At 37.2% G+C, this 72,089-nt stretch overlaps 1 long non-coding RNA gene across 1 annotated transcript; it reads left to right on the forward strand.

Annotated features, from left to right (window-relative positions):
• Positions 1–35,183: 35,183 nt before the first annotated feature.
• On the forward strand, positions 35,184–57,885 carry LOC106147767. Its single transcript, XR_001232713.1, has 3 exons — positions 35,184–35,279; positions 47,328–47,415; positions 57,816–57,885. It is a non-coding gene; the product is annotated as an uncharacterized LOC106147767 (long non-coding RNA).
• The last annotated feature ends 14,204 nt before the right edge of the window (positions 57,886–72,089 follow it).

Genomic DNA, 72,089 nt, shown 5'->3' on the forward strand with positions numbered 1-72,089 from the left:
GCATACAGACGCCTTCTACACGCTTCCTCATTCAAATCTGTGGCTGACCATTGTAAGCCAAACTTATGATTTCTTATACATTTATGTATCTTGCATTGTATCTGTTTCTCTAGTAAACCCTGACTGATACACTTATCATCTGCCAGGTCTTTGGGAACCACCTTTCCAGTTCCCCCTCGTTCTCTTTTAGTCTCTAAGAATAAGCTCAGCGCACAGAACCAAACCCAACACACTCCTTGTTCTTGAGGAATATGAAAGCAAACACACATTCCTCATGCCTCTACAGTGTAGCTTCAATTCACACCAGGCTCACTCTCTTAACTTTACTTTCTATCAGTTGACTTCCTGCTCCTTCTTTCCTCTGTGCTGATAAATTGCCCGAGTGAGAATCAAGCCCAGAAGGGCTGTGCTCGGAGCAGTGAACAACAGCATTGAACAAGCACATAGGTACAGTGTAGGGAGGTAGGAATCCCTCAACAGTTTTTGCCCTCGGATATTTTCCTTCTTTTTTGAGAGACAGAGCTGGCCTCACACTCACAGTTTTATCTCTCTTTTCCCATCTTTAGTCTCCTAGGTAGCTGAGTGTGGATAAAATCTATAGAAGGTGAAATATCATGTTATACTATTGGGCAAAGGGATTTTTCAAATGACTTTGTGTTTCTCAAAAAGTGAATTCCCCAGGTGGACCGAATGTAATCATTTTAGCATTTTGAAAGTGGTGTCTCCAGCAGAGGTAAGCACTCGAATAAGCTGATGCCATGCTTTAACTTTGAAGATGGAAACCTCCTGGGAAGACTGGTGGGTGGCAGATGTGATCTGATTTTACTCCTAGCCGGCAGTCTGCAAGAAAATGTAGACCTCACTTCCTCATTACGTCGATAGACTTCTGCCAATTGGAATGAAAAAATAAGCAGAGTCTCCCCTGGGTTCAATTTATACTTCCATTTCAGCCTTGTGAGATCCTTAACAAAGACCTTGGCCACAGGCCTCCACATTTCTGACCTACACAACTGTGAGACAAGGGGTGAAGTTTGTTCCAAACTGCTACACTTATGGTCATCATCCAAAACTAGCAAACAAGGTCAAGAAAAATGCTTTGAATTTGATTCCAGCCAAGACAAATGAACTAAAGGTTCTGTCAGAAGTACTGTAGGCCCTTTGATTCATGCCCAGAAACACTGCATTTTTTGTGTTCATTTAAATCAATCCACTAAAATCATCAACAATATTATTTTAATGATATCTAAGTACACTATAACTTTGATAAATTTCCCATGGTGTTTCACATTTTTAAGGACATTTTTCTTCTATTTAATTGTGAGAGTAAATATTTAATAATAAATAATAATATTAATTAATGAATCTTTTTTCACACATTTGGAAATAGTAGGGTCACTGGTGGTCATAGGCAACCCCATCCTTCACAGACTCAAGTGTGCAAAACATAGCTTTCATTGGAGAAAATTTTCTATACTTCCACTGAAGAAGGACCCTCTAGAGAATTGGTCCCAGGGATTCCTTTCATTGCACTCAGCCATCCAGACACTCAGAGGCCACTTCAGCCATGGTCCAAGGGGTCTGGTTACTGGCTGAGCAGACAACAGACCTTAGCAGTGCTGGTTTTACAGGCAGGCAGAGTGAAAGACTTGAAAGGTCATGGAGGCTTCCACACAGGTTTCAGGAGAAGGTCTGGAGGCCATGCAGTGTGCCCCGAATGGGCCCATGTGTTTAGCTGTGATGCTGAAGGGCACTGGAGACCCCAAGAAGTTGAACATGTCAGGAGCATGGTTCAGCTGCTCAAGAAAGACCCAGACCATGAGTGGATCCAGCCTAAGAGGTCAGGTGGGCAGCAACCAGCAATGTCGTAGGAGTAGGGCTGCCCGAGCACTGTAGAGCTCCCATTGCACCACAGTCTGCCCTGGGTGCTGGACACACAACTACAGGATTTCATTTCAGGATTTCTTTAGTCCAGTTTGTTTTTATCCTGATATTATTGCCATTAAGAATGGAAGTATTCACCCTGTGCCGCTGCATGCTTGAAGTACAAATTTTCACAGAGGCTCACAGGTAAGAACTATCCTGGAGGCTCAGAAAAGACTCTGGACTTGGAATTTTCATCAGTGGTAAAATTGTTAACACTTTGGCAGTTTTTAGAGTTGGGCTAAATGTATTTTGGATAATGAGATAGACATGAGTATTTTGGAGCCTACAGTCACGATGTTGTGGTTTAGATCTACAATGTGCCCCAAAGGCACATATGTCTGAAGAGTAGTTGAAGCACTGGGGTGGGGAGGAGTACCTGGTCAGTGGGTTCATTCATGATGAATTCAGTAGCTGTATGTGCTGTCAGGAGGTAAGGCCTGGTTGTAGATGTGTCAGTGGGACTAGGAGCTGGAAACGTGTACCTTGTGTCTAGTTCCTCCTTCTCTCTCTACGTCCTGCCCACCACAGCATGAACAACTACCCTCTGCTCTTCCACAACATTGTTTCGGCCAGCTGACCATGAATCGAATCCACTTAAACAGTGAGATAAACGAAGCCTTTCCTCTTCCAAGTTAGTGGGCCTCAGGCATTGTGTCTTAGCAACTAGAAGGTGATGAATACAGTAAGCATTAGCAAGTGTATTTCTGATAGCCCCATTCCATTGTGGAAATGTTGAATTCAACTCTAGTTTTCTGTTGTGCACCTATTAATCTACACATGAATTTAGTCTTTTTTTTGTTGTCTTTTTTGAGACAGGGAATTTAGTCTTTAAACTTAATTTTTTCTTCAGAACATTTTACTATAGTTGTTATTTATCCTTTTAAAAGGATTTTTGAAATCTAACCTTCATTTCAGTGTAATTCCTATCCTTTTACCTTCTTATAATCCAGAAATATGATGATCATGCCAAAGATACCTTTTAAAAATTATACATGAGTTTGACAAAGGAGACAGCACTATTTAAATGTTTTAGGACTCTTTTTGGTGCCACATAAGAGGCAGTAGAGGGGAACTAGAAAATTCTGGATGATGGGAGAATGAGGAGACTCTGGCTAGCACACTGGGCTCTGATGTCAATGTCAAGTCCAATGAACCCTTTACCTATTGCCTCCCATTCATGGCCTAAGAAGGAAGAGATTGATAAGGAAAAGTTCCTCTCACCTCTAAGATCTAATAGTAGAATTAGTATTTTGAACCTAAAATGTTAAAATATCCCACATATTTTTGTGAACACATAACTAATTCCCTTATTTTATTTTATTTATTTTTTTTCTTTTTTGAGACAGGGTGTCTCTGTGTAGTTCAGGTTGGCCTTGAACTCACTATATAGCCCAGGTTGGTCTTGAACTCATGGCAATCCTCCTGCCTCAGCCTCCCAAGTGCTGGGATTACACCTTATTTAAAAGATATACCAAGATAATACTAAATTACCATGCAGTCTCAAACATTTTTTAATTTTTATTTTTTAATTGAATGACTGATTGATTGATTGATTGCAGTGCTGAGGATTGAACCCAGGGGCTTATACAAGCTAGTCAACGTCCCTACCTCTGGTATACATCCCCAGATCTTAAAAATTCTTTATAAATATGTTCTATTACAAATGATATAACTGAATGCTACAAAAATACAATCATAAGGAAAAATGGTAGAACTTCATGATTCCTGTATAAAGTAAAAATATTTGATAATGGTTTCATTTGATTATTCCAGAATCAGCGGTTTTTCTTTACCTTAAATAAGGCTAGGATCTTGGTGCTTATCACAGGCTCATTTTGTGTTCTAATGACATTTCAGATGAGCAGGTTCACAAAGAACATCCTTATGTGAATTAGATAGATATTGATTGTAAGAGCCAGACTCTTATTTATTGCTGAAAGAATTAGATCTTTAGGACTTGGTGAAAGTGGAAAGATTGCAGATTGCGTGGAATTGAAAGATCCCCTGTGAAATGATTCCTGTTGGGAAAAATACGAAGAAACGTTTTTAGAGGACAGTTTTCCAAATATATGTTCTCTATAAGGAAAAGGGACTTGTAGTAGTTTTATATTTGTTTTATGTTTGATTCAACACTACCAAAAACTTCTAAGAAAAATTTGCTAAAAATTATGCATACTAGCATTGAAAAGCAAATTTTAAATTATTATTGAAAATTACTTTTCCAAAATTCTTTAAAAATTTTTGGACAAGGTGCATTATGTACTTTCGAAGTAGGGTGAAATACTGAATGAATGGCCCTTTTCAAATTTACCTCATTCTTGCACTGGGCATCTTTTGCTTTCCATGGACCATTGATGACATGTGAAAATTTTAAAACACACAGAATCCTTTATGCCAAAAAAGCTTATGATTTAGTAAGTGAAGCAGTGTATGCACACATACACCTTTACTGCAATGCAAAATCTAACATAATAATAACACTGAGAAAAGTCTATAGATGAGAAACACGATTCAGTTATGGAGACTAGAAAAATGTCCTAGGGGAAATGTTCTTTTAGTTGGACTTTAACATATTAGAAAACTTAGAAGTCGGCATAGTTAGAGCAGAGTCTCCAAGTATTTTGCTTTGGACCCACAAGGTACCCCATGGGCCATGTGCTGAAGCTTGGTTCCCAGCAGTTGGTGGTGTTCAGAGAGTGGGAAAGTCAGGAGTGGACCTGGCTGGACCCAGCAGGTCACTGGGGAGGGAGCCCTTGGGGCCCTGGCCACTTCCTCTCTATCTGCTTCCTGCCTGCCCCGAGCTATGTAAGCAGCTGTGTTCTTCCAAATCCATTCTGCCATGATGTTCCGCCTCAACACAGCCCTGGAAGAAGCAGAGCTGGATGACCACAGACTGAACTACAACAAACTTTCCAAGTTGATTTCTCTCTGGTGTTTCTTCACAGGGATGGAACGCTGACTAACACAACCAGTATAATATGCAGTATAGGGGATGGAGGTCTAGCTCAGTGACACACACCCTCCTGGCAAGCATGACGTCCTGAGTTTGATTTCCAGTTCAAAAAAAAAAAAGCAATATCGGCAAAATTGTAGGTCACGGGGGGGGGGGGAACATGTCCATGTCTAGTAAATAGAATTTTAAATGCAGGGTGATTGGAAGAGAGAAGCAATAGATAAATTCAAACTTTCATGGGGGCTATAATGTTCAGTGGAGTTGTTCATAACATTAGCCCAGAAATCTGGTTTTATTTAACAAGGCAATGAGGAAAGACACTGTGTAAACCGTACCTAACTGGGGAGCACACAGTACTTTGTTTTCTTAAATACCTTGTAAGGCAGTAGCTTGGAGAACTCCCATGTACTCACCACCCAGCTCAACAGCGACCTCTGGTGGCTCCTCGTTTCTCGCTGATACTGTCGCACACTTCCTCCACCTCTGCTGCAGGTAGACTTCCCCAAGGTGGGAGAGACCTGAGATAGGGCGGTGATAAGCAGAAATGGGGACAGCAGGGGAAGGGAAAATAAAAAACATTCCCCAAGACGACTGTGGTTATTATATATCACAAGCCCATCACACTAATAAAATACAGAAGCAAAAGCACACATTTTAGAAATGAATCATTCTGCCATCCATTTCATCCGTAACTATTTATGCGTTTCTAAAAGGAAAAGCCTGTTGCAACGTAACAACGCTGCTATTATTTCACTTTAAAAATGATTTTTTAATAACAATTTTCCCACTTCAGGAATTAACTCTTTATCTTAATTTTTCCACAGTTTGTGTGAGCCAAGATGCACATAAAGTCTATGTTTCATCTCTTTTATTTTCTTTGCAATGCATGTAGGAGAACCTGATTCCACCCAGGATGAAGGAACCAGGCAAGCTAGGCGAGGGAGTGGGCGGAGGCTGCCCGCTCACCATGTTCAGTCACCTTTCCTAAGCTCCCCGCCAGCCCCAGCCTGTTGTTATCTACCCCCGTGCAAGCCTCCGTGCTATGGAAGCTTCCTGGCAGCCTCCTTTGGGCTTCCTCAGCCCCAAAGCTATCTTCACAGAGTTTAAATTTAGAGAGGTAGTGATTAATCCAACGGATAATGAATTGCAAAATGGCACATTCTTAAAACAGGAAGCAATGTGCCCTGAAAACATGACAGGAGGATGTGATATTCATTAAGGGGTCAGGGATGATCATCCTGAGGAAGTGACTTTAGGAGTGAGGGGAAGTACTAGGCAGAGTTCCAGGAAGGTGGGAGGAGGCGGACTTGGGCCAAGGGAGAGGAGCGTGGGCTGGGCTGTGTGCGCTGGAGGAGCGCGGGGCTCGGCGTGCATGATGGGTTGTGTGGCGGGAACAGAGCTGCGCTGTGACAGGAACCCAGGGCACACAGGGCTAAGAAGGTCGTAAGTGAACGCTGAGCTTCTGCATCGACCTTTTAAGCATCTATAGCTTATTTTCAAAGTTTGTTTTGCTGATGCAGTTAACAGATTACTGTTAATAACATTGTTGTTTATAATGTTAGCCCAGAAATCTGGTTTTATTTAACAAGGCAATGAGGGGAGACACTGTGTAAGCCATACCTAGCTGGGGAGCATTCTTACTGTGTTAGGAATTATGTAGAATGGGTTGAAAAAATTAAAAGGAAAATTTATCTCGGTGGACAAATCTTGTCACTAGTTCTGGGTTGTGTTCAGAGTAATGCCAGGGACTAAGTCCTTCATATTTTTCACTTTCACTTTCTTCCCATGTTGTGTTTAGATCTCATGATTCTTTTTTAAAATTTTATTTTAAAGAGAAAAACTAAAAAAAAAAATACGAATACAAAGTCAAAAACAAAACACCAAAAAACAATGAAAATGACAGAATTGCAAAACAAGGTGATAGGAAATTAACAATAGTTGTTATATTACATATTGTTATCTTCAAAGTAGTTACTCAGCTCATCAGACATAGGCATGCAAGATTGATAAAACAATTAAGCATTAACTATTCCTTTCAACAAACCAAATAGAAATCAGTAGTTCAATTATCCCAGCTATCTTGTGTGTGTATGTGTGTGTGTGTGTGTGTGTGTGTGTGTGTGTTTGTGTGTGTTTGTGTTTGTTTATATATATATATATATATATATATATTTCCCCTCCTTATTTTCTCCTTTCCCCTATCCCAGATCTCATGATTCTTGACTCACAGTCACAGTGCAGTAGCTACATCAGAAGCCATGGTCTTTGCATGTTTCTGAAGAAAGGGACATGAAAGTGCTAGCTGAGCCATATTAAGGGTGGGATGGAGGCTTCACAGAACCACACCCTCCTTCCCTTTACCCAGAAGTAGGTCACCCTGTTGTCCCACCTGGAAAGTAGGCTGGAAATATTGTTTTAGGGGAATAGAGTTCATTAGCAGGAGAGATGGAGAGATTGTTACTAGGTATATAGGATAATCCACTCACATTTAAAAAATTAAAGCTGTAGTTTTTCAGCTACTTGGTATTTGACTCAAAGACATTTTTTTAGATCTTTGGTAAAATCTTCTAATTTATTTTTCCATCTCTTTCTTTGGATTTTAAAATTTATTTACTGCTTGTTCATATTCTTTTATTTAATTTGTTTCCAGATCTGCTTTGTGTAAGTTCTAATTTCAAATTGTATTCACTCCTTGTGTTTATTGCTCGGACTCATCGGGGTTTGCCTGGGCCTGAACTAGTCTGCTAGGACTCCTGTAGCAGCCCACCGTGACCTCGCAGGGTGAACAGAAACCCAGGGCTTGCAGGGCCAGAGGCGGGGAGGCCAGAGGTCCAGCGCCCATGGGGTTGGCTTCTCAGAGTCACGAGGGAGAACCTGTCCGCCGCGGTTTCCAGCGGTCTGCGCGGGTCCTCGCTCCTGGAGGAGCCCTTCACTCTGTTCCGCATTCATCTCCACACGAGGCTCTCCCTCCGCAATGGCCTCGAAGCTCCCTTTCTGTAAGCCATCAGTCACATTCGGTTAGGGCTTGCTGTGCTCGCTCCAGAGCACACACACTAAAATCGGTTAGGGCTCGCCATGCAGGGCTCACTTTAACTGGATAACCTCCGTGAATTGCTGTTGCCAAATAAGGCCCCACTCTGAGGTCGCAGGGATCAGACATTTCACATAGGAACTTCTGGAGTGCACAGTTCACGTTAATGTCATCGTAGGAATGTGTTATACATTTCTTTTCCAGTGCTATAGCACCTTTAAGAAGGGCTAATTTATTTAATTTGTCTCTGTTCTACAAAAGGAAGACTAGGGTCAGAAAGTTTATTTGAAGCCTATGTGGTAGGAAGAAGTGGAAAAGTCAACTAATCTGTTTCCCTAGACAGAGCATGCGTGGAAGCCCTCCAAAGCGATGGCACCCGCATTGCCAAGCTCCTTAGCAATGAGCGCCTCTCTAAAACCTTCGGAATCTAGCCATAGTTTGTTGTCTTACTTTGTTATTGCAACTGGTGGAGACTGAATCTTTTGTAACATTTTCCTCTGTCTCTATCATTATGCAAGTGGTTTTCCATTGTCTCCTAACTCTGCCTTATCCTGGGTCCCCCTAAAGTATTTCTCAAATAAAAGTTAATGAACAGTTAGTTCATTGCGGAGATACTCAAGAGGCTCAAGGTGAAAGAGACCTACGTGAGAGGATGAGGGAACGCTACTACACGGTTAAGACCTCAGTCTATCTGTCCTCTATAAGAAAAGCCCCTGCAGGTTGTGTGGATCAAACACCAACACTACTCCTTTGCATTTCGGGGGCTCTGGAGTCCAAGGTCAGCGCTTTGCAGACTCAGGGTCTGGTCAGAGCTTCTTAGCTGCCTTCCATGGAGAGAGGTGCTGTGGGACCTCTCTCGGACCTCTTGTGAGGGTGCCGATGAGCGAATCTCCTCCCAGAGGTTCTCCTTGTCAGTGCCTTAACGCTGGGTATTAAATCTCAACATAGGAGTCTTCTGGGGACAAACAAACACTCAATCTACTGCTGTTATCAAAGCGGCCACTACTGCGAGGGGGGCCCAACAGCATCTTCGGAAGCGTGCTGGAAGCGCGGTCTGTGCTAACTGCTTTAGGAGCGGAGGATTACCTCCCATTCCTCCCAGTCCCCGTTTGGTCAAAGGCGGCCTCTGGGATGTCGTTTCGCAGTCACTCCTGGGCTCACACGCACGAATGCCAAGTAGATGGCATGGTCCTGTGCCAAGGAGTCGCAGACAGTACTGTGCAGGAGGAAAGGTGCGTGCGCAGGCTCCGCGTGCGGTGCTCTAGGCCAACCCAGTGGAGTTAGTCGAAGCCTGCGCGGGAACTGAATCTCCCAGAGTCAGTGGTGACTCAAAGGTCGCTTCCAGGGGCCCGGAAGCGGGGCCTGACAATCTCCTTTCCCCGCCAGCTCTGACCCAGCCAGGTGCTCACTTCCTCAGCTTCTCCGCGTTTCCTCGCGCTCCCTGAGAAGACCTCTGCCCACAGACCTGTGGGGTGTACTGATTCCTCCGGCCTCATTTCCCCCTCTGGTTCCCGATGCGGGTTCTGAAGTACTGCTCTCTCTTCCTCTTGGTAAAGCAATTAATTATACAGAAGTCTTTGCAGCCTGATCTAACACTCCGCTCCTCACGCAGGACTCCGTCTTCGTCCTCCTCTTACTATGTGTGCCTCACAAGCCTGCCACCCCCAGCTCGAAGACATCGATCTCTGCTTCTGTCAGCTTTTGAATGGCATCACACCTACCCAGACGGCTCATCTCAGACTCCAGCGTCCATTTCCTTCCCCTCTTGATCATCAACAGACTCGCGTTGTCCTCCCTCTCTGCCACATACTGAGCGGCAAGGTCACCTTGTTGAATGACCAACAGTCCTTGGGTTTACAAACAACGCCATGCTTGATCACAATCTCTCTTAGTTTTTAAGTCCCCCAGAGAAACATTTTTAGTCTTATTAAGATTTCCTGTAATTTGACCTCATCATATCAGACTGAACCATTTCTCTGTGCAACCGGCTATGCAACCGGCTCCATCCTGTTTTTCTGTTATCTCCTCCCAAATTTACTGTATGGTTTATATTTATAGTCATTGACTTGCAGCTACTCCCATCCCTACCGGCCTGCTCTCCTTCATTTGCATTACTTAGCAATTCTAACAGTCTTCTTTCATGTGGTCAAGCACTGCGGGAATAAATTTTACAGTGGGGTCGTTCTATGTTCACAATTGTGAATACCAAACAAGCACTTTATAATACTGAGTAATATTTGCATATTTCTACAGTAAACCTGGTTTCTGTGACCTGAAGCCTCTATTTCAGGCCTTTTTTATTGCTTTTTTCCATGTCTGGGAAAGCCACATTTTCACTTGATAATCCTGCTTCTTTCTTTCCTGAAAAAGTGGATCCCGGATCAGACACCCCGGCTCTCCACAGCTGCTTCCTCCTCACTGGTTGTGTCCCTTCCATTCGTCTCTGCTCCTGTTGGCAGGTGTGAGGCTGTACAGATCGCCTCTGTGAAAAGGAAGCACTCATACAAAGCACAGTGCACCTGTATTTCAGCCCCCATCATAATTTACAGTTCACAGTTTACAGTTTCACTGATTCTTAATTTATTTTATGTTGTTCTCTCAAACTATAGATAAGAAACTCTGGGAAGGAAAAACTCAGTTTATAGGTTTCATTTCATACTCAAATTATACAGCAAATGGCATTTCTGCTTTTAAAAGTCTGCAAGTATTTTTGCAACTTCATAGCAGAAATATAAGCAGTAGCTGAGCACAGTGGCACCCGTGCTCCTGTGACTTCTTTACTCTGGAAGTTGAGGCAGGATGACTGTGAGTTTGAGGACACCCTGGGCACCATAGCAAGCTGGTATTTCAAAACAAAAAAAAAAAGAAATGATAGTCTTACAAATGTATTGATAAAGGAAGTAAGTCATGGCTCTCTAAGGGTATAATTTGTACCAACATAAATAATTTAGACTACTACTGTATAACCATGAATTGAATGCCTGCAGGTGGAAAAGATGGGGAAATTATACACTGTGATAATTTATATATGTGCACTCATGTATAAATATGATGGTGAATGTATTTATAAACAGATATTTTAATGATTTATGTATTTGCTACTTTTTATAATTCTAATTATCAGCAACTTTGATGAATGGATTTGTCTTTATCTAAGGAGATTATCATTAGGTAAGTAGGTGTTCATAGTTTTAAAGACAGATAAATTTACTAAATGCATTCAAGAGACTTGAATTCCAGAGGAAAAAAAATGAAAATTACTTGATTTGTAATCATTACCATACCATAAATATAATTTTTCTGCTAATACTTAGGTAGATCGAGTAAACTCTCACAAAGTATTCCACAATAGACAGAAAAACTTCAGAAGTTTTTCTTTTCAATTAATATTGAATTAATGTTTTTAGGGGAGTGGATCCAATTACATTATGTCTATTGCTCAAAAATATTTGTGTGCTGAATAAAAGCAAATGATTTCCATGACTGTGGTCAGACAGAAGATTCTGGTGCTTTTGTCCATGCCCGACTGCCCAACCTCGGGTATCTACTCTGGTGTCCGCACCTCAAAATCAGCTTCCGGTGTCACTCCTGGTGCTGTGGAGATAGATAAGTGTACTGTACCAAACTGAGTGTTTTAGCCCTGTACAAATGACATGTAAACAAGTTTTTCATTTTTGAAAAATATAGTTTTAAATTTTCTTTTAAAAATCACGGATTACATTTGAATTTGACCCAAATAATTCCAAGATGCCCAGTGCTCTGTAATTCAACTGGATTTATTGTTTCCATTGTACAAGTTATTTTTTCCACAATTCTTCAGTTACGTCCCTCACAATGAAATGTAGAACATAGATTATAGTCAATAATTTATACTATTTACTGTTAAAATAAAAGTACTTAGTATAATGTACTATAATCTGTGCTTATGTTACCTATTTAACTTTCTAATTTTAGCTGCTAAAATTTTTAAAGTACTGTATATACAGAAGATTTGTCATGACTGAAAGGGTTGCATGTTGACCAGTTCTGGTGGTGTGATTACATATTATAATTAGATGATCATTTACTTCTGAAACATGAAGTATTTTTCTAGATTTTCAAACATTGGAAAAATGAAATCCAAACCTAATGAATTCTATTGACACTTTATTCACATCCTTAGTTTTCATGTGAAACTTGAGAAGTAATTGTTTAATGACTAGAAAAAAATATGTCAGGATCCACATAGACTCTGGAGGCTAAGAGAACAAATTCTCTTCCTCTTATGTGTCAGACTGATACAGAATTACGGAACACGTGCAATCTGGATAATATAACTTTGAGTGAGAGTCCCTTCTTCTGCGTTCTGGATGTAAGTGGTTCACTTTGGGACTATTCTAAGCAGGGACAAATATACACTTGACATTAATGTACAAAGCCACCATACTAAGTGTTCATTATATTACCTACTATATAACTATGCTCAGAATCTCTTCCATAGTGTATAACTCTCGTTTGATTGTTTGCTTTGTGAGATGGGGTCTCCCTAAGAAGTTCAGGCTGGTCTTGAACTCATGGTAATCTCCGGCCTCAGCCTCCAAGTACTGGGATTATAGGTGCATGACACCACACCCAGCTAAACCTTGTTTTCTTATTCTAACACTTGATTATCCAGGTTAAAATGTCAAAACTGTGATATGTTGGTTAAGTAACGACTGGGCTGCAACTAGAGTCAGTGCTGTTATACTGTGCAGCTTGTTTTTATATGTTTTAAAAGAGTTTTAAAGCAGATATGTTCAGGTATCTACAGTTGTGCATTGTAGTTTTGTAGAATTTAAATTTTTATTCCTTATGAATATATTAACTCTTTTAGAAAAATGATTTGGTCTGCATGGGTATTTAAGACAAGTTGTTCACTGGTGTTCTGCAGTGATCAAAACACTTCTAAGGAAACTGTGTTTCTAAAGGGAGCCCGAGGTGCACAACTGTGGAGACACTGGAGATCCTGAGATCTAACTGCGGGCCTCCTGCCGCGGGACTGACTAGAGTCACGCAGGATGTCTGAGCACAGTGTGGAGCTGGAGGCGCCCACACGTCTCATTTCTTCCTGCACCAGGAGGCCCCTGCTGGCTGTAGAAATGACACCAGCCTGTCTCCTGCTGGTCTCCTCAAGCCTGAACCTGAGGACATTTCCCCCACCCTTCATGGTGCTGCATATTTTCCAAATTCCTCTCCCACTCAGTCGTTAGTGGAGAGCTGCATAATCCATTTCATGTGTCATGGTGGAGCCCACTGGTGCTGTCTTCCAATGCCTTTTGCAGTTTTGATACCAAGGGGAAGTCAGCCTCGTGAAACCATCAGGATATTTTCCTTCTTTCTATTACCTAGAAAAAACTAGATTAGATAGGGATATTTTATCACCCTTGAATCAATGGTAGAGGGGGCTTGGGAAGCCATTAGTACTTTAGAGTTGTTTCTGCTGCCCCCTTCAGGTACATCCTTTATAAGGATTTGGGGAGATCTGAAAACTGTGTCTTAGTTACGTACCTGGTTGTTGACACAAAATACCCCACACCCGAAGTTAAAGGCAGAAAATTTTATCGAGCTCACAGTTTAAAGAGGTTTCAGTCTGTAGTCAGCTGGCTCCACGGCAGGCGGCCTGGAGGAGGGGCATCACAGGGGGCAGACAGTCCATGGCAGGCAAAAGACAGCAAAGTAATGAGGAAGTAGTAAGATTCAAGAGATGAAAGCAGTTCTCCCTCTGTCCCTTAAATTCTACCCATGTTACACGCCCTCAGGGTGGGCAGCGTTCCACTGTCCACACCCAGACCTATGTCCACTCAATCAGTGGACTGACTTAGTCATCACACACCCCTCAGCCCAACACCACACACTCTGGATCCAGCCAGCTCTGAATAAGGCCCCCTATGACTGCATGAGGCGTTGGGAGGGCGTCCAGACACAAACCACAGCACTCTGCGAAAATCACAAACTTATTGATGTGTTCCGATTTCTATTTTTTCCTTGCGTGTTTTTGGATATTTTATGTTCCTGTAGCACTTTTACATTTTTCTGCTAGGGTGTGTATCTCTGTACCTAGTTTATTGGCCTAAATTAAATGATGATATTACTTCAGTTTTTGTTGCTCTTTACTATATTGTAGAATATAATTTTATGGGCAATTACATTCTGAGTATTTATCATATTATTTTCTTTCTTGGTTTTGTCAAAAAAATTTAATTTCTCCAGATGTTTGTTAACTTTATTATTTTTTTTTTAAAAAACACAGCTTTTAACAGCTTCACATGTTAGTTTCTGTTTTTATTTTCTCGTTTCTCTAGGTTAATGTGATGAGGTTTTCCTGAATCTATTGATTTGAAACATTGGCGGTTATCTCCCTCCTTCTATTTATGAAAGCAGTGATTTTATTCCTCATTATCTCTAAATATATTTTTTCTATTATGATTAATTCTTCAGCTCTTGATTTCTTTAGAAATAAGTAATTTTATTTATTTATTTTTGCCTGTTAAATTCCCTTCATTACTTCATTTTTTCCAGTATTCTGATTTTGTTTTCAAGAACATAAATTACTCATTAAAAATAGGATCTAATATAATAGCTACCAGTGGAACAATCCCAAACAATCTAATTAATTTAACCTAAATTGCAGAAGTATGCTGAATCTGCATTCTTGATGTTTTCGTGGCATTCACTTTATTTATTGAACTGTACAAAGGAGAGTGTTTAATATCTTCCTTCTCTTACTCAGGTTTTCATTATCGGCATTTGACATAAAGTAAAGCACTGCAGATGACAGCACCCGACATTAAGATTTTCACTATTGTGGTTACTTACTAATACTTAGAAAATGTTCTCTAAAGTGGCGGGGGGTGATAGCAAAAGGCAAGAAGCCAAGCTATTTTAAAGCTTCTAATAATGCCGGTCAGCAGAGGTGAGGGTTGTGTGCCCTTTGCACAAGTATTGAAGTGAAGCAGCTTTCCCTGTCACGCCCTACGACAAGGATTTTCATTTAGGGCCAAATGCCTCCTATTTCAGAATATTTTACTTTAGTAATGTTGCTGTTTATCTAAAGCAGAAGATGAATGCAAATACTTTTCTTTCAATGCTCTGAAGTAACAAGCTTCAACAAGAGGCACCAGTACAGACGGGAAAACAGTATACACCTCCACTGCTATACAAACTAAAAGCTTTACGTGTTCCTTTAGAATCAAACCTTTACCTGATTTAAAAACTATATGGTATTATGGTTTATTTATTCATAACATCCATTACAGTTATATAACAGTAGTGTTATCTTGTATAAAAGTAGTTCAAAAGCATAATCTGGTTTTCATATTATGATTTAATGGAATTTGGAAGAATTTGGTTGCCTCAAATTGTAAGTTGTTAAATAGAAAATTACAAAACTTACTGTTTCTACGTGAACTTTTACACTAGGCTCCAACAGAGCAGACTGAAAATCACAGTGCCATCCCCCTTGCTCAAGTGCCTCCTCAGACGGTGCTGGGCTTCTTCTCTGGACTCCTGCGAGATCAGGAGAGACGTAAAAGGAAAAAGAAAAACTCAAACAGGTGCTGGTAACAGTTTCCTGTGTCATAATCCAGCCTCCTCTGCTTTTGTCTTTCCACAGCAAAGGCCACTGGAAGTAATGTGAGGTTAACCACAGATTATTTCCACTTTTCTGGTGTTATGTCTCTCCGTTCTACCTTACAAGGAAAGAAGTTTGGTTTTATTTTTCTTTTAACTTGCACAGAAAAATTGAATATATTCATGGGTACCCTATGATATTTTGGTACTTGTTCACATTTGACATTATTCAGGGGGCTGGGGATTTAGCTGAGAGGTACAGTGCCTACCCGGCAAGCGCGAAGTTATGAGTTCGATATCCGGTACTGGAAAAAAACCAAAAGCAAACAAATAAACAAACAATCAAAAAACATTTGACATTATTCAAATAAAGGAAGGTGACCAGAGTGATCACTTGGATTTTTGTTCTTTCGCTGTTTAAACCCCATCTAAGTACTCTTTCCCCTTTATGAAATAAAGCGTCATCCAATAAAACCCAGCCAATGAAGTCCTTCAAATTAAACTACAACTTTGTTCTGTGAAAAAGTCAAGTTTTAAAATTAAAAAGCAAAACTTTAGTAAACAGCAAATATTTAAATTTATAACATAATGCTTCCTTCCTGACATGATGTTTTACATTATAGACTCTAAAATATAGTAAGTTATAATTATTTATATAAATATTTCAGTTGTAATACTTTAAAGATATCACGTGGTCTCTATAACATATCTCCTCCTGCACAGGTTCTGACTCAGAACTAAACATTGCAAGTCCTTCCACATGCTCCGGAGATAAGCAGGAGCACAGAAGTTTGAGGTCAGCCTGGGCAACTCTGTCCACAAAACAATAATATCAATCAATAAATAGCAATACGGTGTGTATTCTTCCTGCCATATAACTTCTTTTGGGTTTTGCTGTACTTTGCATAGAGCATTTATGACAACTGACAGCTCTTTTGGAGGTTTAGAAGTAGTGAGGACCAATATGGAATATTTCATTTTAAATAAAATGTACTTATTTTGAATTTTAAAAATATCCTTAAATCGTTAAATTTTTACTTTATTTATAAGCATAGCATTACAACTCCAAACTCTTGTTTAATTTAATTTAATTTAATTTTACTTCCACGCTTGTGCTTGAAGGCAGGGCCTCGTGTGTGGTTGGAGCTCTGCGTCCTTGGGACGAAATGCAGCCTCTCATTGAAAATACTGTAGTGAGAAAGACAGAATCACAACATTTTTTCAGTACAAGGATGTAAACTTATTTTGAGTGTATTTTAACATGATTATGAGGATCTAGCATTTAAACAACCTATTCTTTCCAAGTCTAGATTAAGGAGGACCCGCAGCTTGTTATCTTTCCTCTGCTGATCTCTGAAAGCCCATGTTATCTGCCTGAAGGGAGGCGGACAGTCCATCTGCACTGCTTCTTCACTTCAGAGCAACTGCTGCACTTGAGTGTGCGACAGTGACTCAGCCACGTTGGCACTGATGGGGAAGCCCCGTGGCGAATTTGCTCACCTTCTGACTGACGGTCAAAGCGTAGTCACAGTTCTCCAGTACTGCATACAACTACTACGCTACTACAGTACTGCACCAGATCCTCAGCTGATTTTTCAAAATTTGTATTCTGAGACAGGATCTTGTTAAATTGCATAATCAGGCTCAAAACTGTGATCCGCCTGCCTCGGCCTCCCAGCAGCCTCCCAGAGTGCTGGGATGAGAGGCATGCACCAACAGGTATAGATCAAAAATTTTATCTAATTGAACACTGTTTGGACTACAATTGGAGATGAACCTTTCCCACTTTAGATAAACTACTAAAGTCACTTTGTCAGTATTATATTACAAGCTCCAGATGGCAGGATGACGTCTGCGTGCCCAGACGTCTGCCAAAGGCCAGTGCCCTGACTGGCACATTGTAGACCTTCAATGAGCAGCTCTTTCACTTCTAAGTGTATTAAGATTATTGTAGTTAAACATTATATTACTGAAAGAAGAAAGATATGATAAAATATGCACGAATCTTGAAGACCTGATTTATTTATTAGCCTTATTCCAAAATGAGATCTTACTCTGTTGAAAAGTATTTGGCTGGTTTGAAAATACTGTAGTGAGGAAGACAGAATCACAGCGTTTTTTCAGTACAAGGTTTGAAACTTATTTTGAGAATATTTTAACATGATTATGAGGATCTAGCATTTAAACAGCCCAATCTTTCCAAGTCTAGATTAAGGAGGACCCGACAGCTTGCTATCTTTCTTCTGCTGATCAATGAAGGACCATTTTATCCACCTGAAGGGAGGTGGACAGTCCATTTGCACTGCTTCTTCACTTCAGAGCACTGCTTTATGTGGAAACAGAGACTCTACCTCCTCTCAGGGTTTGAGACTTACTGCGTGAGCATCTGCTCTCAACCATCATCTTGATGTCATACATGCCTTTTCAAGGACTCAGAAACTTGATATTTCAAAGTAAATTTGAGTTGGGATATATACTAGATCATATTAAGCAGAAGAAACATTTTGTTAAATTAAATTAAATTTTGAAAAATATAAATAGTGAAATTTTTCAGACCAAGTCTTACTATGTTGCCCAGGCTGTCCTTGAATTTCTAGGCTCAAGAGACTCTCTTGCATCAGACTTCCAAACAGCTGGCACTACAGGTGCATGCCAGCATTTCTGACCTGCATGAACACTTCAAGATGTTGGGAAACTGTGCAGCAGCTTGTGTCTTAGCCCGCTTTGTGTGGCTCTAATAGAACACCAAGACAGGGACAGGTACAGTGGAAGGAAACTGATTTCCTCGCAGCTTTGCAGTGTGGTAAGTCCAAGATCAAGGCCCTGGTGTCTGTGAGGGCTCCCTCTTCCTTACTATATGTGAAAGGTAAAAGGGGTACACTCGGCTCTGAAACGGCATCAGTCACACCCATGAGGGCCATTCACAGCCTAAGCGTCTCCTGAAGGTCCCATCCCTCAATATTGTTGCTCCAGCAAATACATTTCCATATGAACTTTGGAGACCCAAACATTTCCATTGTCACAGGCTCTATGATCACCTAAGGTAAAACAACGTTTTTAGTGTAAACATAAATTTTGAAGGCTATTTTTTAAACATTTTCTAAAAGTATGAAACATCTGAACCATACATCTTTGAGAGTATTTCACTCTGTGACCAGCAATTCTATTTAATTTCTACCTTTTTATTTAATAAAAAGTCCATGAATGTTAATAGCCAGCACATGCATCTGCTGCTTGGCATTCGTAAAGTTCATCAGGAGCGTTTATACGTTATGTGTCAATGGGGGAGGACTGTGTTCGATCTGATTTACAAGCACCATTTGGCAAAGGCAAGGCCTGCTGCAGCAGAAGTGTCACACAAGGGCACGTTTTTCTTAGCAGCTCCACTGCAAATCTACTGCTCTAAATTCTCTTACTGCTGTGTTTCCTTATATTTTAACATCAATGTTTAACCAGCTAGATCTACATCTTCATCATGCATACAGACCATTTATATAGTATATATTTAGCCTTTTCTAACTTTGGATATGCAGACTTGGTACTGGCTATCCATACATTCTGTTCTGAGGCTGGGAGAGGTGTTACCAGCAGCAATTTCGCAGGTCATGTTATAACAAAGCTTTGCGGAGTGCCATTACATGAGTAGGAACACACTGAGTTTTTCCTTTTTTTTAATTTTGAAGGGAATAAAAAAAGAACAATAGCAAAATACCAACAACATAGACAAAACAAAGCAAAAACAATAAAAATGATATAGGGTTTCAGAACAAAATGATAGGAATTAACAGTGGTTGTTATATTACATATTATTATCTCCAACAAGGTTGCTCAGATTACCAGATGTAAGAATGCAAGATTGGTCAAACCATTAAAAAGAATAAAAAAATAAAAACAAAAAATCCACTAGAGATGATACAGAGTTTCACTAGACAAGATGGTAGGAATTCACCAATGGTTGTTCTATTTCATATTGTTATCTGCAAAGTAGTTGTTCAGATTACCAGATATAAGCATGCAAAATTGGTCAAAAAGGAAAAGAATTAGTCATTAACTGTTATTTCAATAAACCATCAGACACCAGCAGTACAGTTATCCCTGCTATCCTATATACACACATATTTTTTCCCTTCCTTCTTCCTTTCCCTCATCCCAGTTGTTCCCTCCATTGAGAAATTTCTTTCCCTTTCATAATATTTATTGTACGTTTAGGTTTTATTTACACTTTCAGGTTCATACACTAGGTAGACAATGGGATGTTTACACATGTGGGTCTCATTTATTTCACTTATGAGTATGGTCTCTAGTTTCATCCATTTATTATAAAAGCCTCAAGTTTATCATTTTTATAGCTGAGTAATACTCCATTCTATAAAAATACCACATCATTTTATCCACTCCTCAGCTGATGGACATTTGGGCTGTTTCCAAGATTTAGCTATGACAAATTGTGCTGCTATAAACATGGGTGCACATATCACTGTGGTATGATGTTTCTCATTCTTCTGGGCAAATACCCAGAAGGCAAATAGCTGAGTGAAGTGGGACTGCTAATCCCAGATTTGTGGGTAAACTCCACACTGATTTCCACAGTGGTTTCACCAGTCGACACTCCCACCAGCAGTGGAGAAGGGTTCCTTTCTCCCCACAGCCTCTCCAGCATTTGTCATTGGTTGATTTCTCAATGACAGCCGTTCTTTGTGGGGTGAGATGGAGTCTCAGTGTTGTTTTAACTTGCATTTCTTGAATGACCAATGACGTTGAACATTTTTTCATATATTTATTCACCATTTGTGTTCCTTCATCTGAGAACTGTGTATTCATCTCAGATGCCCATTTTTGGATTGGGTCTTTGAATTTTGGGGGCCTGATTTTTTAAAATTCTTTATATGTTCTAGATACCATTCCTTTGTCTGAGGAGAAATTGCCTAAAATTTTTTCCCAATTTGTGGGATTTCTTTTTACTCTGTTGGTGATTTCTTTTGATGTGCAAAAACTTTTCAATAAGCTGAGATCCTAGTTGGTGATTCTTTGAAGTATTTCTCATTCAGTTTTGCTTTTGTTCATGATCTCTCTGCTTACCCCTAGGTCTTCAAGATTTCTACCTACTTTCTCCTTCAGTAGATTTGGTGTTTCTGTTTTAATATTTAGCTCTTTGATCCATTTTGACTTTAATTTAGTGCATGCTGATAGGCATGGGTCTACACTGAGTTTTTCTTCCAGTAGGAATTTTGTAGTCATGTCTGAACATTAATATTAACTTAGAGATAATAGCTATCTAACTTTGTAGGAGTCTATCCTACTTACATCTACAAAGTTGGAATATTACCCTTTCACAGATGCAGGTAAAAGCTATAAGACTACGTCTGAGGAAAATGATTTACTATGCATGACACAGCAGGAAAAAACAGCCTCACTGTCATGTTTTTGTAATCCTTCAACTCCCAGGGTGACTGGAGCAGTCTGTGTGGACACCCATGTTCCAGGAACCCTGGATGTAAAAAGCTCAGGTCCTTCACAGCAGGTGACCAGCCTGCCTGGCTTCTTGCCGCAGGGAGCCAGCATATTACTGCACCAGACTGCACCCAACCCTGCCCTGTACGCTGTACATGCTCTCACTGTAAGTCCCAAGCTGTTTGCTACACTCACATGTTTGATAACACACTCGACGCCTCTGACTGCAAGGTGGGGACACAGGACAGAGAGCCATGCGGAGCTGTTCATCAACACTGACTTCCTTAAAAACACGATTCTCAGCGCCCGTCCATGGGTTGGCATTTCTCAGATCACTGCCAGGAAATGTTTCCCTTATGCAAAGAGAAAACTGAATCTCAGATATAAACACATTGTTCCAATTGTGAAAGTCTAGTTGTTTTATTTTTCCATATTAATAAAGGAAAGATCTCTTTATTAAAGGAAGAAGAGGTATATTTATTGCATCTGAATACTGGCATATATTAAATTTTGAGAACAATGATAAAAATGGAAAAAGACATGAAATCTAGGTATTCCCTGGGACCATTGCCAGTATATCTGGCATCTCAGACTGGTCTTGGCTCTCCACACTTTTTATGGACCCAGGTCTGCCCCGGACGCTGCCATTACAGAGTTCATGAAAGGCCTAGGGGCAGCTCTGCAAAGTATGAAGTAACTTCACAGCCTAGTAATGATTTAGGGCACACTTACTGTGCTCAGGGTACCATGAGAGAATGGAAGACACGATGTGAATTTAGTTCTTAAAATTGTACATTATTATGAAAATGCCACTTTTATATGTAAGAAGCAGGATAAAAAATAACTAAATATGAAACTAATGTGATAGAATTTACCACGTGAATAATCATTAAAGCTTTACTAGTAGTTCATAAATGAACAAGCCTGATGTGAAGAATTTACATGGGAGATTGGCAGTAAATAAATATGCTTTACAATAAAGTAATGCTCGCAGGGTAGTTCCCAGTACATGATTAGACCACAGGGTAAGTTAACCGGTTACATAAGGAAGATTATAAGTATTGCGCATACAAAGGAATTAAGCTTGCCTCCTTTTGGGGGTCTGCTTTGAGGCTAATTCTGGCTCTTCTCCACGGTTCTGTCCTGACTGCTCATTCCCTCCTTGTTCCCCAAACTTCGCGGCCCCCTCCCACTCTCGCTTCCCAGTTGTGAGGATCTGATGGCATAGGATTACTTAGAAAACAACAGTATCTTTTATTTTTCTCTTTGCTTCCCTTTTCCTGGAGCAGAGGGCGGAAAACTCTCCCAAACTATTTTAATTAATAAAAGTTTGCTTAAAAACACAAACCGATCAACCTTCCTGTCATGTCGCAGTGGTCACAATGTGCTGTATCACTGCTCCTCAGGAGGCTCCATGCGGAAGAACGGGGAGACCGGAACCAACTAGAGGTCCGGCAGTGACTGTGTGACAAATAAAATCAACGATGTGCAGACATCGTTCTAATATTTGCATTCACCGATCTGACTTAGAAATAGTGTTGTTGGCATTTTGCCATTGTTCTTTTTAAAATTTTTATTATTATTCTCTTTTTAAAAAAAAAAGAATATTTGAATGGGGTTATTCACTTCATAATCCAAGTCATAGCCACTAGCAGAACTGTGGAAGACACTGTCTAAACTCTGTCCTATTGCTGGCAATCAAACTTATGTAAAGTGTCACATCTTCTCAACATTTTAGTACTGCCAAGTTCTAAATATTTCTTTTTTCTTGTTGAGAGGCGGGCTTGTTACGTCGCCCTGGCTGGTCTCGAACTTGCGGGTCCAGCCGCTTCATCCTCACACCTCAGCCTCCGGGGTTGCTAGGATTACAGTGTGCTTCCGCACATCCAACTTAACATTTACAATTTCCAACACAGACAAAGGTCTAGAATAATGTCAAAGGTGGGAAAACACACTATGAAAAGTAAATGTCTAGCCAGTAGGCTTTTATGAACATCTTTTAATTAATTTATTGTTTTAATTTATAATTTTCTGTATACCAATGAAATTGAGTATTAATTTCAAATGTTTATTGTAAATTCTTTTTCTTTTGGTTGAATTACTCATTCACATCTTTTCTTAATATACGTTTCAAATATTCTAAGTGAATATTATTCCTTTTCATTTCTTATCTTTGTTTTACATTTTAAATGTTTAAAATTTTAATATTGAACTGTATCAATTTTTTACTTAAAGAAAGTTTACAAAGTATCAGATCTTTAAAAATATCACTACTTCAGATTGTAAGAATATTTGCTTATATTATAATGTATGAAATATGCTTCAAATGTAATTATTACAAATATAAACTAGTTTTTAAGAGAAACTTTTCTTGTTTGTTTGTTTTTGGTTTTGTTTGTTTTGGGTACTGGTGATCAAACCCAGAGCCTCATGCATGCTAGACAAATGCTCTACCACTGAGCTACAACCTTAGCTCTAAGATTAATTTTAATATTCAAACGTTTGGGAAGTTGATTTCCTGTATGGTGTGAGACTAGCATTTAATTTATTTCCAAATGGATAGCAATATTCAAATATTTAGTTAACTATATACGATTTCTTTCTGCCAATTTAAAAATGACCCTATCTGCTGAATATATATATGTATATATGTACATATATACCATTTATACTCCTACTTTGCTAATCTTTGTGTACTCTCATAAAATGTTGTATTGCTTAACTGTATAATTTTATATTTTGTTATAAGATGAGGGAGGATAAATTCCACTTCATTACTTTTCTGTAATATTTGCTATTATTAAAAATTAACTTTCCACTCGAATTTTAAATAAAACAGCTTGACATCAATGCATTCGCACAAACACATATCTGTTGTGTCCTAAATTACATTGCATAGAATGAATACATTAATACAAGGACACAGCTTCTGCTTTTATATTGAACTTTTCTATCTAGAAACACCATCTTTCTCTCCAGTTATGGTTTTCAATCTTCCATGAGGCCTTTAAGAGCTCTTGCTATGATTATTTACACTTATTTTGTAGTTTTGTGATTTTCACTAGGCTTTTTTCCAGTACACCTGTAGTTTATTGTTGTTGCTATTATATGAAAGCCACAACCTATATTTTATTACTGTATTTTCCACATCATTATATTTGTATAGTTATAACAACCATTCTTTGATTTTCAAAATTTTTCTAAAATATTATCATTGTTTGCAATTTGAGAATTTTGTCTCTTTTTGTCTTCAGTCAGTTTTTCAAATACAATTTTATTATAACTGCATTAATTCGGGCTTCTCAAATTAAGCTGCATACTGGAAGAAAGCATGGCACAGGTGGATAGCCAGAGCCGTTTCCGGTGTAGTATTGTTGAAATACAGTCGTGCTATTGGCTTCCTGGTGGAGCTTGAGTCAGCATTCAAACCAGAAAGCAAGTTTCTACCTTCTATGTCCCATTTGTGGAATCAAAATCTTTCAGGTCATGTTTCTTTGTTTCTGTTACTGTTTTTATTTATCAATTGATTTTATCTTTTTTAGCATTAAAAAGACTGCAGCCAATTATTTGCAGCATCTCTTTTCTCATAATGTGAAAGACTCAATATAACGTCACTCCAAAAGCACTCTTCTTATACATTAAGCAAATTTGAAAACATAGCTTTACAATTTCAAATAAAGCCATCAATTATCACATATAAAGTATTCTTTTAATTCCACAAAAGCATATGAAGTAAAGGCTGATTTCATCCTAAATCCAGATATGATTAAAAGTGAAATAAAAGGAATCATAAATAATCTAAAAAGTATTTTGGAATTTTCATAATATTTTATACTGTCAGCAGCTAATTTAGGGAAAAAGTTTTGTCATAGAACCACAAATTTACTTTCTAGTCTGATCTCAGATCTTATAAAGTAGATCAGTACAGCATGATGTAATAAAACATGTTACACTGGAATTACTTACCATTCAGATGAACCAGTTTCAGCTATTAGTTTACCTGTAACTTATGTATGGTTACTTTATATTTTAGTAAAAACAAGTCAAGTGAAACTCTTTATAATAGTTTACAAGAAACTGGTATAATTGGTCCAGTGACTTTGCTAAGTATTATTGCCAAATCTCACTTTAAAAATCTTTTATACATTTCACTATCAGTATTTACTTGCCTCATATCTTTCATAATTCTAAGTATGGAAAAGGTGAATAGTTGTTTAAAGCTCTTTTTGGACAATATGGTTAGCACTATCTCAACAAAGCTACTTAAATTAAAAATTGAAATTAAATAAAATTGAAAACTCAGTTCTGAAATCTCATCCGTGTTACAAGAGCCCAGGGGGAACACGGGTATATTGTTTGGATATGACCGCAGGTATGGAAGAAATTTATTCATTGTATGATGCTGTATTGGACAGTGATGGCTTAGAAAATGGCAAAATGGGTATTTGTGACTTGCAAAATCTGGATGTACTTTTAAAATTATTTAATAACGTTTAGTGTTTCGTAGACATTAAATTAGTTTTGTTGATTTTATTAAGGAAACAATCATTATTTTCCATTTCAGTCCCTTCAAAAATTGCATCAGGACTCCTTGAAGAGAAACTGCAAAGAACTTCAAAATTAGGAAAGCATCAGAATCAGGAGGAAAGGAAAAAGGATATCAGACAGGTAGTAAAAATGATCCTTTTAAAAATGCTGCAGATGGTATTGTTTCATAAACTGTAGGATTTCTTTCTTCTTTCTCATTTCTTCACTCATCTTTGTTTATTGTGGCACTACGTATGCAATGTATGCATAATGGCTGAGGGAGGAACCCAGCCGAGGAGCCTGATGACTGGTGAGTACAGAGAGAGACAGAGACAGAGACGGAGACAGAGAGAACACATAGTTGAATAAGAAAGCAAAAGTAATAAGTATGCTCATATAGTATAATGTAAGAACATGAGTATATTTGTATAAATTCATTGCAAAGCAGTTGAAATTAATATTTCATCCATGCATTCATGTAAGGCCAAAAATAAGGAGATCTGAACATAGAAACTATTTGAAAATAAGACTATTCCATTGTATTTTAGGAGAAAATAAAGCATAGGCCTTTTTTTTTTTTTTTTTTTTTTTGGTACTGGGAATTGAACTCAGGACCTTGCACTTTCCAGTCAGGCTCTGTGCTGCTGAGATATATTCCCAGCCCTTTAGGAGAAAATAAGCGACTGCCTTACACTACTTTATGTAGAGATCGTAGTATTGTCCTGGATGAGATTTACACACAAAAATGGTATTTACTTGAGCTTATAATTTAATTAAACAAAACTTTTGGTGCAAATTAATTCAGTGAAGATTCCAGTCATCTGTGACATTATATCATTTTGCTGTGATTTCTATAATCCATTAGTTTAAAATTGATTCAATTAGTGCTAGAGTTTGAACAATTAAATATTTTTTGAGAAAATTTAGAAAACATTTTTAGCACACACAAATTGAAATACAAATCAATTTTTGAAACTCAACTTTTTAGAAAAGCTACCGTCTATGGTGGCAACAAGAGATATTTCAACTTTGTTAAATGTTTTTACCTATAGTTTACCTTTCTTTCCTAAGGTTTCTATTAGTGGTGGGGTGCTAGGAAGGACCTGGAATCCCATCTATTTTCATCCTATTATTTCCTTTTTTTTTTCTGGTACCGGGAATCAAACTCATGACCTTGGACTTGCCAGGCAGGCACTGTGGCGCTGAGCTAAATCCCCAGCCCCCATCTTATTATTTCAAGTTTGGATTTCCACTGGGCTTTTGCACGTAAGTTCTTTCAGCCTGTTGTACTCTTCGCCTGAATGTAACCATGTTTTTTTTTACTTGATTTGATTTTTTTGTTAAAATGTTGCCTGGTAAGACTTTAGGACTCTGACCACTGCTAGTCCCCATGCTCTATATTTATTTCATAACTCTTAGTATTAACACAGAGCTCCATGTGTAGTTTTACAGTACTTGGTCACTCTCTAACTTTGCCACCACAACCGTGTAATGTCTGCCAGGGCAGGGTTCTTCATGTAACGTGGGATGCAGAGTCTGGAACAGGGTGAGGCAGTATAGCAGATGTTTGCAAATACCTCAGAATGCGTATATAATCCAGTAACTCTCCATATTAGTCAGCTGTCTTGTTGCTGGAACACAATACCTGACACTCAAAATTTAAAGAAAAAAATGAGGTATTTTGGCTCTCAGTTCAGTGGACTCAGTCCACAGTTGTCTGGCTGACACCATGGCAGAAGCAGCAGGCAGGGGAGAGCACAGCAGCTTGGTGTGTGGCGATGGGAAAGCAAACAGCAGAGCAATGACAGAGGAGGGGCCAGAGACCACGCACAGTATCGTAAACTGCACTTCCATAACCTATCCAGGAATACTCTGATGTGCGCTTTATTAATTTACTAGGATTTTATCAATCCAATGAATTTTTATTAAGTGTATGGGTATATTTTAGGTATACATAATGATTACATTCATTACAGGAAATTTCTACCTGTACACGATACAACTTGATCATTCTTTCCTATGCTCCTACCCTACCTTCAACCCCTCTTCCCCCTCTGTATTTACAAAAGCTTTGTTTCCACTATTTTTTTTGTCTTTTCTCATCATGTTTTCTTTTCCTTTCCTTCCTTTCCACCTCCCTCTGCCCTATTTGGGCATTTTCTTCATATTTCACAATATCTTTTACACATGTTAGTCCTTATTTATGCTTTCTAATTCCAGAGAAACAATGTGGTTTTTACATATGTGTGTCCTATTTAATTTACTTGAGTGTATGGCCTCGTGGCCATACTTCTGTTGAACTTGACTATTCAGAATTAGTGGTCAGAATCGACCCCTTGTCAAATTTACATCCAAACATGTTTCTATTGTTCTAGGAACAATAGAAAGTTCCTAATTCCACTTCACATAATAAAAATATCCTGCATACAAGCAGAAATGCAATACTCCCTTCCCTAAAGTCTCAACAGTTCCAATATTTTTCAAAAGTCCTGTCTCTTCTGAGACTCAAGGCAAGTTTTTAGCTGTGAATCTCTATAAAAATAAAAAAAAACAAAGTGTGTAGGGTAAAGATTCCCATTCCAAAAAGGAGGAATAGAGGATAGAAAAGAATTGGATCAAAGCAAGACTGAAATCTAGAAGGGCAACATTTCATTCTGCAGTTCTATCCTTGGCATCTAGGAACATGATGGCAAACTGTGAATTCCAAAGGCCTGTGCATCCCCATTGCTACGACCTTCTTTGCTGCAGCCCACATGGCCTCTCTCTTGGGCTGGTTCCACTTACACTCTGCAGCTCTTCTCATCTGACTGTATGTTCCTAGCACCTGTGGCTTCCTGGGAGTTGCACTGCACCTTTGTCTTCATTCCCACACCTTCATGCACCATCTTCTCTGTGGCTCCTTCCTTGGTCCCCCAGGCTTTCTTTTAAAGTTCAGATCAGAGCTTCCTTGAACCCACAACTCTAACATTTCATATGTCATTAAAACCAGGGTCATATGAATGGCACCAGTGTTAGCTACCAGCTTGAGCAGTAGCCAGGACTCTTCAGACCATGACAGGAGCAGCCTCTAAGTCCCTGATGGTGGAATATAGTGAAATGAATTCCAAGGAATCAATTCCATTGAAGGCTGATCAATGGTAGAAGCCCCAGAGTTTCTCTTCCCAAATGAAAAGTTAGTCTTTGCACCCTTGAGCCTGCAATGGATGAGAGCTTGCTTATTCCTCATATATCCTCAAGGCATTGTTTCTTTTTGAAAGCATTAGTCACTTTAGCAGACAAAAATCCTTTATCCCCAACTTCACACATAATTCTTTCTAGGACAAAATTTTAAAATTATAATTATATATTTTATACCTCTGCCTTTTGATTCCAATTCTACGAGCCTGGCTAAAAACAACCAGCAGTACCCAGGCCACAGCCTAAATGTTGAGCTGCTTTGAAATTTCGTCTACCAGATCAGTTAGTCCACTGTCCTTAGCCCCAATCTCTGACAAAGTCTTAATGCATGGGAAAAATGTAGACAGACTTTCTACTAGAGAGTAATACACATTGCCTCTTGTACAGTTATCAGTGAGTCCTGGTTCCCAACCAAAACCTTGTGATTCTGGCTATTTCTGTCTAAATTCTTTTTTTCTTTTGGTAGTGGGGATTGAACTTAGGACCTTGCACTTGACAAGCATCTATCTGAATTCTTATTGGTATACTTTTCTTCTGAGTTCTGATGAAAACCACCAGAGCCTTCATTCAGCAAGACTTCTCTTCTTTTCCAATGGCTTCTAAACCTACTTCTCTTCTTTTCCAATGGCTTCTAAACCACATGGTCACATGCAGTCACAGCAGTCATCTTACTCCCAGTATCAGTTTTCTATATTAGTGAAGCTTTCCATTCCTGGACACTTTGCTGCATACAACGTGAAGGAGGAAACCTTTAATCTTTCTCATGTTTCGGAAGAGTCAGTCCATGGTCAGCTGGTTCCAAGGCAGATATGTCATGTAAAAAGTACGTGGTAGAACGAAGCTGCTCAGGGCAAAGGAGCAGTGCTGGAGAGGAAAGAGTAAGGATCCATAAATTGTGCTGTAGGTCATACCACCCTGATCAATCCAGGCACATGCAGAGATTTGCTCTACTAAGCAGAGAGACATGTCTTAAGTCAGTGAAAGTAGCAAATCAGGATCAAAGGGCACACTCCACATTTAAATAGCTAACGTATTCATATGCTTGTCTATGGGCACAATTGATAGAATTCTATCTGATCTTACTGAACTGAGTTTTAAAACCACAAACTGTGAATTTGTGAAATTCACAAACCAAAGCAACTGGCCAGTAAACCAATTCTTTCTGTGGTTTCTCAAAATAGAATAATGAATTTAGTTGCATTTTTGTCAGTCATTTGATTTTTAGGGTTATTCACAAATCTAGATCTTTTCATGTTACCTGGAAAGCTAGATGATCAAAGAATATTTTTTGACTTCCCTTTCAGTTTTCTTTCTATAAGGTTTTTCTAGGCCTTTCAAGATAAACTTCAATATATCAGTAGTTTCCAACTTTGGGTACATGTTAGGATTATTGTTTGCCAGAGTAATATTTCTCCCTCATAAATTATTACCAAATTTAATGTGCAGATTGAACTTGAAAAACTGCTTTCCATTGGGTTCTGTATATATTTCATCAGAACATGAGCAGACTTTATGCAAAATATTTTGCAATGCTTTACTCTAGTTATTTAATTTTTTGACAGAGAAAAATTATTTCTTTAAATTCATGATCATTTCATTTTCAAAATGTTGGTGCTGAGCCAGGCCTGGCTTCATGTGCCTTTAATTTCATCATTTGAGAGGCCGAGGCCAGAAGATCCTGAACTGAAAACCAGCCTGGCTACATAGTATGTGTAAGGCAGGCCTGAACTATGTGGTGAGACCTTGTCTCCAAAGAAAGAAAAATATCGATTCTATAATGGCAAATGAATACATGTCACATGTACTGTGCCATAAATAGGTTGTGATAAATACATAATCACATCAGTATCAGAAGAATTCCCTCTGGACAGAAAATGTAGAGAGTACTCAAGTGATCTGACTTCTATAGAATACCTCTTGATTGTCTGTTATGTTTGTTTATTTTTTAAAATTTATTTTAAAAATAAAAGAAGGAAAACATATTAACAAACACACATCCATTTACAAAATAGCATAAGAACAATACAAACAATACAGAGTTACAGACAAAGTTGTAGGAAATTAAAAATGGTTGTTGTATTATTGTATTACATATTGATATCTTCAAAGTGGTTTCTCAGAAAAACAAATAGAGACAGGTAATATTGATCAAAGAAGTAATCATTAACTGTTACTTTCAGTAAAGCAATAGAAGACAGTAGTACAACTATGTTTTGATTGTCTTTTTTCTTTTTTTGGTTTTTCTCCCGTACCGGGAACCGAACTCATGACTTTGCACTTGCCAGGCAGGAGCTTTGCCACTGAGCTAAATCCCCAGCCCCTTGATTGTTTTTTAAAAGGACATTTTAAGCTAAGTAGAACTGGCAATAAAAATAATTTATTTTTGGCAAATGCACAAAGTCCTGACCTTAGGTTAGTATTTCATTATTTGCTAATACTAAGTACCTGTACATCAACCTGTATGTTTTCTTCAGCTAAAAAAATTCTGAAGATATGGCTTTTTAAAAAAGCTCTATTATAAGACTACAAGCCACCCACTTTGAAAGAGAAAGTCAATTAAATGTGTGTGGTCAAATAAACTATATTTAAAGATTAGCCTGATTTTTTAAACCGTAACCTAAATTAAGTTGGATGTCAGAGAGAATGTGTTAGTATTTAGAATACCACACTGTAAGACTGAGGGCGTTTCTACATGTGGATAACTTAATGTCAGCTTTAAGAAAAATGGTGTTTCTTTCTACTTATTAGAACTTCTAGCAGACTGGGGATGAGTGGAGCCACAGGTGTGAGGAGCACGGATTTGCACGTCCTGTTCTGAAGTGACACTGGGGTACACGTGGAGCACTGAACAGCAGACTCCTACAGGTAGAGGCCAGGGTCGGGGCTTCCTACCTGGACTGACTTTTACAGTGTCCATTACTGGGGCCTAAGGCATCATGGTTGAGGAGGAAGTTTCACTGCCTCTGAAGGGAACGCCTCAGAAGCCTCCCTGACTGACTGGCTGAAGGAAAATTTGTACTTTTGAGGTAATGTTTCTTAACCCTGGCTGTGGAGAGGTTTACTTGAAAAGCCAGCTTTGTCTCAAAACAATATCAAGGGCCTTGGTAAGAGTGGTTATTTATTAACCAATTTTTCAATGTCCACTCTTAGATATCCCCTGGTTCTTTAACTTAGAAAGTCTTTATCTGTCTTCTCTCTGTTGCACCTCTGGCGACCTCTCTCATTTATCTTTACGAGTTAGGTGTTTGGGGAGCTTTGCCTACTCCCGCCGTACCACCTTACACACGGCTACTCTGTGTGCTGAGTTCACACGGTGTGTGGAGGGAATATGAATATTCCCTTCCATACAATTTCAGGTCAGGAATCTGAAATGATTTATTAGCTAAAACTTTTACTAATGTCATCCCATATGTATAGGTAGGTATGAAATCTATGTAATTACAAAACATAAAAATGCATAGTTCATATTTAAGTGAAGCAATATAAGTAGGGGAATTCATTTTATATTCTTTTATTCCAGAAGGAATCCAGTATTTGATCAAATATTGGATGTGCACTTATTCCTCTGACTTGTATGAGTTGCTTCAGACTTCAGCTCAGTTCTCTCTGTACAACAACAACAACAATAATAGTAACAATGTCCATCAAAGAGTTTTCTGTGAGGATTGAGCGAATAAATAAAGTACATTCCAGAGTGTCTGGTACTTTTATATAAATTGTAAATCATGGCTTAAAAAACAGAAATAAATCCCAAAACTTTCTGTAACATGCATATACAAATATTCTGTGTGTGTGTGTGTGTGTGTGTGTGTGTGTATGTGTGTGTGTTCTTAAAATGACGGAAGGTGCCGTGTGTGGTGGCGCACGCCTGCAATCCCAGCTCTCAGGAGGCTGAGGCGGAAGGATCACTGCGAGTTTGAGGCCAGCCTAGGCTGCAAGATAAGTTCAAAGCCAGCCAGAACTGCACAGTGAAACCCTGCCTCAAAAAAAGACGAAAAAAGAAAAAGACTGAAGCTTATAATGCCTCATCGAATATATCTCTCTTATCTACCAAGGTTTTTATATATCTTTTATAAGTATCTGTCACTCATTTATAGATTTGTTAACTATATTGAAAAATCAAACACATAAAAAGATTAAGTTAATTTGTAATGTTCAAAAATTAGTTTTAAGAATATTTCCTGCATAAGAGATACGAAATTATGTGCAATATATGTGAGTGAATATAACATGAATATCTCCATCCTATGACTTTGAGAAGTGATGCAGAAATTCTACAGACAATAAAACACAGCAACACTTTTATATACACTTAGAAAATGAAACCTTATTTCAAATAATTATACCTAACTTGTACAGTATAATGGTTATTTTATGTTATTTCTTAACATATTTCACATAATTTGAAAGAAAATAATACTACAGAATTTCCTACATAATATTTATTTTAATTCATATTTTATTTAGGCTCAGCATTTTAAAAATTTCCTTAAATATACTCAACTGCTTTACCTAACACTTTCAAAACAATAGGAATACTTGCCCTATTGTGAAAAAGATTCATCTAAATAATTCAGTTTAAAGGATGAATTATATCATTTACAGAAATGAAAAAGAAAATTCACTGGTTTCCCTTTTCTAGCCAGTTGTATAATGGCAACTATATATAGTTTAAATTATCTTTAAGGACACACAGGCAAAGTAATGAAAAACAGTCAGTTTTACAGATAAAATGAAATAGATATTAAGGAGAAAAATTGGTTACAGAGAAGTTTAAATGCAAGGAGAATATAGCTATAAAACGGCTTTCTCTTATCTCTATCAGGTAAGCACTGGATCTGAGGATTCTCTTACTTATCAATAACTAAACAGTACAACTATTACTCTGATGACTGATAAAATAGTCTATCCTGGCCCTGGAATTATGACCTTGGTATCAGTTTGATTTAGGTAGCACAGGAAAAATACAAGAGACTTTAGTAATCTGATGTTGCTCATACATTGCTGCCAAATTGCATCCTAAGAAGACCAACAAGGATAAAAGCAACATTTCTCATTGTAAAGCTATCACCCAAACAGGTAGCACTATTACCAAGACATGAAAGAACAGAATTTAAAAATTTGGGACCATGTAAAATTACGTTATTCAGTCAATCTAACTGAGACTCTTGAGATATGATATCAGTGAGAAAATTGAGTTTGAGGCAGGGTTAAGTCAAGAACAGGTCACAAAGCCAGCAATTGGCTGGACTATGGTTTCTATATAGGACTGGATCAGTGCAGAGAAATTACAAGGTACAGCAAATCCTACCGATATGCACATTTTAGCTCAAAACATAAGTAAAATCCAATTTCCCATGTGACTAATAGTTTTTATTGGAATTTCAATAATTATGCAGTTCAGACATATTTCCTAATCAACTTTATCTGAAAACTACAAAAATTTAAATAATCTCTGATAAAATATGGTATGTTCTGAATGGAAACATGATGGAAATAATTTTAGAAAAACAAGTGCTTTGAGTTTTCCTGGAATGATTTTTGACCCATCTCTTATTTTCTTGAAATTTCACATTCTGCCAACAAACATCTCTGAGAAGCAGGTAGCACAATGGCTGTGCCTCGTTTTTATCAGCTCTCACCAGCTCTTCAACTGATGCACCCACAGCAGTAGAGTTTAGAATAATCATCCATACAACTGCATTCAAATCTTACTTTTTCCTGTTTGTTTCATCTATTATTTTATAATTTGCCCTGTCTGGCTTCTCTTATGCTAGCTGAGTATACTTAAGATTTCATTTCTTTTTTACTATTGCCTTAATATTTGTACCTCTTTTTTAAAAATATAAATGGTTGTTGTAAAGTTTGCTTAGTCAGAATGTGCGTTCAGATAATATCCTAACACTCTCCCTAGAGTATAAGGCATCTTCGGCACTCCAAGCCCCATTTCTTCTTCTCCCCCTTGGTTGTGGTCGTACATTGATCTCACACTTACACAAGGCTCTGAGAGAATTCTATCTGAATTTAGTTTTGATGATTATTTTATCTCAGAGTTCTTATTCTTCTTCCTTCTCTTTTTGTATCCTTCACACATTTTTCTTAGCAAATTGTCATTCTTTATTAAAACAATGTAGACTGAGGTATTCAATTTTTTTTTTCCTTTTGGTAGGTTTTTAGTGTGGTTTTGAGTTAATCTTGGTATAAATTGGGTTGTTTTTAATATTTCTTGTTGCTATGGTTACCCTCTTTGCACTACAAGTTTTCAATTTTTAAAAACACCCTGTTGTTTAAGATGGGGGCAGTTTGCCAGTGTATTTTTGGGTCATGGTTAGCCCAGCATTGTCCTGTTTTCCCACTGGTTTTACCTGAGTGAGTCTTCTTTCCTGCTTGTTTTTCTACCATCAGTTTTCTGCTGTTAATTATTACCTTTTTGGAAGCCTGTTAGACTGTCAGTGAGTTAAGCTGGCTATGCAGAGGTTAACAGGCGTATGCTTGGGTTGTTCTGGTCACTGCCGTCTTAGAGGAGTCCTGACGCTCGGACAGAGTGTGCTGGCCGTCTCGGAGACCTGCCCCTGCCCTGCCTGCCACTCTGGCTGTGGAAAATTTTGCTTCCCCTTTGGAAGAGTTATGGTCTGTTGGTCTCTTTTGTTTTGTTCTGTTGTATCATTTTTCATGAATTCCTTCATGGCCTTAAGGAAAAGCTGTTTGTTGCTCTTATCCCTGCAATCCAACCTTCTGTTTCTGGATAGGAACTCATTTCTGCTTTAAATGTTGAAGTAAACCTTGTGTTCTATTTCCTGGAAGAATTTATGTAAAATCAGTATTATTTCTTCTTTAGATATTTAGAAGAATGAAACAATTAGCCAGCCCTGCCTGAAGCTGTCTTGGTGAGAAGGATTAAAAGTCACATTGTAGTTTCTTTAACCATCATGTGTACTATTTATATTATCTAGTTGTTTTGACTGATTGTTTTTGTGTCTTTCCAGAAATCTATCCGTTTCATTTAACTTGTCAAAGGTATTGTCATAAAATTTTTATAATCTTTCATTTTTAAACCGCCTGTTGAATCTGTGTTGATATCAGCTTTCACATTCCCTTTGATATGTTTTTGACTTATGAATGACAGAAATATTTTATTTAGTTTCCAGATATTTGGGAATTTTCTAGATATGTCTCCAAAATATCTTTCCTTCTACAACACTATAACAGTTCTCACACACATATATGCACATTTTTTTAATACAAGGTCTTTGTTTATTCAAGAAATGGTGCTAATAAATTTGTAGCATTTCCCACAGCTGATATTTGACTAACTTCTCCTTTTGACATTATTTAATATGATTTTCATTCCTTTATATTTCTTGAAACTAAATCTAGAATCTTCCAGATTCAGGTTTAAATTTTGGCGGGAATGATGAGTATGTGATATGAAATATTTTCAAATATTACAAGAGTGCATAGGGTCTGGTTTTCTTAGTGTATATCTATATTTTCAGCTAATCCATCTAGTATAAGTAGCACTAGCAAAATTTCATATACTTTTTATTGCATCTAATGAGAACTATTATCTAGACTCATTATTTAATTCAAACTTATAAAATGATGATTTTATAAGTTTTATCATCATTTTAGATTTGTTAGTGTGATGTCTTCTACAGTGGAAATTAACCTCTGCAAGTATTTGACGACACTGAAACACTTTATATTATAAAATAGAATTTATTTTCCCCTTTTATTTGCCAACTTGCAGGATGAACATGGCATGACTCCCTAGCAAGGATTATATGTAGGAAAAAAATAATAAATTAAATAATAAATTAAAAATGATCCTACAGTGATAGTCACAAGCCATGAATGTTTCCCACAAGCCAGGTGAATCTATCCAGAGAATTTTATAAACTATCCATTATAAAATTCCATAAGAATTTTATAACTGTATTATGAATGCATGGATTTTAAAAATATATTTCCTTTAACAGTGCAATCATTATCCTTACTGATGCCCCAATTGTCTTAAGTTTGGCTGTTGACAGTTGCTTCAAGTCAACTTCTGTGACCTCTGGATTTGATCTCATGCAGTAGTATTTGATGACATGTTGATTTTCTTGGACAAGATGTTTTATATTCATCTTCTGTATTTCCTTCCCCCCTATGAGCAGAGAACTATTTCTCAAAAGAGCGTGGTTAGTGCTAGTGAGGAATAGTGTGTGCACGTGAAGACACTGGCCCTGGAGCCTAATTGTCCCTGAGTTACCACCGCTTTTGTGTCTTCTCCATGAATAATAGAACTAGGAAAGGTACGCTGTTTTAAAGGAAAGGCTAACAGGAGACTATACTGATGTTTCTAAATCGAAGAAATGTGACTGAGATTTTATACTATTTTTTGATATATTTGTAGATCTCTTTTCTTATTCTTAAAATATTTATTATATCATTTTAATTTTACCTATATTATATATCTTAATATAGTCATTCAATACCAGCATTTTTACTAACAGTAGCATTATGTAATTCTGTTTTAAATGTCCTTGATGTTTCAGGCTTACCCTTTAAGCATACCCCAAGCAAATAATACCAGTTAAAATACTGTTTTAGAATCATGTTAAATACTTTTTGGAGTGCTTATAACACCAAACTAATGTATGACTTGGGATCATTTTTGATTTCCCATTTACTTTTAAAAATTTCTATAAAATGTTTAAAATATATCTAATTAAGACCATAAAATCAAATACTTTAAAGAGTTAATAGCGTCTTCATACCTTGAGTTTTATTTTTGCCACTTTTCCAAAAGATAGCATCAATAAAACCTAATGAATTCTGTTGAATTTAAACTAGTTTGCTACATGAACATATAAGGGTGTGTTTGAATCAAGCTTCTGTTATAGAAGTGGTCTGATTTTAATCTAGTCAAATTTTCCCCACCTCTGGTATACATTTATGTATTTTATGCAGTTCCAACAAACTCCCTACCTCTTCTCTCTGTGTTTCTCCAGGGTATAGCTTGCCTAGTGGTTTAATGCTCACTTTTGTATTATGATTTTTCTGGTTCATTTTAGGAGACAGCAGAGAAAATAAAGTATCTTTCCAGTAGTTCATATAGTGTTCATCCATATACATATCATAATACTTTGGGAAAGATGGTAAATTTTACTCCCAAAGTTTCTGTAGTAAAGAAAACTTTTAAATTGTATTTAATTCATTAATTCTCAGACTTATTTGATCACTTCATTTTTGCTTTTCTGTACTTCTCTAAGTGATTTACGTGAGAGCCACTGTACCGTGTGAGTCAAACAGTGACAAGCAAACTATTTTTCCTACATATTTCCCTCTTTGTTATCAAGTGAACATTATATAATTTCTACATCACAAAATACAAATAAATAGGAGTTTATCACTACTCTTATTGCAATTTATGTGTTATATTTTTAAGTGGTACATAAGGTACATGTGGAATCCTACTTCTGTAGTAAATGTTACCCTCGGTTTAACATTTTGAATCTTCCTGTGTAACAGGAACTGTATAGCTGCATTTCCTCAGACAACCCAGGGCCACTTTCTTTTCTTCCAATGCAGTGAGGTCAAGAGAAAGCTGTACATAAATGCTCATCAGATACCCTGAAATGCATGCTAAGGAGCAGAAATTAAAGACCCAGCCCCTTCTTCACAGCTGTAGATTTGGAAACTAATCAGCAAAAATGTAGAATTAGTAATTTCATGAAATTTATTTTGTCTGCCATCAAATATAGCAAAGAATTTGTCAGTAGAAGTGAGAATTCACTGGTGAGAGGGGGATTGTAGCTGGCAAATGCCGGGAGATCAAGGGCAGCGGAGCAGGAGGCAGGGACAGGGCTGTGCGGGGAACAGCACCCTTGAGGCTGCAGATACAGCTCCTTGGCTTCCTGAGCTACTTGGAGTTGCCTTCCTGTCTGCAGCGGTATTTAAAAATTGATTTGGGAAAAACTAATGAAATACTAATGATTGCTACATCTTAGCTCACAGTCTATAATAACTATCAGAATTGACATCTATGTTGTTTCCACCACGGTGCTTTGGTTTCAAACCACATTATCCCTAATTCTCACTCAAATGAGTGATTTAGCAAGGAGCAGCCCCATTTACTAAGGAGTAAAAACAGCAGAGAGACTAAGTACCTCGGACTAGATACCATTAACAGTTTTGTTTGAACTTATGAATACATGTGCTTATATTGACACATAGAAGTTGCACACACTGCTGGGGTAGAATGCAGCATTTCAGGGTGTGCATACAATGTGTAATGGTCTGATGAGGGTACTGACAGCTCTGTCACTTCAAACCTGCCCTTTAGGAAAGCATGTCTTAAGCCTAGGCATATTGGGCTCAAAATTGAAGCTCTTTGCATTTCAATATGAATCTCATCAATATTTCTTGTTTGTGTTCCTAGAAAAACTCTAGGGGATAGGTTTGATTAATTAATTAATTTATTTATTTCACAGAAGTGCAATCACTGATAAACATAAATACCCAGATCAGAGACACTGAGTGCATTCCTCTCTCAAGGAACTCATAATATATGTGTGTGTGAGTGTGTGTGTGTGTGTGTGTGTGTGTGTGTGAATGTTTTACTTTCAAATTCAACTTTATAGAACCTTTTTCTACTAAGTTCAAAACTTACTATATCAAAGAAAATAAAATATACTGCTAACTTTTAATACAAAATGAAAACTCCTGGATTCAAATAGCAGAAAGGCATTAACATACTTCTCATTTTTAAGGGTCAGCCTAAGAAATGATTCATAGAAAGATATGGGAGATGTGAACTGGAACCCCATGTCTTTATTCATAAGACTGAGAACAATTAATATTCTTGTGGGAAAGATAAAGGGATAGTAGTGTTCATTTTTCAGGTATTACTATGTGTTTATATTAAAGCCAAGTATAAATACTTGAAAGTCATTAAATATAAAATTATATCAGTTAGCATTCCATACCCAATGTTACATATAATCACAGAAATTTAAAACATCCTTTACTGCAATAGGACATAAAGTATACTACTTTATGGAAAATATGTCAACTTCCTTGATTGCACTAATCATTTTGCCATGTATGTGCATATCAAAATATTATTTGCAGACTTTGAATATATACAATAAAATTGATGAGTGTCAAATTATACCATATTTGATTATTTTATATGAATTTCCTCCTATATATTGAGGAATCAGTCTTACAGTTACTTGACTTCACTTAATGATCAAGTTAATAGAGCAAAAAAGGAGCAGAAAGATAAAAATGTTACTGATTTTGAGGGTCAGAGTGTACAACGTGATTAAGGGATCCATACAACCAAAACAGTCATGTTTTAATAGGGTGGCTACTACAGTAAGTACTGGCCGACATGTCTTATTGTAAAGAGGAGTCAAACATAGTTCACATCACAGTTCCATTGACAAGACTGTTGTTGATCAGATTTGTTGAGCTGCATTCACGGAGAAGAGGCTGAGTGCACCTAGTGTGTTCAGTGTGGCGAACCGTGACACATGTGCCCAAGCACGAGCCTCTGTCATCTCTCCAAGTTTTCTTAAACCCTTGTAGAGTGAGTCTCTCCTCCCTCCACACTTGGCCACACGCCAGCAGTGATACCTGCAGCAGTTACTCTAAGTTTGCATTTTCAAGATTTTATATGCGTGGAATTAATCAAATGATATGAACTGCTGCCAAAGGTTCCCTCCTCCCAGTGAGGTAGAGAGTCGAGCAGTACACGTGACTGTGGATCAGTATCCATTCATTTTTAGATCAAGCAATGTTCAATTGTAAAAATACCTACATCTTGTTTATCCATACATCTATTGATGGGTAATTGGGGTTTTTTTTTTGAAGTATTGATACATTGTTTTGAATACACTTTCTATGAATATTTGCAAAAAATCTTTTGTGTGGGTGAATATTATCATCTATCTCGGATAAATACCTAGCATGGAGTAACTGGGTTTGTTGGTAGATGTATGTTGAATATGTAAGAATATTGATGACAGTTTTCTACAGTAGTTGGGTCATCTCACATTTCGTTCATCAGTGCATGAAAGTTTCAGTTAATCTACAACCTCACAAACACTTGGAATTTTCAACCACTGTCATTAGTTCTTGTTAAAATTAATTTTAAAACATTTGTTATTATTATTTGCAATACATAATGAATATATTCATCATGGGTTAATAGTACATTTTATATATACATATGTGTGTGTGTACATATATATATACACATATAATATATATATGGCATCTTCACCCATTCACTCCATCCAACCATGGTCTCCTCACCCACAAATTCTAATGGGTACAGTCATACATTTCATTTTTTTGTCTCAATAGCACTTTTTCAACAACTAATATTTGCAGTTTTTCATTTGCTTCTTTATGAGGAATATTTCTGTAAGGCACAGGTTCAAATATTTTGTATAGCTTTTTACTGGATTTAATTTGAAAACTGTACAACTCATTTGTCTATTATTGTCATGGTGTAGGACTTCTTATGTATTCTGCACATAAATGCTGTGTTGGTTACACGTGTTGAAGATACAGTCCCTCTCAGTGCTGGCCTTTCCCTTTCTTAAATGGTGTGTTCTGAGAAAGAATAACAAAAGAGTAACTTCCCTAAAATCTAACTCATCATTTTAATTTGCTTTATACGTCTCATCTGAAAAATCTTTACCTTTTTCAAGATCATACTAATAGCTTACTCTAGTATTTTTTCTTTCAGCATTACTATTCTTTTAATTTATGCATGAGAACTAGTCTGTTAACTTATTGACTTATTCTATTTCAAGTTAATGTCGGTACACGGCAGGAGGTAAGGATGATGTCTGTTTTCTGTCCCATACAGCTACCTGGTCTTTGTAGCACCAATTTTGCAAAAGACTTCCTTTTCTGCATTCCATGGCCTTGAAAACTTTCTCAAAATTCAGGTGATTGTAAGTCAATTGGTCAGTTTTTGACTCTTATCTGTTTTAATAATTTTTAATAATTTTTATGACCATTCTTTAAAAAATACTATACTCTCTTGGCTAGAGTATCTTTGCAAAGAGACTGTAAATCAGGCAGTATAATTGGGCATGGAGACCCTAACTGTGACTCTAGCACTCAGGAGGGTGAGGTAGGAGGGTTGTGAGTTTGAGACCAGCCTAGGTTACATAACAAGTTTAAGGCCAGTCTGGAATACATAGTGAGACTCTGTCAAAAAAGCAAAAACAAAAACTGAACAAGTTTAGTACAAGTCTTCAACTTTACACTTAAAAACAATTGCTTTGGCTATTCCAGGTCATTTGTATTTCCATATAAGTCTCTTTCCAGACAACCTAACGTGTGGAGCATCTTGAAACTGACCTATTTCTCTTTAATGATAAGCTATATCTTCTTGATTTTTTTACTTGCATAATCTTAGATTGCATCTTGGACATTGTTATAGAGACATTGTTGAGTTTCTATCTCCGAGAATATTCCTGTTAGTGATTTTTTTTTTTTGAGCAAAAGTTAGGTCATTTACACTCAAATGATAATCTACTTCTTGTCTATTTGAGGCACTGAATCAAATTTCCATTTCTTCCACTTAATCTTATCTGCAAAATGCTTTAAGTAGTCCCCAAATCTGCAGGAGACAGATAGTGAGCCAGGGATCAGGAAAGCTTACATATGTAACTTGATTTTTTCTGTACTTTTTCCTTTTCAGATTTCTTCCTTCCCTTTTTCAAAAGTATAGTACTGAGGATTGAGCTGCATCTTGAGCCATTTTTTTATTTGTATATTTTGAGACAGGTTCTTGCTAAGTCACTAAATCACTCTGGCTAGATTTCAATGTTCAATCCTCCTGCCTCACCCTTCCAGAGTGCTGGGATTGCAGGCACACACCACCACTCATAACTTCTCTCCTTTTTTGTGAGGCCCTGGGTTCTGTGCTTTCTGCCAGTAGAAATGTGGATGTTGCCAGCACTTTACCTTTCTCAGGCCACACTGGAACTGTGGCCTGCCCAGAACTCATCAGACAAATTCCAGATACACTGTGTACAACTATTCTCCAAATTTTACATCCATTCCTCTCTAAAAACATGGAAGTTGTTTTTTTTTTAACATTCAGGTTACAAAAACGTATAAAGATTTTATGGTTATTTTGGGTTTTGAGATTATTTCGCTCTACTGGCAAAATAACTCTTTGGGACAGAACAATTTAATCCTTTCCTCAGAAGGCAAGAAGATGTTACCACTTTTGAATAGACTCCAAAACATGTTTCTGTGTAGAGCGATCTGACCCTTAGCACAAACAAGATTTCAATAAAGTAGGCATCCAAAAATATGAAAAATTACATTAATGAATCAAACAGAGCAGAAGTCAGTAAAACCTTTAAAAGACCTAAAGCAACATTTTCTTTTCCAAGTGGATGTGTAGTTTGGAGGTCTTTGAACTGGATTTTGTTTTGATTGCTGTCCCTTCCCTACCAAATGGCACAGTGAAAGCTGTGCCTTGTGACAGGCAGAAAGAATGGCAGATGAACATACGGCTCTCAGGAGGCTAAGTTCTCATCATTGACAACACAGGCAAATGGAAGTTCCTCCTCAGAATCGCTGCCTTTGAAACAGTGGATTATTCGCCTGCCTGGCAAGCGCAAGGTCGTGAGTTCGGTTCCTGGTACCGGAGAAAAACCAAAAAAAAAAAAAAGAAACAGTGGATTATTTTTCACATCATACCCATGTCTAGTCCTAAAAACAAGGATTGCATCAGTAAGACACATTTCTTTACATTACAAACTACATACTTTGTTAGTGAGCAAATAATTGCATTTTTGAAAAACAAAAAGAACCTCCTCAGGACCTATCTAGAATGTGGCTTCTGAAGCTGAAATTAAATTTGTAATTTATTTTGGGCATTAAACATAGATGACTCATAGTCCATTTCATTTCTGATAATACCTGTCATTTGATAAGATTTTTATGGAACACTGTAATGAAGACTTTCACATCAAAATCGTTTGTGGTAGCCATTGCTTCAAAATTTAGGAATTGTTATTGTATTTCATCTTTGTATTAGGTTTCTAGAGGTAATATCTTAGAAGTAAAAACTGAAATCATTCCCAGAAAAATAAATTTTGTGTGACATATTCAGAATAATTTAGTGCCTCTCATACCTACAAATAGTGTTCCCTTCTATTTAAGCTCTTGATTTACATCACAGCATCAACAACCAAAGAAAGAAATACAGATACTGTGAGACAACAGGACGTTTATCTCAATTAAGTGCCTACTATTTCAGACTTACTAAGTTCATGAAGTATGGATGATACTTCCACAAATACATCAGTGTCTTTATTAAGAGTAATGCTTTTCCATTAATTTCCATTTATTATTTATCTTTATAAACTGTCAATTTGAAAGCTTGCATCTGCCTACGTAGCCTCCACTCTATAACTTGGAGTGTGTGTATTTTGATATGCAGAACCTATATTTTTCTTCAAAATTTTAGTTTAAAAAATAAGGGTGTGTGATCCTTATGCTAGAGCAGCATGCTCCTGGTGACACTTTTACACTTTTGCATTTGGATTTGCAGAATTCAGGGCTCCACAGAAAAAAAATCAGAAATGCAGGGAAAGAAGCAACTGGCTCCAGACCAGGTCTCTGCCTTTGGCAGCCACTTTGAGGAGGAAAATGAGTCTGCCTCTCAAAGACCCCAAATGTGCTCAGGATCTGCAGACATGCTGCACTGGGAAATACCGTGCCGAGAGAAAACAAACTAACAAAACAGCAAGACATCATTAGGGTGCTTGATGTGCAGCTCTGGAATAAGCAAACTGTGAGTTGTGATTACCGTATGTTTACCCTCACCCACCAGTAGAGATGGATGCTGTGATTTACCAGGCAGAAGAACATTGCTTTATTCTCAGGCTGCTACCTGGAGGTAAAATAACAGTACTGCAAAGGAGGAATATTTTGTTAAATATATTCCTCTACCAGCAACGAAGCAAAACATTTTTCAACACATTTAAACTCACGTTGATGTTTTAGTCTAGTGTCTTGAGGCAGGTGTTTGTAAAAGGTATTAATGAAAGCAGGTTTTACTTATACCCTCCTGAGTAATCGAATTTCCATGGAACATGTGTCCCTGTCACTCTCTGTGCTGTAACAAGCCAGTGTTTGGAGGTCCATTAAAACTGAACTGGTAATTTAGAGCACTAATAGATGCTTTTGGGGGTTCCAGGTGAATTAGGACCTACTGTGTCCATATTAGAAATAGTGAATACATATTTTTAAAATATTAGAAATATAACAATTATTCTCATATTACACACAAGGAAATAGCAGCAAAAATTTATATGCATTGTTCTCTGCCAAAGATAGACCATATCATTGTCCCAAAGACCACTGTGGAGAGTGAACATTGAAAGTCCACATGAGAGGGGCTGGGGATTTAGCTCAGCAGCAAAGCGCCTGCCTGGCAAGTGCAAGGTCGTGAGTTGGGTTCCCAGTACTGGAGAAAAACCAAAAAAGAAAAAGAAGAAGAAAGTCCACATGAGGGAACAGAACAGAGCTAGTCTTTCACCCATTACAGCATGTAAAATAGCATTTGAAAGATAAACAGAGAAAAAAGAGAGGCTTTAAAGAAGCTCTTTACAAGCTATGGAAGTGTGAAGTTAAAAATGCACGGCTGTCAGACTTGGTGGAGGTGTACACCATCTTCCCACGATCTTACACACACTTCAGACTTCAGCGAATGAGGACACACATACATACACAGTTTGAAGAAAAATAATTACAATCTCAACTTTCCATGTAGTTAATAATAGAAAGTTTCTTTTCCCTTTCGCTTTTGGATAATAACACGTCCATTCTGTACAGTAATGTCCAATGAATGGGGGAAGTTGTAGGAAAGTCACTGGGCTGGAAATAGGCTTGCAAATTGGGCAGAGTTTTATTCTTAAAACTCTGTTCTTAAAAACAAATAGTTAAGGGCTGGAGATTTAGCTCAGCGGCAAAGCGCCTGCCTGGCAAGCGCAAGGTCATGAGTTCGGTTCCTTGTACCGGAGAAAAACCAAAAAAAAAAAAAAAAAACCAAATAGTTAAGTGCACTTAAAGCCCAATACACAATAACAACATTGGAACGCATCTGGAAGATTTGACTCTTGAGTATTTAACTTTATTGGGTGGCATTTCCCCTGAAAACTAATACAAACTTATAAAAATAATATAAATATCTCACAGTTCTCAGCTTCAGGTATCTGAATTTTTGTATAACATGACAAAGAAAGGTTATCTTAAAAATAATTTAACCTTTCTAATTTTTAGATAAATTTGAATGATTTAATTAAACTAATGAAATCTTCCAGATTTGGGTAGCCCAGAGGAAATTCTAAAGAAAAGTGATGATCCTTTTCCCCATGAGTCTCCATGTCACCGGTCCAATAGAGATATGCACCATCTGTTAATCGTTACCTTTTAAAGATAATCTGCTTATAGACTGCCTACTTTCCTGCCTCATGGAATTTTAAGGTTACCCATTAACTTTCCACCATGGATCAGAGAACTATGATTACTTAGATCACCTTCCATATCCTTCCTTTCCTCATACATTTAATAACTATGTAAATTATTACTTATGTGTATAGTTTTACATGAGCTACTTTATTATTTTATGAATTATCATCACCATTCAAGTTTTCTTCTTCATCAGTCCTTGCTTCTAATCCTTTTTGTTTCTTCTACCTATCATACCTACTGCCTTTTGATCTCAAAAAACAGGTAATTGCCTTAGGGAACCTGAAAGATACAAATGCTATTTTTTTCTAAAAACAAAAATAAAGGAAAGAAAAGGTGCAGTTTAGCCTGATGTCATGATACTTCCACAAAGATTTGCACTGTAGGGCACTGTGAATCAAAGATGAACAGGTAGTAAAGAAAATAAGATATATCAGAAAAAAAGAAAAAAATCCCAGAAGGATCAAGATACCATTAGACTCAGGCAGCCTTAGACAGTGGAGAAGTCTTAACAAAGCACTTCCACCTCTGAAGGAAACAACACAATTTTGAGTTTTTGTATGAAATAGCAATACATAAAATAATCTTAAAGTAACTATTAAGAGGATACAACTTCTAAAGGTAAAAGTACAACTCAAAATGCTGAATTTATAGCATCTTGGACATGAATGAAAGTTCTAGTAAAGTAGAAGACAGAGCAACATAAATTACTAAATCACTCGGAACATGACGCAGAGAAAGAGTAAGTGCCGGGAGGGGACTAGACCGAACAGAAGACAGGAAGGGCAGCTTAGGAGGAAAGGAGGGCTGAGAGTGCTTTGCATCAGAGTGACAAAGGCAAGGGTATACTCACAGCTCCAAACACCGAAGGCTTTGAATGTGGGGCAGGGAGGAGTCTCCTGCAGGTCCCTGGCTCTCCTATATTGCTTTAGAAACATTAAGTAAAGAAAGGGCAGGCTCAAGAAAGAAGACTTTGCAACCTATTTTGAAAAACAAAAGGCCTCTATTACCAGGAGCTGGAGAACAGATTGAATTCTAAATCAGAAAGAACTTCTATCTATGACTCTTCTCAGGGTCCAAGAGGCAGAGATCCGGGGCCCTAATTGTCAGAACCAGGAAGTGGGAGTGGACATTGTGTGGAATTAAGTACTCGTATTTTCCTTTGCGTTGCAGGCTGGACAAAGAAGTGTATCCTGGAGAGAGAAAGGGAGACCCCTCAGTTATACCCCGGTTTGCGGAGGAACATATAGAATACTTTAAGGTAAAGTCATAATTGAGGAGTAAAGGCAGCATCACATAACGTAGCTGTTGGAATACAAGGGCTGTCAGTCTTAGAAGGCATGCCAGAAATCCAGAGAGAAGTCTGCCTCTCTGTCTGCGAGCCTGACACGGAGTCCTGGAGCTTGACAGAAACAGGGAGGTGCTGGGTGTGGTGATGCTTGCCTGTAATCTCAACACTCTGGGAGACTGAGGCCGGAGAATTATAAATTCAAGGCTGGCCTGGGCAAATTAGCAATCTAGGGAGACCCTAACCTCAAAATATAAAAACAAAAGGAAAGGCTGGAGATGTAATGTAGCTCAGTGTGAAGGCCTGGGCTCACTCCACAGTAACACATACAACACACACACACACACACACACACACACCCCAAATGTAAGGTGATGTGTTCCTTTCTTTCACTCAGAATTTCAAAACAAGATGGTAGGAAATTAACAGTGGTTATTGTATTGCCTGTTATTGTCAAAGTAGTTGCTCAGATTACCAGATACAGGCATTCAAAATTGATCAGAGAATATAAGCACTAACTGTTCCTTTCAATAAGCTAATAGAAATTAGTAGTATAGTTATCTTAGCTCTCTTGTGTACATATATATATACATATTTTTCCCTTCTTTCTTTTCTCCTTCCCCTCATCCCAGCCATTCTTCCTTTTTGAGCAGTTTCTTTTCCTTTCACATCTACTGTACATGTCGGATCTTATTTACTCTTTCAGTTTCTGACACTAGGGAGACAATATGAAGTTTACATATGTGAGACTGATTTATTTCACTTATGAGTATGGTCTCCATTTGTAGCCAATTACCTATGAAAGCCTCAAGTTTATCTCTCTTTATAGTTAAGTACTACTCCAGGTGTGTTCCTTTAAGTTTTTCCCTTTCTCCTTTGGTATCTACACAAAACTGGGGTATTAAGGCTCTGAATCCTGAGGCAGTCAGCCAGCCTTGTTCATGTCCACCTCCCCTCGAGCCCTGTCTCTGCAGAAGCCTACCCTCCCTCCCGGGCTGTGTGTAGTCATTCCTAGGAAGGATCCACAGGTTCGTATTTTCATTTGGTTTTGTTTTCAGAAACTCATCCATCACAAAAGGTAGAAAAGTTAGGTCTCATACTGAGTGACAATAGCCTAAAAAGAAGGACTAAAGGGAGGAGATGATGATGTTTTACCCTTTATAAATTTGTGATAATTTTGTCTAAAACTAACTTTAAATGCAATATTATTATATACAGCAGAAAAGTCATAATAGTTGAAACCAATCTTTTGAACCAATCCATACGAATCAAAGGCTTTGCTCTCTTCTCAATAGAGTTGATTACATTAAAGTCCAGTGCTGGAATTGATGACATAACTAGAGTAATTATGGGATGTCCAGTCACATCAAATAGGCACAGCTCTTTGATCTTGAAAGAGTCATTCAAATTTTTCAGATTTCCAGATCTTAGTTGCTCCAAATATAAAATGATTATATTGCCAATATGGTTTATAGAATTATTTCCACTTCTAATGTTGTATTTTTTATGTTCTGATTTGAAATGAATTTTACTTTTAAATTTGAAAAAATAAAAGGATAAGCCATAACATTATTGTTGAAAGTATTTAGAAACTATTTTTAAATTTTCTATGGTCCATCTCAACCACAGCATTCAAACTCACCAGTAGCCTCCACAAGGAGTAATTTCAATACCTCATTGCCACCTCCGGCCTTGTGCGGTGTACACATTCACAACAAGCGACCCCCCCCATTCTGTGGATGTGGATTGCTCTCTTACACTGTTTCTTCCTTTAACTTTCTTCTATTTTATTGTAATTTTCCCTCTGTCTTCTGAGCAGCTTTCATCCCACACTCACCAGAATGCTGAAAATCCCTTTCAAATTTAGTCAAAAATAAACTTCATGAAAACTTTATCAGAGGCACAGGCCGAAATCTTGTTTCTTTACTTAGCACTAGTAACTTCTACTAATCTAAAATTAAATACAATCCATGACCATTAATTGTGATTTATCAACTTGACGACAATTGCATGGAAAAGCACAGTGGTGAGGGGAGAGCCATCGTAGCTGTGGGCGGCACCAACAAGCTTGTCTGTGGCTTGGGTGGAATGAAAGAGAGAGAAGGATGTGGTCTCAGTCTCTGAAGAGTTCTGGCTGCTCCAGTGCTATATCATCTGCTACTGTAATTGTTGGGCATCAGCCTCTGTTGTCTTCAGTCTTCACTCATTGAACTGATGCTTCATTGAGCTCTCGGGGCTTTGGCCTTGGACTGGCAGCACCGCATCCTCACTCCCTCTTGTCCTGGACCTTCTGAATTCCTTAGCTCAGTGGATGCTGGATTCTCAGCTTTCTAGTACTGTGGACTCTGCTGCTGTGATCCTGTAAGCTACCTAATAAATCTCCTTGTATAATTATGCATACCTTTCCTATTGATTCTGTTCCTCTAGAGAACCCTAACCAATACATAATCCATTCTTTTGTAGGTAGTATTTATGTTTTAAAGAAAAAAAGTTCACTTATTGAAAATGTCAGGTCTTGGAATTATGATGTATACCTGCTCAGTTCCAATAGCCACAATGCCTGGGGACCCCAAGACTCACCCCTAGGAATTGAGTGGTGGTGATCATCAGGGAGCAAAGGAAAATTTAGACAGTTCAACACAGTCATAACTCATGAGCATACCTAACCAAATTCTAGGACCATTTAAAGGATAGTGGGTCAGACTCATTCTTTGACCTGACTGTGAGACCAGCTCATCAACACTTTCAAGGTGGTGCATTCCTGAAAGGTCCATCACTCACCATATTTCCAATCCAGAGTTATGCCTATACTATTTTAGGTGTCTTAACAAACTACACCTTCATGTACATTAGTGTCACAAGCACTTACCCAACTTAAAATATAAAACAAACAGCAATAGCATGATTAAGACAGAATGTATGCAAAAGAAATTCTTGCTGTATTAAAGACAAAAGGGGGTTCTAGGGTTTCAACATCCCAAGACAAAGGGTTGTGAAACTGTATGAGATAATTATTTATTAATGTTTTTAATTGATTTCATTATTATCCCACAAAATTTAGAATAATTACTTCCTGTATACCATCATTTTGAAACAATTCAAAAAACAAAATAACTCTATGATATTTAACTAAATAGATAATTGCTTAAAACAAAAGAATTTAAGAATAATAATGGTACAGAATTTATGTGAAAGGAATATATTAATTTTTCTTGCACTTCTTGATGTTAAAAATGAAGTTGAATTTTGTTTTTAATTCATAAGAGGCTTTGTCTCAAATACTAATTATATGATTTGCTTGTGACTAACAAAGTGTTGAATCATTATGGTTAATTTTATATTTTAAAATAACGAGGTTTGACCCTTGTGGGAGTGATGCTGAGCCTCAGACGGCTTTGGGGTCCCTGGTGAACTATGCCCCACACCCACACCATCTTTTTTTTTCCTAGTTTGATTATGCTTTTCTTTTTTTTATTTTAAAAATAAAAGGAGGAAAACATTAACAGACAGATAACCTTTTACAAAATAGCAAAAGAACAGTACAGACAATAGAGAGTTACAAAGTGGTAGGAAATTAACAATGCTTGTTGTATTACATATTGATGTAATACAATATGTAAACGTTTGTCTTCAAAGTGGTTTGAACTTTGTCTTCAAAGTGGTTTCTCATGAAAACAGAGAGAGACATGCAATATTGATCAATCAAGGACTCATTGACAGTTTCTTTCAGCAAAGAAATAGAGGACAGTAGAACAACTATGTTAACTTTCCTGTATATACATACATACAAAATTTCTCCTTCTTTCCCTTCTCTTTTCCCACATCCCAGTTGCCCTTTACCTTTGAGTGCTTTCCTATCATTTCACAATGTCTATCATACCTCCTAGTTTAAATTAACTCTTTCAGGTTTTACACTAGTGAAACAATGCGGTGCTTGCACATGTATGTCTGATTTATTTCACTTGTGAGTATGGTCTGTAGTTGTGACCATTTACCTATAAAAGTCTCAAGTTTATCGTTCTTTATAGCTGAGTACTATTCCATTCTATAAAAGTACCACAATTTTCTTATCCAATCCTCAGTGGATGGACATTTGGGTTGCTTCCACAATTTAGCAATTACAAATTGTGCTGCTATGAACATAGGTGCACGTATATCACTGTGATATGAAAAGCCCACCCACACCATCTTGTGAACAAGGGTGATCCTTCGACAGCTTTGGGAGCCTTGGTAAGATGCCCCCACACCCCACTATCACAGGAGCAATGCTGAGCCCCAGAGGGCTTCAGGAGACGTGATTACCTGCTCCCTACCACATCACTATTGTGGGCAGGATGCTGAGCCCCAGAGAAATTTGGGAGCCCTGGTGAGCTGTGTCCCATTTCCCTACTATCACAGGAGTGACAGTGAGCTCCAGTGAACTTCAGGAGTTTCAAAAATGTCAAAATGAAAGAGCAAAATGCAACCTCAGACCTCCAGCCCATCCAGAACAAGTACAGGAAACATTCATATAGAAGAATTTGGAAGTCGCACACTTGAAATTTCAGAAATGATAGCAACTGAAGTAAAAAAAAAAATAAATAAATAAAAAACAACAACAACAACAACAAAAAAAAACTCCATCAGGCCATAGAAGAAATCTGATCAGAAATAACCTCTTAGGTAAAAAAATAAGTGACAACAATAATGGAAGAATTGCTCAGCATATCTAAGGAAGACATAGATTAAAAAATAGAGAATAGAAAAATGATGGAAACACTGAGTAAACAATATAGGAAAGAATTAGAATGCAAGAAGCTGGCTCAAAGAGATATCCAGAAAATTAAAAATTTTATTGAAAGCTGACAAAACAACTTGAGCTAAACTGAAGATACACTTTCAGACCTTGAAAACAGCATTGCAGTTAGTGGTCCTCAAAAGAAAGCTCTCTTAAAAATAACAAGGAACCAGGAAATAACAATTCAGCAGCTGCGAGTTGGTGCAATGAGAAATAATATAGGACTGATAGGTGTCCACAAAAGAGCAAGAATCAACATGGGTGACAAGAAAAGACTATTTGCAGAAGTAGTAGTAGAAAATTTCCCAAGCATGGGAGATGAATCCGACATACACTAAGTGAGGCATATAGAACTCCAATTAGCCATAATCAAATTAAATCTACACCCAGATACATAATAATCAAGATTAAAGAATTTCAGCAAAAGAATAGAATACTAAAAGCTGTTAGAGAAAAGAAACAAATCCCTATAGAGGAAAGCCCATTAGAATCATGGAGGATTTCTCAACACAAACCATCAAGAAGAGCTTGGAGTGAAGTATTTTAGGTCCTGAAAAAAACAACTTCTAACCCAGATTGATGCACCCTGCAAAACTATCTTTCTAAATCAATGGAAAAATAAGATATTTCCATGGCAAAGAACAATTGAAGAAATTCATGACTACCAAACCAACCTTAGAAAGGCTACTGCAAGATATTCTAGAGAGGGAAATGATCACAACTTGAAAAACAACAACAGAAAGGAATCTCCAAGCAGAACAAGACCTTAAACAGAGGGGAAAAGTAGGGAATCAACAGTGGGAAAAAAACATCATAAAGATAAGCCAATACATATCAGTTATGGCCATCAATGTAAATGGCCTCATTTCACCAATCAAAAGAAGCAGACTGGCAGAGTGGATTAAGAAACAAAATCCAAAAATATGTGCTATACAAGAAACACATTTAACATAAAAGAGAATTCACAAACTGAAAGTCAAAGGATAGAAAACAATACTCCATGTGACAAGAATCTAAATAAAAGCGGGGATAGCTTTTCTGTTTGTGGTCAATATGAACTGCAAACCAAGAATAATCAAAAAGGATAAAGAAGGTCACTACATACTTGTTATGGGAAAACTGCAAGAGGAGAAGATAAATTCATAAATATATATGAACTAAATACAGGAGTATCCAATTACATAAGACAAATTTTAACAGACATGAAAAATCAAATAAGCAATTACACAATTGCAATGGAGGACTTTAACAGCCCATTGTCACAAACAGATAGATCAACTAGGCAAAATATCAGCCAGGAAATAACAGAACTAAACCAAACCTATGAACAAATGGACTTACAGAGTGTTCCTTGCAACAAAATCAGAATACACATTCTTCTCACCTGCATGTGGAAATTCTCTAAAATAGACTATATACCAGCACATAGAACATGCTTATGTAAATGCAAAGGGATTGACAATATCTGATGCCTATTATCTGATCATAGTGCAATGAAACTGGAATCTAATGACAAGAAATCACAAAAACTCCATAAACACATGGAAATTAAATAACATCCTCCTGAACAACCAGTGGGCACAGATGAAATTAAAGAAGAAATTAAACAACATTTACAATAAAATGAAAATGCAGATACAACTTTCCAGAACCTGTGGGACATAGTGAAAGCAGTCTAAAGAAGGAAAATTGTTGTGGTGAATTCTCAAATCAGGAAAACAAAACAAGCACAGATAAAATACCTTATGCTGCATGTAAAGCTTCTAGAAAAAGACGAGCAACTCAAACCCAAAGCCCAAAGAAGGCAGGAAAGTATAAAGATCAGAGCATAAAATTAATGCAATGGAGACTAAGAAAACAATACAAAGAATTAATGAATTGAAGAGTTTGTTCTTTGAAAGAATAAATGAAATTTATGAGCCTCTAGACAATCTTATTGAAAAAGGAAAGAAAAAACTCAAGGTTATGCAATAAGGAACAAAAAAGGTGAAATCACTACAATTCCTATAGAAATGCAGAAGATCATTAATATCTACTTCAAAAATCTTTACTTTCACAAGATGGAAAACACAGAAAAAGTGGACAGATTGCTAGGTATATATGATTTACTAAAGCTGAATCAAGAAGATATAAAATTTCTAAATAACCCACTATCAGTCCATGAAATTGAAAATGTAATTAAAGACTTTCCAACAAAGAAAAGCCCATTTCCTGATGGACTCACAACTGAACTCTACAATAAATTTAGAGAAGATTTAATGCCAATTCTTCTCAATCACTTTAATGAAATTGAAAGGGAAACAATTCTCCCTAACTCATTCCTGGAAGCAAATATTACCCTGATACCAAGACCACAGAAAGACCAAGCCAAAAAGGAGAACTACATACCAATCTTGGTAATGAGCATAGATGCAAAAATCCTCAGTAAAATACTTGCAAACAGAATTCAGCAAATCATCAAGAAAATTATGAATCTCAAGTGGGATTCATCCCAGGAATGCAGGCATGGTTCCATATACACCAATTAATAGATGTAATACACCATATCAACAGAGTCAAAGAAAAAAATCACAAGATCATCTCAATAGATGAAGAAAAAGCTTTTGAAAAAGTCCAATACTCATTTACAGTAAAAACTTGACAGAAAATCAGAATAGATTGTCTTTACCTCAATCTGATCAAAGCCATCTGTAACAAACTAACAGCCAGCAACATATTATATGGACAAAAACTGAAAGCTCTCACTTTAAAATCAGGAACAAGACAAGGATGTCCACTGTCACCACTCCTATTCAATATACTTCTGAAAACGTTAGCCAGAGCAATTAGACAAGAAAGAGAAATAAAAGGAATAAGGATTGGAAAAGAAGAAGTGAAATTACATTATTCATAGGTGACATGATAGTCTACAGAGAAGACTCCAAAAACTCTACCAAAAGACTTGTAGAATTAACAACTGATTTCAGTAGTGTAGCTAGATAAAAAGTCAACCTCAAAAATCAATAGCATTCTAGTACATAAGCAACTAACACACTAAGAGAGAAATTAGGGAAACAACACATTTCACAATAACATACAAAAAAATGAAATACTTAGGAATCAATGTAATGAAGGAAGTGAAAGATCTATACAGTGAAAATTACAGTACTCTTTAAAAATGGATTGAAGAGGATTTCAGAAAATACAAAGACATTCCTTGCTCATGGAACCAATATTATGAAAGTGGCCTTACTCCCAAAGTTGTTATACAGATTCAATGCAATCCTGATTAAAATATCATTAGTGTACCTCACAGATCTAGAGAAAATGTTCCTAAAATTCATCTGGAATGAAAAGATACCTAGAATAGCAAAAGCAATCCTGGGTAACAATGGAAAGGCAGGAAGCATCAAAACCCTGGACTTGAAAGTATACTACAAAGCTGCTGTGATAAAACTGACATGGTACTGGCAAAAAGAAAGGCCTGAGGATCAGTGGAACAGATTAGAAGATGCAGACACAACTACAAACACACTCAGCCATCATATCTTTGACAAAGATGCCAAACATGTTCACTGGAAGAAAGATAGCCTCTTTAATAAATGGTGCTGGAAGAACTGGCTTTCCACATGCTGAAGATTAAAATTAGACCAATGTGTATCACCATACACTAAACTAAAGTAAAAATGGATCAAAGCTCTATATATTGAAACAGAAACACTATATCTACTGGAGGAGAAAATAGGTAGAAATCTTAAAGCTATGTGGGTAGGCAGAGAGTTCGTGAACAAAAACCAAACTGCACAGGAAATACTTCAAAGAATCAACACCTGTGATCTCATGTTATGGAAAAGCTTTTGCATATCAAAGGAAATCAAAAATAGGGTGAAAAGAAAACCTATGAATTGGAAAAAAATTTAGCCAACTGCCCCTCAGACAAAGGACTTCTATCTAGAACATATAAAGAATTAGAAAAAATCAGGCCCCCAAAATCGAAAGACTCAATCAAATAATCAGATGAATACACACTTCTCATATGAAGAAATGCAAATGCAAATAGATATATGAAAAAATGTTCAACATCATTGGTCATTCGAAAAATGAAAATTAAAACAACACCGAGATTCCATCACACCCCATAAAGAATGACCATCGTCCAGAAGTCAACCAATAAAATAATGCTGTAGTGGGTGTGGGGAAAAAGGAACCCTTTTCCACTGCTGGTGGGAGTGTAAACTGGTACAACCACAGTGGGAATCAGTGTGGAGATTCCTCAGAAAACTAGGATTAGAGGTCTTATTCAACCCAGCTATTTCCCTTCTGGGTGTTTTTCAAGAAGAACTGAAAACGTCTTGCCACACTGATATATGTGCACTGATGTTTGTAAAAGCGCAATTTGTGAGAGCTAAATCTTGGAAACAGCCCAAATGCCCATCAACTGAAGATGATTAAAAAGATGTGGTATTTTTATACAATGGAGTGTTACTCAGCTATAACAAAATATAAACTTGGGGCCAGGAATATAGCTTAGCTGCACACCGCCTGCCTGGCAAGCACAAGGTCCTTAGTTCGATTCCCAGGACAAAAAAAATTTAAAAAGATAAACTTGAGGCTTTTATAGGTAAATGGATGCAATTTGAGACCATACTCATAAGTGAAATAAAGCAGACGGCATGTGTAAACATCATATTGTCTCCTCAGTGTAAGATCTTGAAAGAGTAAATAAAACCTGAAAGGTATAATAGATATTGTGAAAGGGAAAGAAGTAGCTCAAAGGGAATTAACAACTGGGATAAGGGAAAGGAGAAAGAAAAAAAAGAAGGATGGGAAAAATATATATGTATATACAGGGATAGCTGAGTAATTGAACTGCTGATGTCTATTGGTTTATTGAAAGACAGTTAATGCTTAAATCTTTTTTGACCAATTTTGCACGCTGATATCTGGTAATCTGAACAACTAATTTGAAGACAACAATATGCAATATAACAACCATTGGTAAATTCCTACCATCTTGATTAGTGAAGCTCTGTATTGTTTCTAATGTTTTTTAAAATTATTTTTTATTCTCTTTAATTGTTTGATCAATCTTGCATTCTTACATCTGGTAATTTGAGCAACTTAATTGAAGATAACAATATGTTATATAACAATATAATATTGTTAATTTTCTATCATCTTGTTTTGCAATTCTGTACTGTTTTTATTGTTTTCTTTTACTTTTGTTGTTCTTTTGTTTTCTTTTCTCTGTAAAATAAAAAATAACAATGATCATTAATTATGAAATTTAATTTCTACTAAATCTTGTCAGTTCATATAGATATATTTATCTGTAGGCTTATTAAGGAAATAATTTTCCCTTCAAATATTGCAATATATTCAAACACATATCATTATACACATTATTTTAAATGTACTTATTAGAAATTAATTCTACATATAACCATATAAGTGGAATCATGACCATTTAAATATTTTGACATTTATATCAAATTGATTACCTTATTAAAAGGAGTGCTGAGTAAACAAGGGTTTAGCCATCATCTTCTGGAATTTTATCCAACTTTATTGTATAACTAAATACTATAAATGAGGAGAAAGTGCTTTTACTTTTCAGGACATCTAGGAAGACTTATTTTTAGAAATTGCTTGGTGCTAATGGTGTACAAGGATTTCTACTACATGACAGAACAAATGCCAATCAAAGGTTAGTATCAGGTTGGAAATATGAGCTAAAAGTCTTAATAAACTAGATTAATATAAAATATTTTTGTAGATACTAAACATTTTTTCCTTTGTATCCATCAAAGAAGTACTATCAAGAGATGCTAAAGAGATGGATCATGAATTCATCTTTCATCATAATGGATCTAATTTATGTCTACAAACAATGAATAGAGGGCATTGGCAGATGTAAAGCACATTAGACAAACACAAGTGCTGAGGGTTGAATGATGTTTCAGGGGCTGGGGGAAAACAACACTGTAAGGTCTGTATGGGTGATTTGTGGGAACAATAGTGGAGACAGTGTAAATTTACATTTAACCAATGCTCTCTCATTCAGCGATGTCAAAGTGAGTAATTTTTGAAGCCCTTCTGAGAAGAGAAGTAACATGATTATGTCCAACAGAACTTCTCAGACTTCTATGGGCACACCAATTACTTGGGGATCCCGTTAAAATTCAAATTTTGATTCAGGAGTTCTTAAGAGGAGCCAGAGATTTCACCTACTAATGAGTTCCCAGCTGGTGCCAAGACTGCCAATTTCAAAATCATAGCTCGAATAACAACCCCACATGGACAGATTTCGCTGCAGAATCAGGACGTGAAGAAGCTAGAAGTCTAATGTAAAAATCCTGACACAAAGGGAAAATTAGTGAAAATGGGAAAAGAGGGAAGGAATATTTGTTGGGAAGGTTACAAAGAAAGAACAGGTTAGACAATTTGCCTGGATCTCGAACCATTACTGAAAAAGGATGAATTCATTTGATTTTTGTGTGTGAGGTTGAAGCCATTCTGTTAACTTGAGAAAGAATGCACATTCTAGAGTGCGATACTGTTTGGAGGGAACAATTCTCATCATTTTAGAGACCACACCACAGTGTGTACTCAGACATCCAGGTAAACAGCTGTGAAAGCCAAGGACAGTGAGGCAGAAAGCTCTCAAGAAACCTGCATCCTTCTGCCTTGAGGTGACAGCTTGACCCAGAGAGGCTGATGAATCATCCAGGAAAAACAGGTCACAAAAAACCCCCAGAAAATAAAGCATAAAGGTCATGCCTGTGCTTAAGAGGTGCAGAAAGAAATGGAGAATTAGATGGGGAAATTGCAATCAGAATCATGGAGGAAGGGTGGATAAATAGAGCAAGGTAAACTCAAGCACAGAAAAGCAATTTGAGATGTAGGGAGGAAGAAGGCATGGAATTTTGGATGTAGCAACCAGAACGTCATCAGTATACTGCCATCTGAGGGCAAATACCTCATTTTCATAAGGATGAGACCCTGGGCAGCCAAGAAAGGTCTCAGTTTTAACTGGTCTTCTTTGAGCTATGTCTTATAAAATAGATTTCCACTTACCTACAGTATTTCTGCCACTGTCTACATGTTCTTGCTAGGTATTTTAAACCTCAGTTTCACTTATCTTACATAAAGTACCTGGAAGTATTCCCTCCATCTTCTTGCCTGTCACAGTCAAAATATTTAGTGTCTGTCGGGTAACTTGGAACCAGCTACTTCTAGTTCATTATGAAAAGGGGAGTGGGCCAGGCTCAGAATCGATATTGTTCATTTTCTTCTCCCTCCTGAAGTGCATACTGCACTTGCACATGAATCTGAAATAGGGCCAGGCTCTGCTGATCTATGTCCTTTCTTGTTCAGTATCATTTAAGCACTTAGCAGAGACATTCAACTGTTTCCTTAATAATATCACTTCACAAACAAGAGGTACAAATTGTTTTCTAAAACAGTCTTTAGATGTTTTGTGCTTCTTCTCCATCATTGTGTTTCCTAATTATCCTTCATCGTCCATATAATTAGAATAGCTGGAGAATTTTGTTATTCTGAACATCTATATTTTAGTTTTAAAGACTAGTATAGATGTGCCACTTCAGAAGAAGTAAGAAAATTAAATTACTATTTGTATATTTTTCCTTTTTTTAATTTGTTCTGCTTTGTCTTGTGTTCCTCAGCTTGTATACTCTAAAAGATTTTTTGCTCTTTTTATTTTCTAGTGATAAAAAATCACTAGAAAATCAGTTTATTTTTGAAATCACTGTTTATTTTTAAAAATTTTAAAGTAGTGCATTATGAACTTTATTGCATGTGTTTAAGGCAGTACCTAAAATCACAAAGTCAGAGTGTAAATACTGTGCTTTAGACTCAGGAAACAGACAGAAAGTAGGAAAAAGTTAAAACTCGATTTGTACTGGCACTGTATGTAACCAGACAAAAATAAAAGCAGTGAGAGATTTGGGTATGAAAAATAAAGTCACAAAAATCTGGAGAAAAAAGTACTGAGAGAAATGCCTTCCTAACTATGACTTTTTCCCTATTTAGTCTTTTTTATCTATAGAGGAAAATAAAACAAAAGTTCAAAACAAGATAATAGAAGGGTAACAATGGTTAACACACTATGCCCACTTTTGGATTGGGTTTTTAAATATGGGAGGTCTGATTTTTTTTTTTTTTGAGTTCTTTACATGTTCTCAATAGTAATCCTTTGTCAAGTAACAGTTGGAAAATATTTTTTCCCACATTGTGGGTTGTCTCTCCACTCTATTGGTGGTTTCTTTTGCTGTGCAAAAGCTTTTTAATAAGGTGAGATCCCAGTTATTGATTCTTCGTAATACTTTCTGGGCAATCAGTGTTCTATTCATAAAGTCTTTGCCTACACCAACGTATTCAACGTATTCATTTTACCTAGTATATGTTCCAGCAGATTTAGTGTTTCTATTTTAATGTTTAGATCTTTGACCTGTTTCAAATTTAGTTTAGTGCATGGTGAATGATATGGGTCCAATTTTAATCTCCAGCATGTGTGGAGCCAGTTTTGCAGCACCATTTATTAGAGAGGCTATCTTTCTTCCACTGAGTATATTTGGCATCTTTTTTGAAGATAAGGTGGCTGAGTATGTCTGGAGTTGTTTCTGAATCTTCTAATCCGTTCTGATCTTCAGGTCTGTTTTATGCCAGTACCATGCTGTTTTTATCACAGTAGCTTTGTAGTATAATTTCTAGTCAGAGACTGTGATGCTCCCTGCCTTGCCTCTGTTGCCCAGAATTGCCTTTCCTATTCTGGGTCTATTCTGGTTCCATATGAATTTTAGGGTTGTTTCCATGAGATATGCTATTGGAAATTTGATCAGAACTACATTAAATCTGAATAACAGTTTTGGAAGTGCTGACATTTTCCGTGTATTGGTTCTTCCTACACAACAGCAGTGGATTATCTGAAAAATAAGAAGTAGAAATTTCTCAATATTTGCTTCAATCTCCCTTTTAAGAGTACTGAAGTTTTCAATGTAGAGGTCTTTTACATCCTTTATTACATTGATTCCCAGGTATTTCATTTTTCTGGATGCTGTTAAGTTGTTGTTTCCCTAATTTCTCTCTCAGTGATTTTTTATTCTTATATAGGAAGGCTGTTAATTTTTGAGTGTTTACTTTGTATCCAGCTGTGCTGCTGAATTTGGTTATAAAATCTAGCAGTGTTCTAGTGGAGTTTTGGGGGTCTTTTATGTAGAGTATTGTGTCACCTGCAAATAATGACAATTTAACTTCTTCCTTTCCTATCATTATTCCTTTTATTTCTTTCTCTTGTCTAATTGCTCTGGCTAAAGTTTCCAGGACTATACTGAATGAGAGTGGAGACAGTGGACATGCTTATCTTCTTCCTGATTTCAGAGAGAAAGCTTTCAGTCTTTAACCATTTAGCATGATGTTGGCTGTTGGTTTGTCATGGACAGCTCAGACTGAGATAAAGACCATCTATTCCAATTTTCTGTAGGGTTTTTATCATGAATGGGTGGTGGACTTTGTCAGAAGCTTTTTCTGCACCTATTGATATTATCATATGCTTTTTTCTCTTGACTCTCTTAATATGATGTATTACATTTATTGATTTACATATGTTGAACCATCCTTGCACCCCTGGGATGAATCCCACCTGGTCGTGGTTTAGTGGGCCATGAATCCCACTAACTGGGCAAAACTCAAAAGCTTTCTAAAATCCAAGCATGTCCACTGTCTCCATTCTTTTTTTTTTTTTTTTTTCCATTGGCTTGTAGTTCTCTTTTCAAAAATTTATTTTAGAAATAAAAGAAGGAAAACATATTAACAAACAGACATCCATTTACAAAATAGTATAGGAACAATACATGCAATACAGAGTTACAGAAAAGGTGGTAGGAAACTAACAATTGTTGTTGTATTACATATTGATACCTTCAAAGCGGTTTCTCAGGCAAATAAATAGAGACATGCACAATGGATCAAATAAGTAATCATTAACTGTTCCTTTCAGTAAAGTGACAGAAGTCAGTAGTACAACTATGTTACCTATCCTGTTTATACATACATACATACATAATCTTCCCTTCTTTATTTTCTCTTTTCCCTCACCCCAGTTGCTCTTTACTTTTGAGCATTTTCCTTTGATTTCACAATATCTATCATACCTCCTAATTTTTATTCACTCTTTCAGGTTCTTACACTAGTGAGATAATATATTGCTTATGTATGGAGGTCTGGTTTATTTAACTCATGAGTATGGTCTCTAGTTGTGGCCATTTTACCTGTAAAAGCCTCAAGTTTATCTTTCTTTATAGCTGAGTAATATTCCATTATATTAAAGTACCACAATTTTTTTTATCCATTCCTTAGTGGATGGACATTTGGGTTGCTTCTACAACTTAGCAATTACAAATTGTGTGGCTATGAACATGGGTGCACATATATCACTGTGATATGATGTTTTCAGAGCTTCTGGGAAAATACCCAGAAGGGGAATAGCTGGGTTGAATGGGACTTCTAGACCTAGTTTTCTGAGGAATCTCCAAACTGATTTCCACAGTGGTTTCACCAGTCTGCATTCCCATCAGCAGTGCAGATTTCCTATTTCTCCACAGCCTCACCAGCATTTGTTATTGGTTGATTTCTTAATGCTAGCCATTCTTAATGGGGTGAGATGAAATCTCAATCTTCTTTTAATTTACATTTCTTGAATGACTAATGATGTTGAACATTTTCTCATGTATTTATTTGCCATTTGTATTTCATTATCTGAGAAGTGTGTATTCATTTCAGCTGCCCATTTTTGGATTGAGTCATATTCAACATAGTCCTGGAAACTTTAGCCAGAGCAATTAGACAAAAGAAACTTCTTGATGATTGGCAGAAATTTCTTGGTAAACCTCTTGGTAAACCTTCATTCTGTTTGCCAGTGTCTTGTTAAAAATTTTTGTATCTATATTCATTAGGGAGATTAACCTGTATTTCTCTCTCTTAGTTGGAACCTTCTCCAGTTTTGGTATCAGGGTAATGCTTGCTCCCAGAAATGAATTTAAGAGTATTGCTTCACTTTAAATTTCATTAAAGAGTTTGAGAAGAAGTAGTATCAGGTCTTCTCTAAATTTCTTTTAGAATTCATCAGTGAATACATCAGGGCTTGGCCTTCTCTTTGTTGATAGGTTTTTAATTACACCTTCAATTTCATTGATTGATACTGGTTTATTTAGGATTTTTATATCCTCTTGATTCAGCTTTAGTAATTCATATGTATCTAGGAACCTGTTCATTTCTGCTGAATTTTCCATCTTCTTAGAATATAAGTTTTCAAAGTTGGAGTAGACGATCTCCTGGACTTCTGCAGTGTTCATTTTGATTTCACCCTTTTCATTCCTTATTTGATGAATTTGCACCTTTTCTTCTTTTGATAAATTTGGACAAAGATTTGTTGATTTTATTTAATCTTTCGAAGAACCAAGTCTTTGGTTCATTGATTCTTTGTATTGTTTTCTTAGTCTCCAATCTGTTAATACCTACTCTGATCTTTATAATTTCCTCCCTCTTACAATTTTTTGGCTTAGCCTGTTCTTTTTCTAGAAGTCTGAGGTTCTCCATTAAGTTGTTCATTTGTGCTTGCTCTGTTTTTCTGATAAGGGTATTCACTGCTATAAATTTCCCTCTTACAACTGCTTTCATTGTGTCCCTCATGTTCCAGTTTGTTGTACTGTCATTATCATTTATTCATCAAAACTGTCTAATTTCTTCTTTTCTTTCATCTGTGACCCATTGTTTGTTCAAGAGAGTCCTATTTAATTTCCATGTGTTTATGAAGGTCTTGTGGTTTCTTTTGTCGTGGATTTCCAATTTCATTGCACTATAATCTGATAATATGTCTGGGATAATTCCTATTCCTTTGCATTTACTTAAGCATGTTCTATAATTTAGAATGTGGTCTATTTTGGAGAACATCCCATGTGCAGCTAAGAGGAATGTGTATTATTATTATTTTTTTTTTTTTGTCTTTTTGAGACAGGGTCTTGCTATGCATTTCAGGCTGGCCTTGAGTGCACTTTGTAGCCCAGACTGACCTTGAACTCACAACAATCCTCCTGCCTCAGCCTCCTGAGTGCTGGGATTACAAGCATGTGCCACCATGCCCAGCAGAATGTGTATTCTGATGTTGTGGATTGGAACACTCTATAGATATCTGCAAGTACATTTGTCTAAATGTTTGGTTCAGTTCTAGTATTTCATTGTTGTTTTTTGACTAGTTCATCTGTCTTTTTGTGACAGTGGCATATTGAGATTCCCCAATACAACTGCATTAGTGCTTATTTCATTTTCCATGTCTGTTAATATTTGTTTTCTATAGTTGGGTGCATTGGTATTTGTTGCATATATATTTATGATTGTTATCTCTTCCTCTTGGGTTGTTCCCTTTACAAGGATGTAGTGACCTTCTCTAGCTCTCTTAATTAGTCTTGACTTGAAATTCACTTTGTCTGCAAATAGAATAGCTACCCCCACTTTTTCCTGAGTTCCTGTCTCATGGAGTATTATTTTCCACCTTTTGACTTTCAGTCTATGAATTTCTTTTTGAGTTAAATGTATTTCTTGTATGCAGCACATTGTGAGATCTTGCTTCTTGACCCATTCTGCTGACCTGTGTCTTTGCTTGGTGAATAGAGACAATTAACATTGATGGTTATAGCTGATATTTGTTGACTTATCCCTGTCGTGTTATTTATCTGATGTTGGATTTCCCCTTTTTTCCTTCCCTCTCTTTAATTGTTTGCCTTGCTTTGTGGATTCCTTCTGTTGAGGTTCATGGACTTATTGTACTTGTTATCTCTTTCTAGGCTGTTCTTCAAAGCATTTTGGAGAGTTGCTTTGGTGTTCATAATTTTCCTCAGGTGGTCTTTGTAATGGAAGTATCTTATTTCTCCATCAGTTTTGAAAGATAGTTTTGGAGGGTGCATCAATCTGAGTTGAAGATTGTTTTCCTTTAGAACTTGAAATACTTGACTCCAAGCTCTCCTTGACTTGAGGCTTTGTGTTGAGAAGTCAGTTGTGATTCTGATGGGCTTTCTTTATTGTTTTTGGTTTTTTTTTGGTTTTTCTCCGGTACCGGGAACCGAACTCACGACCTTGCGCTTGCCAAGCAGGCGCTTTTGCCGCTGAGTTAAATCCCCAGCCCCTGATGGGCTTTCTTTAATAGGTGATTTATTACTTTTCCCTAACAGATTTCAAGAATCTGTTCTTGTGTTTAATTTCTGGAATCTTAATTATAATATGCATGGCTGTAGATTTTTTTTGATTATGGCTAATTTGAATTCTATATACCTCATTTAATTGTATCTTTGTCCCTACCAGGGATGTTTTCTGCCATTATGTCTGTGAAGAGTTTTTTCATATCACTTGTACTATCTCTTGCTTTTTCATTGACTCCAATCGATCTTAAATTATTCTTCTTTGTGTCATCTAGCACCTGCAAGATTAATTTCTCATGATCTCTAGTTATTTAAAAAAAAATGTTTCTTTTCATAATTGCTAACTGCAAGGCTGTTTTCTATATCGGAGATCTTTTCCTCACATTGGCTTTATTTGCTGTGGATACTTTCAATGGAATTCTTATTCTCCTGGATATCTGCCTGAAGCTGCCTATGAATTCCATTTCTTTCCTATGCTTAGCATTCATGGCTTCCAAAATTTTCTAAACTCCTGTATTATTTTTTCTGTATCTGCTGTAAAGACACTAGGCATGGTCTTCATTGTGGACACCATCTCTGCAGTTATCTGTTAAATTATTTCTGATTTGATTTTTTTTCTAGAGCCTCATTGAATTGCTTTGTGTTTTCCAATTCAGAGAGGCCAGGTGGGTGGTTTTGTATTATCCCACTTCATTGCCCCCTGGGTTTGCCTATGGTGAACTGGATGTCTGGGGGTTGCATCTTGTTTAAGTGTCTTCTCATTTTCTTTTCTTTCTTTTAGTGTAATTCCTGGGGTGATGCTTGTAAATATCCCATGATGGATTTCTTTTTGCTACTACTTAGAACCTTTAGGAAATTACCACTTCTCTCAGGTATCTTCCAGGTGTAATTGATTCTTGGGTTTTGAGTTTATTGTAAGATCATACCGCTTCAATTTGTTGGGGATGAGAAATTGTTGCCCATTTGGCCTAGCCCTTGATTCTTTGCATCATGCCACAGTGTTTTCTACTACCTTTAGTCAATCTCAGTCTTGGAATACCAGGAAGAATAGCTCTTCAGAACGATTATGTCACTTTTGGCTAAAGCAATACCATTAGAAATGACAGTAGCATCAATCACAGCCTAGAAAATGACAAACTGAGTTTACCATTAATTTACTATCTTTAACCATATGAACTAGATTTGTGGTATATAAGAAAATCAAGCAAACCAGAAAATTATATGCAGTATATAAGTTCTCAATTTGTCAATTTTACCCTTAGGGGTTAAAATTTAAAAGGGGTTAGGGAAAAAATAGAGAGGAAATGATTAGAAGTAGGGCTGGAGGACAAAGGTGGATTGTGCTAACTTTGGGAAACTGGTGTAGAGGACTAGAGGGAAAGAGAGAAGAAAGAGGTAAAAAGAATGAAACAGAATAACAATCACAAAGAGGCTAGAAATCACGTTACACTCACATAAAGGCAAGATGAAACAATGTAGGATAAAAAACAAAAACAGTAACCAAAAAGAAAAAAAAAAAACAAAATAACAACCACAAATAAGAGAAAGACAAAAATAATCCGAGTCCAGGTTTGTCTCTGCTATCTCTGGTAGAAACCAGGTGGAGACAGAGTCCCGACCTGTGTTGATTTATCCCAGCAAGCACGCAGTAGCTTTTTTGGCAGGGTAGTGGATAATCTCAGCGGGCCCGCACTTTCTGGCTGAGAGCAGACTCATTCAGCCTACAGCTGTCAGCGCACCTTGTGGTCTGAGCCCAGTTGGAAGCTGCTAGATGGAGTTGGAAACTGCTCTCAGTTCTGAGCTCAGCTGGCCCTCTCCAAGATGGCTCCCAGCCAATCGCTTTCTCCTCTGGGATGACTGAGTCCTCAGCACTCACCACCAACGTGTGCAGTCCTTCATGTTCACTGATGCCCTCCACTGCTGCATCTCTCTCTGGAGACCTCTGTGGTTGTCAGCAGTCACTGTGTGTCTGCAGGTTTGAATCGCTTCTCTCAAGTCTTGAGCCCCTTCTCAAGGAGAAGATGTCACCTGCTACCTCCTTCATCCTCATTAAAGTTTCTCTCTTCCCTCTCTCCATGGGCTTTAATTCATGCTTCAGATCCTTCCTGGTCCAGGGGACCCGCTTCCTGCTTTCTTGTCTTCATGTTGCTATATTCCAATGTCTGGATGGCAACACTGAGAGAGGTTCATCCTCCACTGCATACCACTCTACCATCTCGGTGCCTCCCCTGATTATGTTTAAATAGTCAAGCACTGGAAACACAATGACCACAGACCAATGTGTTACTCTTGGTGCATTATTCACAGAGCTGAATGAGAAGCTTAAGTGTAATACTGTCTTGAGAGTTACCAATTCTGTATTGCCAGTTAGAAATTGATGAGGTGTATTAGAAGATTTCATAATATTTCAGCAACTTTGTTCATGAGTCACACTGGTGCTGCCTAATGGGTCTGAAGTATTTTTTGAGCTAAGCCCTTGAAAATAAGACAGAGATAAGCCATACTCACGGTGCCTGGAATCAATCAATGTCCACAGAACAACATTCAGAAGGAAAGGACCAAAATGAAAAGAGTTAGTCCTAACGGACTGTCTGTGAAAATGACTTAAAGAGAAAGTGAAATCACCTCCAAAGCTGTGGAATTGAACTCAGGTAATACCACTGAACAAGTGGGACTAGAGAATAAATTGGAAGCAGTGCTAACAGATACCAAAATCCTGGAGCTACGATCTAGGATTATTATTCAGGATCACTCTGGCTCTGATTGTTAAGACAGCATTAGAGATAGGTACTAGCTTGGTCTACACTTGGCATGTTTTTATCAGATTAAGAAAAAAAGGTTTAATGTGTATCATTTGAAAAATCTACTAGACATTCAATTGAGAAACTAAATGGTGAATATTGTCATGAAGATTTTTTTAGAATGTAAATACTGAAGCTTTATATTGTGAGAGACAATCATTCAGATAGTGGAGACAATAGACTCATAGATGTGATGTGCATTTCTGGCTCTGTCCCTTGTTAAATTCTAACAATGTCAAAAATAGTCCACAGGGCACAGATATGCTCCAAAACATTATTCTGGAAGTTTCAATAACCTTTATTTTTTTTTTTTTGAAGGGGTTAACATTTAAGTCTGTGGAGTTTAAGTGAAGAAGAATGCCTCCATTCATGGCAGGGGGCTCATCCAGTCCCATGAAAGCCTCAGAAGATCACACGTCTGAGGTCTGTGGAGCTAGAGAGGACCTGCGGCAAAGGAGACTTAGGATGGGACCTGCAGCACTGGCTCTTTGCCAGGTCTCCACCCTCTGGTCCAACCTGCACTTCTAGGCTCATTTTAAGATAAATCTTTCTCTCCCTTCTACAGACACACAAACACACACATACACACACACACACCAATACACACATACACACATGTACACACACACAAACACACATACACATACACACACACTTTCTGGTTTAGTTTTTTGGTTGCTATGGAGATGTTCTGCTCATACAGATTTTACATGATGATCATTCAAAATGGTAGTGCTTTACAACTGATATCCAAATGGTCACACGTTAAAAATCAAAACTAGCACACACTCTTTAAAGGTTTTTATATTTTATTTTAATTTTTTTTTTTTTTTTTTTTTTGGTTTTTCTCCGGTACCGGGAACCGAACTCACGACCTTGTGCTTGCCAGGCAGGCACTTTGCCGCTGAGCTAAATCCCCAGCCCCCAGTTTTTATGTTTTAAATTTTTACCTTGAGTATGTATATTTTTAATAATAATTTGATTAGATGACTCTCACTTGCATCATGCTTTTACATGTACTTGTATATTTTATTGCATAGCAATGAGATGCATAGTCACATATAATGTCATTTATATGAGAACAACTAGCCCAAATTTCTGAAGGTTGCTTATGAGTAAAGAAGATTTTCATGAAAGACCTTATGGTTATGTTTTCCACCTTACAGTAAGGGTGATTCTCCGATGTATTAGACTGATGACATGCCAGAGAAATACTGGGTTGTGGCCAGGGGTGCTTGTATTCATTGGGACTTTTAGCAAAGGAATGGATGGATAAGAACACTTTACCACCTGCAAGAGAAAAATAAAAGATAGGAAATATAACAGAAAACCATCTGTTTTTCAGATACTCAGAGTCTCAGATCTGGAAGAGATCTTGTATTCATTTACTCCAAGTCATTGCTCTTCAATAAAGAAACAAAAATTGCCAATACCACTTTTGTCCATGGGCATACTGCTAGTTAATAGTAGCAACACAACTCATAAATCCTGCCTTCAGTTGCGTTCTTCTGTGCCTGAAACAATAGAATCAATTTCATAGGCCATATGTCATTATCACATGATACTGACATTCCCTCAACATGAGTGAAAGTTTAGATACTAGTTGCTTCATAAGGTCTGTGAAGTCTTGCTGCACCAAGACCTGAATGGGATAAACACCTCTTTCTTACAGTAAAAAAATAGCTGGATAGTTGCAAAGATATAAAAATGTATTGTGACAATAGCATCCACTTGACTTTTCCAACATGATATTTTATAGCTTTTCTTATCACTTTTTACCTTAAGTTTACATTCATGTTCAAATGATTTAACTCTGTTCCACTCAGTTATAAAGAAAATTCTATAATGGCAAGGACTATGTATGCCTCTTGACTGTACTTCTATTTCTGCACTTCTGGAATTTAGTAAGTCTTCAATAATCTCTGATTAGAAAAATTATTAGCTATACTTTCAATTATTTAAAAGACAACAGTTAAGCCATATTCTTACTTAAATATGTGAAACTATCATTTAGAAAAAAAGTAGGTGTTTTATACTTTAAAAATGGTTAAAAGTTATTTATGTCTATACATAGTATAGTTAGCTCTAGACAGATATATATTATATATATATTTATCTATGTAGCTATAGTTACTAGGCAGATAAATATGTATCTCTTTATCTGTAGTTGAGGCTAGACAGATAAATATACATAGTACATGTTTATATCTATGTATCTATCTTTAATTAACTATATATATATATATATATGCATTTGTCTACCTGTAGTTGACTCTCAAAACATAAATACATAGAATCTACCAAAAATGTATACACAGTTCAGGAAAAGAAAAATTGTATGGTTTTTTACAACCGACATTGTTACCCTTGTTTGGGGGACCCTAGAGGATGTTATGTATTGCCAAAAGCCCAATATTATACTGTGGGCCCTTAAAGTAATTAAAAATGCATGTGTAACAATCTCAATGATTGAAGTTACCCAAGCAGCAGTTCACTGTACTAATAAATACCTGGAAGCTAATGACCACCACTTTGAGCACCCCTTATAATTGTAGAGGCCAAAAGTAATTTGTGCTGATCTCCTGATTTCTCAATAAGTTTAGTATTAAAATACTTATCCACATTTATCTTTTCCAAAAGTATGTATACAGTTTTGGCTGAATAAATAAACATATTTGTTTGTATTTTATTTATATGTATTTATATATTCTGTGTATTTACCAGTTATCTATTTATTTATCAAGCTTTCACTCTAGACAGACAAATCTCTCATGACAGTTTTCAAGAGGAGCCCTCTTCTCAGAGAGCTGACAAACAGTGCACTCTCTTGTTGCTGTGCATACCTGAGATGTATAACATGATGTTGTGATATTCATGTACACACTGAAATGGTTACTGCAGTCAGGCAAATTAACATAGCTCTGTCTCACACAGTTCATTTTTAGTGGTAAGAGAGCCTGCAGCTAAGCATCCTTTCCATGTGCAGGCCCGTCCTAAGTGTGCTCCTCGTTGTGTCCCTTCTATATCATGACCTGTCCCTCCTCCAACACTGCAGCTTTGTACCCCTGAGCACCAACTCTCCATGTCCCTTCCCTCCCCATACCTAGTCACCACTGTTCTGTTCTCTGTAATGGACACTTTGGGATTCCACCGGAAACTGAGAGCTGGCTGCATTTTCCTTCCTGTGTTTGTCTTGTGTCACACTACGCGCTCACGCTCCATTGATGTCATAACCAGCAGAAGCTTCTTGTGATACCTTCTCTCTGAGAGCCTGCCGAGTATGTAAAGGTATGTGTGTGTATGTACAGTATATGAACACGCATGTGCTATATACACACACACCACAATTTCTTTCCAATGATAGCCTGTTTCCACGCTGTAGCTACTGTGAAAAATGCTCAGTGAGTATGGCACTGCAGATATTTCTCAAGCTGCCGATTTCATGTCCTTTAGTAAATCCACCCCACCCCACCAGGAATGCCCAGATCATTGTAACTTCCTGAGGAATAAAATGTTTCCCAAAATAGTTTTATCACTTTTGTATTTCCATGACAGGTACAAAGCTTCTTTTTCCTGCATGCTCAGTAACATTTGTTATTGTTAGTTTTTCTTTCTGTTAAGAGTCAGAGGACAATCTTAATGCATAGGAGTCATTTTTGAAAATGGAGCAGAGAACAGGAGAGAAGCTGCTGCTGGAGGGAATGTTCTGTTCCACAACATCCCCAGAACTGCCAACAGTCTGAATGGAACCCATTGCCATCAAGCTTGAGCATGGTTTTAAATCCAGGGAAGGTTTGCAGATTTCAGCAACAGGCACATATGGGGTTTGCTCAACGGCCCAGCTACAAATGTCTTCCATTTGTGTCCCACTGTCAG

This window comes from Chinchilla lanigera, unplaced genomic scaffold, assembly GCF_000276665.1.
Source record: "Chinchilla lanigera isolate Chin_1 unplaced genomic scaffold, ChiLan1.0 scaffold00009, whole genome shotgun sequence".
In the NCBI taxonomy this organism is placed as follows: Eukaryota; Metazoa; Chordata; class Mammalia; order Rodentia; family Chinchillidae; genus Chinchilla; species Chinchilla lanigera.